Here is a 72,089-nt window from a genome sequence, read left to right as displayed (position 1 = left end):
AAAGACCGCCAAGGTCAGAATGAGGGCCTATGTGTCTTAAGGTGGCACTCACAAATGTTTTAATCACTAACAAGTGGCGAACATGCTTCACTATAAACAAGGAAGGCAGTTGTGATCTGTCATCAAACTCTGTGAGCACTGTTTGTCCAAGTGCCTCCATTTCCCCTGTGGCTGTCTATTACGGCACACCTATAGTATGTATGTTATTTCTCTTTACCTCAATATCTACATTTTTAGTCTTAAAGAGTTTCAGAATTTTCTGTATTTGAAGGCACTTCTAATTTCTTGTGGCTCAATCATCTTTATCATCTGAGATATGGCAAGTCTCTTCTTCATATGGTCTAAGTGGACAGTCAATTTGTCTATTATGTGGCCAATAGTGGTCGGGCGTTTCTAGCAATGACTTGACATTTATTTTTCAAACAGCACATTCCCTGCTGTTCCCCCCTCTGTTTATGTCCCCTTTATCCTCCATTTGTTTGGGAAAAAAGGCAAACTTGGTCTGCTTTTTGTCTCATTTACTCATGGCTTTCTGGGGCCAAATAGCAGGTTCTAGGCAAGCCCTCAAATGTGTTCTGGAGCTTTGTGGGCTTAAACACTTCCTTATGGGGTAGTAGGCCCAAAGTTGCCTGATGCCAGCTCCATGCAATGCTCTGCTAAGGTTAATAGGAACCTATTGGCTGAACTGAAGTATCCACATTAGAGTTTTTCATTGTGTCCCTGTTGTGGCCTCAGAGTGCACAGGAGCTGTTTAGAGAAATGCCAATAGGATTGCCTTTAGAGTGTCCATTTGCCCTCTCTACCATAGTATTTGACTGGCACAGTGAAGCAGACACCCTGAAGAGAACATGAGCAGATCAGCCTATATCTCAACATGATTATGATAGTTCAGATTTAATGGCAGTTTATAGGGGGGTCTGAATCTCCATACACTACTGTTCTAGAGGTGTAAGACATCTCAGGATGGGTACTGGGCATATTATGTATTGCAATGTGTGAGTCTTCTATATAGATGTGTGTACTCTGGAGTGGCATGGCTTTCCCCAGCAGCTCCACAGCCCTAGGTTCCTGTGTCATAAATGTAAGTTCGAGGACACACAGGCAGTCTCCCCACCGTCTGTGAGGGGGCAGTTGGTAGAGAGATAAATAACTTACCACGAAGTCTGCTGCGATCACATGGTTCTTCTTACGTTCTGTCCATTCTCCATTGTGAATGGCTGTGTCCACTGGCGGTCGGCGTCCTAGGCAGCTGTGGCACCCTCTCTGCCTGACCACCACATGAAAGGAGCACCAATGAGCAAAGCGGCTGATCTCTGTAGCGCCTGTAGTTCTGGGACACCGCGCCCACACAGCACAAGGCCACGTTGCGCCTCTCATAATCTGGCTTGACCTCCTCAGCCCTCTCTCATCTGGGCCACTTACACTGTGGTCCCCACATTGCATATAGGACCGGTCGAATGAGAGTGCCGCCTTCACTGCTCCACCAGGCCACAATAGGTCACATTGTCACTTTAACATCTACAGTTGACAATAATGCGCCACTTCTCTTGTAATCATACGCAGTACAACGGGATGTCACGGAAGGTACGGCAAGGAAGAGTAAAAGGACATGCGAAGGTGAGCAAATCAAGATCGACCACTGGCCAGATACCCAGGTACCTTGGCTTTCATGATACATCCAGTTAGCAAGTGACATTGATTCAAAAACATTTATATTTGATGAAATTCATGAGACTCTGAGGGTCACACAGTCTACTCCACATCAAATTCCTGCCAATAGGTATTTTTCCACAGGCATCCCTTAAGACAGTGTATCGAAACCCAAAGTGGTTGTTTGTAACAGTCAGTAGCGTCCAAGAAACCCGTAACTGACAGCATCTAAACTATGAATTCAGTGTGTGACAAGGTAATAAGATGTGTTGGAGGTGACACCCCACCTGTGTTCATTACCCAACATTGGGAATGAGTTCAGTTACACAATATCGATGCACACAATATAAATATATAAAATACTGGCAATTTAATATCATTAACAGAAAGGTTGCCTTCCTATACTTAACCATTAAAACCACAAATATTAGGAACACAAACATCACTGTTAAAAATATTTCTTTTTTGTACTAATATCAAAAAAAATATCGGGACCAAAAATATTGCTACCTTTACATAAACATGTAAATAGTCAAAAATATTGTCACACACAATATTTACTACAATATTATCGCCAAAATAATCATATTATCATTAACAACCATAACACGTTTTTGCTTTGAACAAAACATTAAAATACATATTAAACAACATTTACATATGTTTTAACAATTAAAAAATCACTTCATCAAAATAAATATAACTCATCACAAATAAAGATATAACTCAATACATAACTACATGACTTAAACAAAGTATTCACATCTCGTGTTCGGAGGACCTCGCTTTGGCTCTCAACAGGTCAGCAAGGGTGAAGTGCAGTCCATTTGGGGTGTTGCAAGTTGAGACTGGAGAGCAAGTGTTGTTATTTCAACATCACCAGCGTGCCTACTGATACTGTCTATTTTCGCTTTGAACAATTTGTCGCTCCCCTTAGCACTTACTAATGGATTTTTCTATTGGAAGGTCATCTACTGGGGTGATGCAATGCTTGAGGGCTTTGAAGACCACTCTGCCTTTGTTTGGCCTGGGGGAGCGCATAGCGATGGTTGTTTCTGTGGTGATAAATTGTCGGTTTGTGGAGAGGAGGATTTTAGATCATCTAGTGATGTAGGAACAATTTTCAAAGGAGGGGTGCTGGTCAGTGGCATTAGCTCATCAACGTTACGGAGACTGGGAAAAAGCCAAGTGCTACCTAAAAAGAGGATGGACTAAATGAGTGACTCCTGTTCAATGGATAATGATTCATTCAATTTGATAATCATTTTAGCAAATACATAGCTAAAACCTTTTTGGTGAACTGCAAGTTATAGAGACCATATTCTCAATCGAAATGGCTGCTTTGTGAAATAAAAACTCAGTTTTGATTGGGGAAGACTAAGCCTGACCTGCAAATCCACCTTATTCCATCCAATGCAATTAAATATACCTCAGAAGGTTCCCAGATTTGTGAAACAAAATTCTAGGATTTAAACTATGGTGTCTTCCAATATTGCAATGCTATCCCAAACACTACAAAATTCAGTCAAACACAGGCAAAGCTGGCACCATGCTGAAATCTTGAAGAGTAAAGCTCAAGCTGAGCAGCATCCTCACCTAATTGCCTCCTCTACAATTGAACAAGATTTGGTACCTTCAGATGACGAAATTAATGTACAGGCTGGCGCAGAACCTTGCAGTAGGACAATAAACTGAGTTGAGCCTGCCATTTACCAACCAAACAAGTTTTCCTGTTTTTTAGTGTCTTTTTGCATTACTTTGTGTATGGTACTCTCTAAACCTGGGATTGTCAATCAGTTTTAACTGTATTTATGTATAATTACATATGCAATGTTGTAGGAGGCTGGCCTGGCTTGTAGTGGGTACCAAGGGGTACTTACACTCTGCACCAGGTCCAGTTATCCCTTATTAGTGTAGAAGAGGTGTTTCTAGCAGCTTCTCTTAGAAGGTAGCTATAGCAGAGCAGCTTAGGCTGAACTAGGAGACATGCAAAGCTCCTACTATACCACTGGTGTCATATGCACAATATCATAAGAAAACACAATACACAGATATACTAAAAATAAAGGTACTTTATTTTTATGACAATATGCCAAAAGTATCTCAGTGAGTACCCTCAGTATGAGGATGCCAAATATACACAAGATATATGTACAGAATACCAACAATATGCAGTAATAGCAAAAGGAAGTAATGCATGCAATGTAAAGTTACAGTAGATTGCAATAGGAGCACATAGGTATAGGGGCAACACAAACCATATACTCCAAAAGTGGAATGCGAACCACGAATGGACCCCAAACCTATGTGAGCTTGTAGAGGGTCGCTGGGACTGTAAGAAAACAGTGAGGGTTAGAAAAATAGCCCACCCCAAGACCCTGAAAAGTAGGTGTAAAGTGCACCTATATTCCCCAGAGAGCACAGAAGTCGTGATAGGGGAATTCTGCAAGGAAGGCCAACACCAGCAATGCAACCAAAGTGGATTTCCGGACAAGAGTACCTGTGGAACAAGGGGACCAAGTCCAAGAGTTGCGACAAAGTCGAGAGTGGGAAGATGCCAGGAAATGCCAGCTGAGGGTGCAAAGAAGCTGCCACCGGATGGTAGAAGCTGTGGATTCTGCAAGAACGAAGAGGACTAGAAACTTCCCCTTTGGAGGATGGATGTCCCACGTCGTGAAGAAGCTTGCAGAGGTTTTCCCACGCAGAAAGACAAGCCTTGCTAGCTGCAAGGGTCGCGGTTAGGCTTTTTGGATGCTGCTGTGGCCCAGGAGGGACCAGGATGTCGCCACTTGGATGAGGAGACAGAGGGGGCACCCAGCAAGTCAGGGAGCCCTCACAGAAGCAGGCAGCACCCGCAGAAGTACTGGAACAGGCACTTAGAAGAGGAGTGAACCGGAGCTCACCCGAAGACACAAAAGGGAGTCCCACGACGCCGGAGGACAACTCAGGAGGTTGTGCACTGCAGGTTAGAGTGTCGGGGACCCAGGCTTGGCTGTGCACAAAGGAAATCCTGGAAGAGTGCACAGGAGCCGGAGCAGCTGCAAATCACGCGGTACCCAGCAATGCAGTCTAGCGTGGGGAGGCAAGGACTTACCTCCACCAAACTTGGACTGAAGAGTCACTGGACTGTGGGAGTCACTTGGACAGAGTTGCTGAGTTCCAGGGACCATGCTCGTCGTGCTGAGAGGGGACCCAGAGGACCGGTGATGCAGTCTTTTGTTGCCTGCGGTTGCAGGGGGAAGATTCCGTCGACCCACGGGAGATTTCTTAAGAGCTCCTGGTGCAAGAAGGAGGCAGGCTACCCCCAGAGCATGCACCACCAGGAAAACAGTCAAGAAGGCGGCAGGATCAGCGATACAAGGTTGCAGTAGTCGTCTTTGCTACTTTGTTGTGGTTTTGCAGGCGTCCTGAGGGCAGAAACCTGTCTGAGGGGTTGGCAGCAGCAGCAGCTGCAGTGAAACCCCGGGAAAGGTAGTTTGGCAGTACCCGGGTCTGTGCTAGAGACTCGGGGGTCAATTCCATGATCTTAGACATGTTACATGGCCATGTTCGGAGTTACCATTGTGATGCTATACATAGGTAGTGACCTATTTATAGTGCACGCTTGAAATGGTGTCCCCGCACTCACAAAGTCCGGGGAATTTGCCCTGAACGATATGGGGGCACCTTGGCTAGTGCCAGGGTGCCCACACACTAAGTAACTTAGCACCCAACCTTCACCAGGTGAAGGTTAGACATATAGGTGACTTATAAGTTACTTAAGTGCAGTGTAAAATGGCTGTGAAATAATGTGGTGCAGTGGCAGGCCTGTGTAAGAATTGTCAGAGCTCCCTATGGGTAGCAAAAGAAATGCTGTAGCCCATAGGGATCTCCTGGAACCCCAATACCCTGGGTACCTCAGTACCATATACTAGGGAATTATAAGGGTGTTCCAGTATGCCAATGTGAATTGGAAAAATTGGTCACTAGCCTGTTAGTGACAATTTGTAAAGAGAGAGCATAACCACTGAGGTTCTGGTTAGCAGAGCCTCAGTGAGACAGTTAGGCATCACACAGGGAACACATACATATAGGCCACAAACTTATGAGCATTGGGGTCCTGGCTAGCAGGGTCCCAGTGACACATAACAAACATACTGAAAACATAGGGTTTTCACTATGAGCACTGGGCCCTGGCTAGCAGGATCCCAGTGAGACAGTGAAAACACCCTGACATATACTCACAAACAGGCCAAAAGTGGGGGTAACAAGGCTAGAAAGAGGCTACTTTCTCACAAATGTGCAGTCACTTATTTTTTGTTACATAACCGTGCAATTTGTTAAAAGCATACTTTTAAAGGGTATTTGCTTAATGTGCCCTAACTACATATCAAAGTATAGGCACCATTTTATAGTAGCTGGTGAAACTCCGAATACGTAGATGTAATTTAGGGAGTTTTGTGTTAAGCTTCTTATCCAAATTTTCTTAAATTTTGCCATTAAGCCACATTGCATAACTATACCAGGTTTGTGGCAAAATAATAGCATGGTAGCTTTTTTGTAGTACCCAAGTATGTGCAGTGTTAGCCAAACACAATAGATCTGATGTACATAGGAAGACTCCGCAGTTGTAGTGGAAGGCTTTGCATGGTAAAGTATAGGGAAAAGCAAAAAAATGTATTTAAGTCAAAAATAAAAATAACAAATATTGTATATTGTATGTTGAATATTAATGTATATTCATTTTATATATTTATTTAAAGTCTGTACAACATAACAAAAATGCTGCAGCGTGATTACATTTATTACATGGAAATATATTGATTTAAATTACAATTATTTTTCTGAAATGTAAATTAAAAAATAAATATTAACTATAGAAACATATTATTTTTCATATGCATTGATAATTATTAAAAGATATGTATAAAAATTAATTAAAATTAATTTAATAATACGTTAATGCAAATTATTGTTACTTTTTTTACATTCAAAATAGGACATTGAAATATTTTATTATTAAATAGTAAAAATGTGCTATTTTTATTTATTAACATTAATTTATATTTTTAACTATTTTAGATCATCACATTTATTTCAACATTATTACCTGAAAATCCTTGCATCCATGATTTTCCATGGGAGGGTGTTGCAGTACCAGTGGATGACCATGTGTGGTGCTGGGCTTACTACTATTTTTGTTTTTAACAGTAACTTACACTGTTATTTTGTGAACAAATAAAAGTAGTAAACTTACCCAAAGTGTAAATTACCTTTGTGAATCACGACATACATTTCTGAGACCCTACTAATAACAAAAAAACATATACCTTCTAAATCTAGGGTACAAGTACCTAGCGGGAAATCTGAACCAGCAGTAGAGTGTCAATTTAATGGTTCAACACCTAAGTGGGTTATGTTGCTGCTGCCCATATCACACAATATCTCACAGCCACAAGAAAAATACATTGCAATTATGTGGAACTACCAATATCTGAAAGTTAAAAGAAATATTATGGTGCTCATTTTGACCCTGCATAACATTGGGAGGTAAAGGTCAAGGGGCTGATTCACAAAACCATTTATGAGTATGAAAAGTAGTACTACAGTGTCATGGGGTTTTCCCAGCGAGGTCATCGGGTTTCTATTTATCCTTATGAAATCGGCCAAAACCAGGGTGTGATTATTACAAAGGAGTTTATTTTATTTCCTATACAGAATCCTAAGCCGTGGATATAGTCATATGCATAGCTCTGTATATATGATCCTTCTCCTCCACTTCTTGTTCCTTCCCGTGGTTACTGTTTCTCTTGTTCTTTACCCTTTAGGCTATCAGGATTTCACCGGGATCGCCCTCGGGTAGACAGCGAGAGGAAGGGAAAAGGCAACAAAAAGCTTTGGTCAGGTACGTGTTTCTATCTTTTTATTTTCATGCAATAGGGGAGGGGTTGTGTGGAAGTCCCTTTTGTGAAGCACAATTTCTTTATAAGTGCTACCTGCTGCCCATGTGTCCAAAAAGGGAGTGGGGGTTGTGGATCTTCTTTATTTTTATTTTTTCTTTATTTTGTGTTTCACCATGCTAGCGCTGTTTATACACATGTGCCCAGGAAAAGTGAGCCAGTTTGTTACATGATGATCACTAGGACAATATTCAGCTTATATCATGGCATTCTTGCAATAACTTGATGCACAAGAGTCCGCTCTGATGTACTTGTGTGTATGCTTCCGAAGTACTTAATTCAAAAAGTGTTATATCTAAAGGGAAGCATAGCTCCATACCATGTACTTCACACCTGTTAATATTGTGTAGAGTCGGGAGAGTGTGGTTATGAAGGAATGAGCCAATTTGATAAATAAAGATTATTGAAGAGCAGAAAATGGCTTATGTCATAACCAGCAGTAGAAGTGCATCAAACACATAAGAAGACCATGATCCTGAGTACAATGGAGTGTTGGATCAGTGAGTGTGGGGGCAGGATCAAAGGTGTGGCTAAAAAGAACAAAATATTCTGTATCTATTTTGTTGGTCTTTCAACTTTAAGTAACTGTATATACAAAAACACACATCTTTAATGAAAAATAAATTCAAGTTGAACTAATCATTGAAAAGGGCACCATTGTTTGTTGGGACACCTCTATTTGTTAAAACAATCACTAAAGATATCTGCGTGTGTAACCAGAAAGCCGCAGAAATGAATTCTAGTTGGAGTGGTGGGGAATAGTGACGTGTGTGCTTAGTGTTACAAGGTCCCAGCCTGTGACAGAAAGCACCGTGAATATATACATTATCATTTTAAACTTGCATTACACACACTATAAGATAGGCTGCCACAAAGTGCATAAAAGTTTAAGATAACAAGTGCTTCCAAAATATTGATCTGAGTAACATGCAGACTGTTCCTAATGTGAACGTTATTTATAACATTAAAAGCACACACTCCACAGCTCATCAGGTCACATTACAATACTTCTATAAAAGAATACTCTTCAAGTGGCTCTGTCAAGTAAAACCAATAGCAGGTTTCAAACAGCCTTTACATTTTCAGACTAACCAAATGTGCACATTTACATTTCTTTTAGGCTGCAGGCACCGTGGGAAGAAGGCTTAGTTCTTGTTCAGCTGTCTTCCCTTCACAGAACAGGAGACTCTCTCCCCTTCCACTTCAGCTGAGGCATATCAAATGTCGACGTCTCAGTAGGGTTTTCTTTTAACATAAAACAGGGCAATTGTTTTTGCCAAATGAAAAAAGTACGGGCATATTGTGCCCCTCAGATCTCGCCCACTACCACCTCTGGTAGTAACTATAATCCAAGCACATTTAAATCTGCACAGATGCATAACCCTATTGTAAGGGCTCCATACGCACCTGCCACCAGTCTCCACTTGTCTTACTGGAGCTGGGAGGCACAATTATCAAGTGGGCAAGCAGACGTTCTGGCACCATAAGCCAGCATCAATCCCTAATGACACTGTTGGTCTGAAACATGTCGACTTTATGACAATAGAGAGGAATTTATCTTAATAATACCTACTTTCTCCCTCTCTTACATTAGGTTTTTAGTCTTGCACAAGTTGAGATTTTCCCAAAACACCAACAAAATAGTCTCTATGCACTTCTATCTAGATACAATTTAACATTTACTATTTCAGACCCCTCAATCTGTTTTTTGTGTCTTCAAAAAATAATACTTTTCATAAGACTCTAAGAGCTCAGGATGAGCCCGCTTAGCACTCAAAGGGATTGAGAAAAGAACAACCCCAACGATGAAGCATGCCACATGATGTAGCTGATGGGTTGCATCCTTTATTGATCCATATAGAGCTTACTTGTCCTATTTCTGTTTAGATATACTAATAGAGAAGCAGCACACTGTTAGGCTATTTGAATATCCTCTCATTCTCTGATTTGTCTCTACATACCAATATAAAAAGGCTTGTAAGGGTAAGTAATAGAGTACTACAGAAATACTAGTTTATGTACTCCTCAATGATTTTTGTATGAACTTTTTTGTTGTGCTTTTCACGTTTTACCTCGACATTTAAACACAGCATCTTTATAGTAGCGAAGGAGCGTGATCTTAGAAAGGTCTGCTACAGTTTTACTTTGCTTCTGATGTGGTAAACTCTATCACTCAAGTTGTTTTACCACTAACCCCATAGTGCATTCAAATGCAAATATGTGCCAAATTGGCTTACTGCACACAGTTGCGGTTTGTTTGACACTCTAAATGAGTGTATGAATGTATGAGGGAAGATCAATGGAAATTTATACCAATTATAATTTGAACTTACTGGCAAACATAGGGCCTGATTACAAGTCCGGCGGTCTCAAGACCACCAGACTCGCGGTGGTGGTCGGACCACCCTGGTTCCGTGGTCCGACCACCACATTACGAACCTGGTGGTCTGACCACCAGGGTACCGCAGTCTCCGCCAAGATCTCTGATCTCGACGTGATGACGGCGGTCTGGGTTGTGATCAGCCAGGGCAGCACTGAAGTCAGCGCCACTCTGCTAATTACAACTTTGTTTGACTGTCATGAAAAGGCTGGCGGAGAACAAGTGCAGAGGGCCACAGGGGTTCCCCTGCACAGCCCATGCCAACTTAGGGACGGGTTTACTATGTCTGCCATCCATCTCTGTAAAGACCCCTTGTGACAAGTAGATCAATGGAAATGACAGCCAGGATGTTGCAGTTGTGTAGTTTGTGTAAAACTGTTTCCCTGTGGCAGGTTTCAAATACCTTCCATGACTTGTCCTGGTCACCACTTCTATGGTGTACTTTAGCAACAACAGTGTAACAGATGTCCTGAAATGTGTTTTGTCCTAAGCCTAGATACCGTCCAATGGGGAGATTGAGAAATGCACTTGTCTACCAGCTCCTAGTTGACCTTGCTACCATGGAAGAAACACATAATACAGACTTATCATCTGAACCGTCAGACCATCAAGGAACTGTGTACCCAGTTGGAGCCGGATCGCCTGCCAGCCATACGTAATCCACATGCCATCCCACCAACAGTACAGGTGTTGTCTGTCCTGCATTGCTCACCTCAAGATCATTTCAGGTGACAGTTGGACTGGCTGTAGGAATGTCAGAGCCAATGTTCAGTTCTGTGTTACAGGAGGTACTGGATGCCTTACTCAAGCATGTGAACAGCTACATCAGGTTCCCACAACGTGCTGATCTGCACACTGTGAAGTCTGCCTTTTATGACATAGCACACGTTCCACATGTCATAGGGGCCATTGCTGACACCCACATCACTTTAGTTCCTTCCAGGGCCAATGAGCAAGTCTACAGGAACAGAAATAATCACTATTTGATCAATGTGCAGGTGTCTTGCCGACCAATACAAATCCCATGTGACAGCAAAGTTTCCTGGATCTGTACAAGATTCTTATGTCTTGAGGAACAGCACTATCCCACAAATGATGTTGTGACTACAGAGAGAGAGGGCCTGGCTCATTGGTAAGTGTACTACTGTCCATGTCTAACTCCTATGCTAATTCATTTCAGTCAGCTCTGTGCCTCTCATGGTTTCCTAATGATCCATACCTATGTGCACATAGGTAACTCCGGCTACCCCAACCTGCCCTGGATCCTGACACCAATGAGGCATCCTACCACTGATGGGGAGGACAATTAAAATGAGGCTCATGGCTGACTGGAGCGAGTAATTCGAGAGGACATTTGTCTGGCGGTTCCCTGCAGTACAGACCACAGAAAGTGTGCCAAATCATTGTAGCATGTCCCATGCTACACAATCTTGCCCTGAGAAGACACATTGCACTGTTGGATGAAGAGGAGGTGGCAGCTGGCGCAGTGGCTCAGGCTGATGACTCTAGAAGTGACGAGGAGACAGATAAGGAGGAAGCAGCTGGCTCTACGACTCAGTTGATTTGGCAATTCTTCCAATGAATGGCAAGTATGTGTGGTCTGAAGTATATGGGACCGCTGTCCTCCTTGAGTTTTGCATCAGGGGATGTGAGTGTACTAGATCCATCCATCTGTGTAATGCATTTTGATGGGATGCTGGGTTACTATCAGGGGAGGTGTAACTGCTATAATACCAAAGGAATGTGGTACTTGCTGTTGGCTTGGCATGACTTCAGCATAAGGTTCCCCATGTTGCAAGGTTTCAAGACTGCAGATTGGATGGGTTTGGTCTGCCCTAAACCTATCACATGACAGTCCAGCTACCCATCCACACTATTCCCAAACCTGATGTCAGGCACCTACCTGTTTTAGACATTGCAATATAGGTTTTCTGTTGGTGATGTTAGCCATGACGAATGGTTCTTTTAGTCTGCATGTGTGTGATCTACAGACCTACCTTGCTGATATGTGGTGGCCTCCCCACTCCAACATGATTCCTGAGGATTACATTGTGTCCTGTATGTGTATTGGCTGTGCAACATGGGCGACATCATTGAAGCTTTATCCTATCTTGTTCTATCTTCAGGTCAGATGCGTGGTCCCACTCTGCTTTCTGACATGACTGTTGGCACCCTTCGCATAGGATTACAGTACAGGAAGGATGTAATGACAAAGCTGCTGGACATTCCTGCTACATACATCCATCTGACAGACTTATTGACACATACATGTACGTTTCTAATTATCTCTTTCATATTAAATGGTGCTGGTGACAATGATGACACATAAGCCAATACTGTGCAGAAATGTGTTTATTGTGATACAAAGTGCATTTGCTGAGGAGTGGGATCAGTGGGATTGGATGCATCAGAGTAGATGGCCCAACTGTTGTTTTCACAGGTCCAGTCTCCAAGGGCCAAGAGGGAATGGAGTTTTGGCAGTGGGCAGTCAACTGGGTGTCTCAGTGGCACACAAGGGAGAATGTTCAGGAGAAATATCACTTCCTGGCGATGTTTTTGGTCTTGACCTCAGGTCCTGCAGGATGGCTGGATTGAAGTCCTCTTTTGCGTGGGGGCTCCTTAGCTGCAGGGGCAGGAGTGCTCATAGCCTGTGGGTCCTCCGTCTGTGCCTCCATTGCAGTGGCTGTGGCAGATGAGGATGGCACAAGTGTTGCTTGGCTGCTGGTGGGTGGAGGCCGCACACAGGATGCTGGTGAGTTCAGTGAGCACACCATAAATGGAGGCCACAGTGACATTGTGTATCTGCAACTGCTGCATGGCCTCCTGGTGATACGCCCCCTGCAGCCTCTGGTTCTCCTGCAAGGTAGTCAGTATTTGACCCATCCTGTCCTGGGATTGCTGGTATGTTCCCAGGACTCTGGAGATGGCCTCCTGGCCAGTCGTGTCCTGTTGGTACTTCATCCCTTGACCCACAGTTGCCCTCCGTCTGCCCCATGCCCCCTGTGCCTGTGACCCTGGCAAAGTGTGCCCACTCCCACTGACACCAGGACCTTCATCATCTTGGATGTTAGGGGTCGACTCAGGTCCCTGTACTCTGGGGCACACTATATATTGATCTGTCCTTGGGACGCAGGTTTGGGGAGGAGGGGTTTCCTATGCGTTGGTAGCCACAGAGGTGGGGGACTCAGATATGGGCTGGGTGAGGCTGGTGGTGGTGGACTGACCAGTCATCCCGGATGGGCCAGGTGAGGCGTCCCCTTCCAGACATCCAGAGCTGTAGTCCTCAATTGGGCCTACTTCCAGGCGCTGACTGTCTGTCTCTGGCATCCTCTGCTGGGTGGTAGTAGTAGGGATACCTGTGGATGGATAGGAGGTGTGTTACATTGATGAAATGTATTTGTTTTTGACATGGTTGTTTGCAACCATAGCCTTGACTTGCTTTCCAGTGATGGCAATGACAGCTGCTTGACCACTGGAAATGTTTAAGGGCTGATGGATAGTGCTGTTGTGTGCTTGTAGTATAGAAGGTTGTGGTCATCAATGCTGTCATAGCCATGTACTAGTGAGCACTCCAGGTATCCTGTAGGTTAAGGGGGTGACATGGCTATACATGAAGGTGTCTTAATGTGGAGTGGAAATAGCAGTTATACAAGGGTGGGGAGTGTTGCTTTGTGGTAGTTGTAGTACTTGCTAAGGTGGGGGATATCCGTGCACTTAGTGGGCCTGTGTGGGATTAGTGGTAGTGGGGAGGTGCGGCATTCAAGGGAGGGTATTGGGTTCAGGTTGGATTGGTGCAGGTAAGGGTGCTGTGAGGGTGTGTAAGGTTAGTGGGGGTACATGCAGTGCAGGAGTACATGATGCCCTAGAAGTGTTGTTGAATTACCAGAGTCCAGTCCTCCTGGTATTCCAGTCAGGCCCTCTGGGTGCAGGATGGCCAAGGCCTTCTCCTCCCATGATGTTAACTCTGGGAGAGGAGGTGCGGGTCCACCGCCAGTCTTGTTGATGGCTATCTGGTGTCTTGCTGCCGTGGACCGGACCTTCCCCGGTAGGTCATTCCACCTCTTCCTGAGATCCTCCCTTGTGTGTGGATGGTTTCCCACTGAGTTCACCCTGTCGACGATCCTCTGCTATTACTCCGATTTCCTGGCTATGGATGTTTACTGGACCTGTGCTCCAAACTGTTGTGGCTCCACTCTGATGATTTCATCTACCATGACCCTCAAATCCTCATTGTGAATCATGGGTGTTTCTGTCGTGACATGGGGGGGGGTTGTGGGTGGTGGGGTGTGTAATGTGCATGGGTGGGGGGTATGCTGTTTGGTGCGGTGGGGTTGTGTGGTTCGGTGTGCTTGTGGTATGTGGTGGTTGTGTGCAGTGGTGACGCTGTGTTGTGTACAGGGGTCCGTTGTGTAGTGTTTGCTGCGTGTTAGGTGTGATGGTGCCTGTGATTTCTGGGTGCAGTGTATCCTATTTGTGCGTACTTTCTTTTCTAGGTAAACAAATCAAGATGCAAGGGGTTGTGGGTATGTGTGGGGGGGGTGTTTTATAGTACAGGGATCAGGTGTGTGTGGTGTGTGTATATGTGCCAGGTGTGGGGTATTCGTACTGTCCAATGTGGTGTTGTGTTCTAGTGGAGTTGATTTTTTTGACCGCAGCGGTTCGGACTGCCAATGGATTATCACTGTGCAATGACCACTGTGCTTATTTGTGGGTTGTAATTTAGAGGGCGGGATGTTGTCAGTGTTACAGTGCAGGCAGTGGTACCACCTCTCTCCTGCCCTCTGTCAGGCTGTGTTGGATTTTTGGCTGATTTTGGCCGGTCTGCAGTTTGTGACGCGTAATACAGCGGTTGTGAAACCGCTGACACTGGTGGTCTTTTTTGGCCCACACACAGACGGCGGTTTTCTGCTTAGACCGCCAAAGTCGTAATGAGCAACTTAGTGTGTGAAGAAAGTTGATTTTTTTAAATGTGTGTTACAAAATGTTTCACACAGTCCTCTCTTTGCAGTCGGACAAGGGAAATTTCAATTCAGATTTCCATCATAAAATTTTTTGCAACACTGGGCCTGATGTAGTGTTCGGAGGATGGGTTACTCCATCACAAATAGATAGCCAGTCTACCTTAGTAGAAGTGCTATTGGATATAATGCACTTGTAATACATCAGACAGTATAGTCGTCATATTTGTGACAGCGTAAACCATCCACAGAACTCTAAATCATGCCCAATGTGTCTGAAGTCCCCAGACTTTTACCAGCCTGTGCGGTTTGTTTATTGCCAAGGTTTTCTGGGGGTGCTGCTGCACCTCCCACACCTCTAGTTTCACTTCCAATGAGGTAATTCAGTTCTTTCTAGAGCCTGTTTTACCCCACCTCTTCTCTTGTTTTCAAATGTGGAGTTTGATTGTGAATTACTGTGGGCATAAGGGGATTGAAGGTTTGTTTTTTCAGGAGCATGTTTTCATTAGTTTATGGTTTGGTTTGGAGCAAGGGATTCAGTTGGGTGTAGATGTCTCTTAGTTGGTCCAAAGTTCCAGATATTGAGGTCAGGTCTGTTTGGATTAATTTGGCGGGGTGCAATAGATGGTATGGTGTAGAAGAGGTTGACTGGCATGGCAGTATGTCTATTCAGTCAAGAGGTAGAAGTGGATGGCAATTGAGGTTACGCATGGAGGCAAAGACAAGGCTTAAAGTGTTGTCTTTGATAAGTATCAGGACTGAGATGAGTTATTTGATTTAAGCAGTGTTCAGAAGGTGAAGTAGGTCAACCTTCATGAACTTGGTATTGGTGTCTTCTAGAAAATAGAAGTCCCAGGGAAAGGTGCTGCTTGAATGACTGATAGAGGACGTTGTGATGAGGTTGTTGATCTCAGATTTGAAGTTTGAGATGAACCCATTAAATAAGATGGATTGTCATTTTTTGAGAGGTGTAGTGAGGAAATTACTGAAGAGGAGCCCCACTAGAAGGAGAGAAACCTTTCCCTTTGTCAGTGACTTCAACGATTACTGTTGTTTTGTATGGGTTGGTTGAGGTATGAGATGCTATATCTTACTAGTATTAAGATGTCAAAGGTGATTGTGTACGCACATCTCCAGAAGAGTTATTGTGAAGGTTCTGTTTCTGGTGGTCTGGATTTCCACATATAGTTCCCAACACCTTCTCACACGAAAGTAAACAAAATCTGTGTATATTTGATTGAGGACTTCAATTTTTTTAGGTCCTGCCTACTACAGTGCATGCGCTAGCGCTTGCATTCTCGCTTGCAAGAGATATTGCGTACAACAAGGGGCTTGGAGGCTGCCCGGTGCTTACTATTCATTAGCCTCATGGTTACTCTTATATGCTGCTTCCTGACTGGCCAGAGCTTGTTGGCTTCACTTCTTCTTTCATATGGAGCATAAACAGAGGACTGATTGAGTCATGTTGGATGGTGTACTTCGCTGCTCACCGAGTGACTGAGGTACTATTTTCTTTCTTCGACTCATATTCTTCTCCTGTGTTGTTATCTTTTTTGTATGTTTCTTTTTTGTTTACTCTAGGAGGTTGGCTCTCTAAACAGTGTACAAAAATGATGTGCACTGCGCAGAGAGTCCTAGCAACCCCACCTTGGTTTACAGAGGTACAAAACTAGACCACCTAATGCTCTAATTTTTATGGTAGCTTGGTTGAGCAGTTAGGCCAATCTTGGAGAAGTGCTAAGCATTTGTTGTACTCGCAGTATCAATAAATGTAGACACACACTCAACTGGCGGAAGGAAAATGCACACAAGGTGGGCAGAAAACGTACTTCAAGGACACGTTGAAAGTCTCTGAAGAGCTTTGACATGACTGGATTCCTGGGAAAACCTAGCGCAAGACTGCCCCGTCTGGTGAAGCTCCATCAGCAAAGGCGCTACCTCCTACGAGCAGAGCAGGACTGCAGAGGCATAGAAGAAGCGTGAGCTGCGCAAATCCAACCCAATTCTTTGCCAACCAACCCCACAGCTTGACATGTGGTAGAGCTTTCCAAGCCTGCATTGAACTGAGCAGCCACAGCCGGACACACCATACCAAAGTTATGATTTTTCATACTTTAGCAAAAATACACTTTTGGTATGTAATTAAGCAGCATAGGAATCCATGAGAGAAAACTGTAAAAAATGCATATAAAATCAGGTGATGTGTTTACCAATTTCTCCTTTCATTTATAGGTCTAGGTTGTCGAGATGTCCTGTGGACCAGCCGAGTAAGTTCGGGCGGCTCCCAGTTGCAGTGGGAGCAGCAGCTGAAAAGTCCTTGGAGCTGGTGCAGGACCACTGTGGGGGACCACTTGGAAAAGTAATGCAGAGGCAGACTTCAAGGGGACTCCGGTAGGTCCCCTTGGAGTCTACAGGTTGAAAGGGGTGGAGGACCCTTAGAGCACAGCTAGTTTTCCATTGCAGGGTCCAGAAAGGCCAAGTGCAGAGCAGAAAGATGAGCCAGGAACTGTGCGCAAAGGTGCCCTTAGAAGCAGGAGGCAGCTCCATTTAAAGGTGGATTGCAGGTCAGCAGGGCCACTCTGGGGGTGGTTCTTATGTTTCCTGAAGTCCCTTGACTGGGGCTTGCTCCTGGTCCTATGAGAGTCTGGAGTGGACTTTTCTTTTTGGTGTCCGAAGTTGGGTGTCTAGTACCCCAAGCTATGACATGATTCAGCCACTGGAGGTTGCAGTGCCACCAAACTTGGCAGACTTACAGGATTTGTCCTCCAGGTCCATTGAGTGGAATTTGGTCTGGCTCCAGTATCCAGTTCCTTGTTCAGCAGCCGGTCAGTGAACTGGGCTTCACTGATCTTTTGCTTCTTTGTTGCAGGGAGTGATGCCTTAACTCTGGAGGGAGATCTTTGGTGATTTTCATAAGGGTGGATGTCCTCTGGCGTTTTGTAGAGTCTGTCCGATGTCTATGCAGCCCTTCAGTGGAGACTCGCAAGGCCTGGGAGCAGCAGGCAAGGTTTGACACCTTTTACTTTGTGCAGCAGGAATGCACTTCTCGAGCCTTGGGAGCAGGCCTTCTTGTGTCCTTGGAATCTGATCTTCAGGTCTAAGGGTGCTCACTAAATAATGCATTTAGTGGGCATTTAGGGGAGTCCCTAGTAGTGACCAATGGGTCATCTACCTTAGGGTGGCTATACCCACTATGAGACCACTTCCTGGGGGCAGTGGCCACTTCCCTATCCCTGATCAACTATTTTCCTACCATGCAAGATGGAAGAAAATGAAATGGAGAGGACACCTAGCATGCAACACCGTAAGGGTGGTGCAAGCTGTTGGTGGCCACTCCTTCTGCCTTTTGTGCATTTTCCCGCCATTGCACCCACCAAAAGTGGGTGTTTGCAATGGGGGCAGCCATCTGCTGCTAACAGCAGGGCTGGGGGCCAACTTTCAAAGGCGGTAAGCCCTTTCAAGCTCACTGGCAGGACAGTGCACATTCCTGGGGCAGGAGGTGTAACATCTCTTCCCACGAAGGGCTTTGTTTTCTGAACCTAGAGAGCAAGGGCTCTCAACCCAGGGTACCAGAATCTTGTCTGGTGATGGAAGGTTGGTTGTGACCAGCCAGCAACCAGCAGGGCTAATTAGTTTTTGCAAGGAGCACCTCTAGGGTGGCCCCTGGGTACATTTTGCAGTAAATCCAATACTGGTACCTACTGAGTTGTTTGATATCAAACAACCCAGGGTTTAGAGTGGCCATCATGTAAATATGAAACTTGTACTGACCAGTGTCCAACACATGCATTTAAAATGGCTGCTCTTTTCACTTACTATGTTCCAGGTTTGGCAAGGACATACTAGGGGCATATTGCTCACGTATCTATGTCCACACATGCATTATAGTGCACCCTGCCTTAGGGCTGGAAGGCCTGCCAGAGGTGTGGCTTACCTATATTGTATGCAGTGTGTAGTGGACAGGTCACACAAGCTGTGTGCCATGTCAGTTTTGCATTTTGGCATTGCACCAGGACACTCAGCCTGCAATAGCAGTACTGGGTGCATCTGGATGCATAGTTCCTGAGAGTGGCACAATATGTGCTGCTGCCCTCAGGGGCCTACCCTTAGTACCCCATGCCCTGGGCACCTATGTACCATTTACTAGGGACTTATAGTGGCAGCTAACGGTGTTGCTAATTGTGCCAATGCATCACAACTATTTTGTGAAAAAGATCTGGTCCAGGTAACCTGGTTAGCAGGAGCCCTGGGCACTAACAACTTTGAAACCACATCAAATACCAGGTGAAAATGGGGGGCTAACTATGTCAAAAGAGGCAATTTCTCACCTGTTGTCTCACCCTATATTTCCCTTTTTGTTTGTCATTTTGTCTTACCCTTTCTTCCCTGAGTGTGCTTTTCCCACTTCTGTTTCTTTTGGCCGTCATTAGCTATCCTTTTCTCATATTTGTCTTAGTGTGAGTCCTAAGTTTCCTGTTGCATTTCCTAATACCGGGTGCACATGCTCATGTAAGCTATTTGAGACTTTTTTGTGTTTCAGCGGATGCACCAGCACCCATGTAAGTGTTGCAGGGCATTTTGCTGTGTCTAAGCACAGGCACTAACAGCAGTTTCCTCCTTGTCTTTCTCTCTTTTGTTTGACCTTTTCTCTTGGTTTAGTTGATCACTTTTACACCCCCCTCCTGTATGTTCTCTTTCACTCGTCTTTGTTTCAAACTTGCTTGTCTATCTTTCTTGTGGTGGTTGGGGGATGGTGAGGGGGGGAGAGCGAGAGAGAGTGTGTGTGTGCGCACGCTCGTCTGTCTCTTTTGTCAAACTGTACACTCTTGCCATCTAGTGCTTTTGTCTGTAATAGTTTTTAAGGAAGGCTGCGCCATGGAAGCATGTCTGTAATCAGAACCTGATCATCATGATCTAATGATATCTGAAGGACCCCAAACAATTCTCTTTGGTTTTATGGACCAGTGGATGCCGGAATATGCAGGCATTTTACAGTTTTTTGCAATTGCATCAAAGAATCTGCAACTTGTGACCAGAATTTAACACTGTTGTTCATGTGGCTTGTTCCCATTTGTCTCCCATCCTCCCATTGTTGGTGTTACATGTTTCCTCCACCATCCTGTTGTCCATGTTGCCTGCCACTTGCCATTAGAAAAAAAGCACTTTGACACATTCCACTTTTTTAGGTCACAGCCTACTATACAGCACAGCTGTGTGGTATGCTAAAGGCATCTTGGGCAGTTTCAGAAAGTTGACCAGGGGGTTTGTAACTTAAGTTTTCTTGATTTCCATTTTCTAGCTTAATTTGCTTTAGACTGTCCAGGGTCAGTTTGTCCAGTCTGATGAGAAAGCAGTGTTTACTGAATGCTTCCATGAACTTGTTTTATGTCAATTGGCCTTTATATCTTATTCTTATCTAGTCCGTTTGCTGGGTATTCAAAAACCGAGGTCAAATGTCAAGCTGTCAATTTTTTTTTTTGTAGGAGCCTGGTTATTTTGCTATCTGCTGACTTCAAAGTGACAACATTTATAGCAAAGAGGAATGCAGGGTACTTTCCCCATGGAGCCTCCCTGTGCTTTTTTTTTATTTTAGTTTAGAAATAGCCATATCAGAAGGTATCTCATTCTTCATTTGTACGAAATATTTGCAAGTTTTTTGCAAAATTCTTCTTCTTTGGTGAGTCCATCTAATATTTGAAACTGCCTTTTTAAGAAAAAAGTACAAAACTGCATTTCAGTCTTAGTGTCAGCCTAACATATGGTGGACTTGGGCAATTTGTGTTGTTTATGGCCCATTCGCTGTCAAGCATAGGATGGGATCTTTACACAGGAAAGAGCCAGACACATTGCAGCACAATTAAACAATGTTTGGTTTTCACCTTGATGTGTAAAGCGTATGCTTTATTTATAATATCTGTGGCAACTTGTTTTGGATAGTTGGATACATTTAAAGGCACTTTTTATGAGCGTTTTTGTGTTTATGTTTACCTACAAAATAATTATGTATTCTGTCTGCAACTGATCCTTTCTCCGAACACATACACTACTGGTACATGCTGCCACTGAGCAAGCGGTCACAAGCGCAGTTACCTTGCAGGCACTAGGGACATGATTCGAATGGTGCAGCAGGTGCAGTGGCACATGGGCCAAAAGCTCAAGGAAACCCCACTGAGCATTGATTATTGGTACATACTGCCACTGAGCAAACGGTCACAAAGGCAGCTACCTTGCAGGCACTAAGGCCATGATTCGGATGGTGCAAAAGGTGCAGTGACACAGGGGCCAGAAGCTATAGGTAACCACACTGAGCACCGATTACAGGCATAGGTTGACACAGAGCAAGCAGTCACAAGTTCAGTTACCTTGCAGCCACTAAGGCCATGATTCGGTTGGTGCAGCAGCTGTAGTGGCACAGGGGCAGAAGCTCTAGGAAACCCCACTGAGCACCAATTATTACTACATGCTGCCACTAAGCAAAAGGTCACAAGGTCAGTTACCATGCAGACACTAAGACCATGATTTAGATGGTGCAGCAGGTGCAGTGGCACAGGGCCAAACACTCTAGGAACCCCACTGAGCACCAATTATAGGTACATGATGCCACGGAGCAAGCGGTGACAAGCGCGGTTACCGTGCGGGCATTAGGGCGATGATTCAAATGGTACAACAGGTGCAGTGGCAGAGGGACCAAAAGCTGTAGGAAACCCCACTGAGCACCAATTATAGGTACATGATGCCACTGACCAAGCAATCACAAGTGCAGTTACCTTGCAGGCTATGGGGCGATGATTAGAATGGTGCAGCAGGTGCACTGGCACAGGGGCCAAAAGCTCTAGGAAACCCCACTGAGCACTGATTATTGCTACGTGTTGCCACTGGTCAAGCGGTCACAAGCACCATAACCTTGCAAGCACTAGGGCCATAATTCAGATGGTGCAGCAAGTGCAGTGGCACAGGGGCCAAAAGCTCTAAGAAACCCCACAGAGCACCGATTATAGGTACATATTGCCTCTGAGCACGTGGTCACAAGTGCAGTTACCATGCAGGCACTAGGGCTGTGATTTGGATAATGCAGCAGGTGCAGTGGCAGAGTAGCCAAAAGCTATAGGAAACCCCACTGAGCACCGATTATAGGTACATGTTGCCACTGAGCAAGAGGTCACAAGTGCAGTTACCATGCAGGCACTAGAGCTATGGTTTGGATGGTGGAGGAGGTGCAGTGGCACAGGGACCAAAAGCTCTAGGAAACCCACTGAGCACTGATTATTGCTACATGTTGCCACTCAGAAAGAGACCACAAGTACCATTTCCTTGCAGGCAGTAGGGCCATGATTTGGAAGGTGCAGCAGATGTAGTGGCAGAGGGGCCAAAAGCTCTAGGAAACCCCACTGAGCATTGGTTATTGTACATGTTGTGACTGAGCAGCGGTCACAAGTGTAGTTGCCAAGCAGGCACTAGGGCCATGATTTGGATGGTGCAGCAGGTGCAGTGGCACAGGGGCCAAATGCTCTAGGAAGCCCCACTGTGAGAAAACGAGCCCTTACTAACCCCCTTACTTACCTTGCATGAATCCCTGAGTCCACACCACCACCTCCCAATACCTCAAGAACTCCTGCAGTAGAAAGAGAGAAAGGATTAAAGCAGGAAGAACACAGAGACAAACAACACTATCAACAGACTAACATATTTTTGGACAGCAGGGCTGAGCTTGCGACGACCAGGACCAATCCCATGAGAGTGAAGGACAGAAAATAACGCCACAGCTGCACCAAAGGGTAGTGAGGAGGCAATCAGGATAGGAGAGGATCAAGGGAGTGAAACACAAGTTGGAGGAAGCCTGCCTGAAGCTGAAGTGCAGGAGAAACCCGCTAGTCAGGATGAAGCACCTGATGCATGGAGTGAAGAGTGGTACACACCTTCGGAGGACACTGGACAGCCACCACAACTCAGGGCAGTGGAGAGCAGAATAAAAGGAACCTTGCCCAGAGGGCTTTTATGAAGCTCATTATTTGCGTGTTGGTTTCCTCTTCTTTTCTATTCTAATGACCAGCACCACCCTATTCTATAAAATAACCCTACTCTGCACATTTATCAGTAATACGCATAACATGTGTGGTGACTGGTAAAGCAGACAGAGACATTTCTCATGTTCTCATACTTACAGCTATTTCTCTTTCTTTGAAAATCCAGGGTGGTGCCATCCGTATGGAAGACCCTACAAACCCAAAAGGAAGACTATTACTAGTGGATCCATCATCACCATCCTTACAACTGTTGCTCCCTCATCTCAATAACACTTAGAAAAACAACCATCCGGCCTCCATGTTTACATATTTGCCCAGCCCTCCCAGACCCCCTGAGCACCGATCATTGATACATGTTGCCACTGAGCAAGGGGTAACAAGCACAATTACCTTGCTGACAGTAGGGCCATGATTAGGATGGTGCAGCAGGTGCAGTAGCACAGGGGCCAAAAGCTCTAAGAAACCCACTGAGCACTGATCATTGCTACATGTTGAGCAAGCGGTCACAAGTGCAGTTACCTTGCGGGCCCTAGGGCCATGATTTGGATGGTTCAGCAGCACAGGGGCCAAGAGCTCTGGGAAAACCCACTGAGCACTGATTATTACTACATGTTATCACTGAGCAAGCGGTCACAAGCACAGTTACCTTGCAGGCACTAGGACCTTGAGTTGGATGGTGCAGCAGGTGCAGTGGCAAAAGCTCTAGGGAAACCCACTGAGCACCAATTAGTGCTACATTTTGCCACTGAGCAAACAATCACAAGCGCAGTTACCCTGCAGGCACTCAGGCCATACTTTGGGTGGTGCAGCAGGTGCAGTGGTCTAGGAAACCCACTGAACACAGAGTATTGCTATATTTTACTGTTAAGCAAGCAGCCAGGAGTGCTTTTTTTCGTTCTTTTGTAACCATTGCACCCAAAGTAACCCACAGCCTAAAACATCACTGTAATAAAAGCTGTAACCTATTGTACTTTCATGTCTACCTACAACGTATGTTACATTCAGCACATTTATATGGCACATTTTCACAATTTTTGTATGATCCTAAAATGCTTTTGTATCAGGACGCAGTAACACCTTGGCAAGGGCATTCTCCATTTTATAACATTAGCCCTTCAGCCATTGCAAACTATATGAATACTTATAAATTACCGTATGGCATTCCATATCAAGCATTGGCAAAGCCAATGGGCCTCGCCTATGTTTTTTGGCCGTATCATAAAGCAGTGCTACCTTCAGTGCAGCATAACTGATTATGAAAAAAGTGCTATAACGTGGACAATGATGGCTGTGTCATACAGCTTTTTTACATTACTTTCAGCCACGTGTAATATAGCTACAAAAATTAGCAGAGCTAATAAATCTCACATAACAAGACCTATTGGCTTAGCCACTGCTTGTTTTAAAGTTTTAGCCATGCTGCACAGCTACGCCTCTGTACAGTATGGCAGAAATACATTGTTTTGGCCAATAGCTCTCGTATAGGCGAGACCTTTTAGCTTTGCCAACGTTTGTTCATTTCACTTAACACACATGCTACAGCTTTGTCTTAAGATTGTTTGTTGTCTGTTCTTTTTGAGGGCGCATCCTTATTTTTTTAAAACATGTTGACATCACATGCACTCCATCTTTAACATTTTCACATCAGCTCCAGGCACCTAAAGGGATATAGAAACATAGTATCCATACAGCTCCCTGCCCTGGCCTAGCCTAACCTAGCCTATTGATGGAAGTCGCCGAAACATACTTGCAATTTCCGCAGTACTCGACGTGACAGGCAGATGGTGGTATAGAACCGCAGATCAGCGTGTACAGGGCTCCTCTTGTTCCCCGTAAGACCTCGTTCCTCCTTGTAGGCGCCTTGCCGAGTTTCCGGTTATGCTTTCGCTTTAGTGGTTGTGAGGCGCGCGTATGCAGCATGCGGAACAAGATGCACCTCTGCAGGCTCAAGAAGGCAGTCGTCTGTAGTGGAGTTGATACCGCCAAAAATACTTGATATGTGGAAGAGCTCTCACTAAAAAGGTATTAATTGCTGCGGCAAAATGATTTAGTATGCTTTATGACATTGTTCAGAAATTATTTAAAATAATGTAATGACCTTCAAACTATTATGAGTGTTCTACATAAAAGTGAACCAAAATGCTGTCAATTTTCTAGAAACAATTGGGTCATTTTACACATTCGCCACGTAAAACATATTTACATTCGGGATGGGCAATGCGTATACTGCTAATAAAGTTTGCTTTGCACAGGGCGGTGGTATCCTGTCAGAGCCGTGCCAGGATAGCGTTGGGTCTGCAGGTCAGCCAGGCATGGCCGAAGCTGCAGACCCCCGGCGCTGGCAGACCCTGGAAGACCGGAAGCACTGCGGGCAGAACCTGTATTACCAGCTGTACCGGCAGACCATGGACCATCTCCCTCGTGACGCCCACCGGTTCTGCGACCCCGAGCTGCCAGCGGCCAGGAGGAAGGAGCTGCTGCGCCTCCTCAGGGGCCTGGATAATGACTTAAGCTGCCAGCGCCTACAGATCCTCTTCGCCTTCTCCGTGCCCTGCCCCGAGGCGCTACAGCTCATATCAGACGTGGGCCTTCCAGTGGTGTCTGCAGGAGCTGTGAGTTTTTTTTTATCTACTGTTTCTTAAAGTGACACATGCTGTTTTACGACTCTCCCAAATAGTACTCAATGAATGAATTTTACATAACTGATATCATATGAAGCAAAATATAGTCAAAGACAGTTTTAACAACATTCAGCCGGTATCTGATATTGGACGTTGTAAAAGCCACATGATGGGATCTTGACTGTCTGCTTTAGGGGCCCCTTTAGATTCACAGTCAATGCAACCTTGCCTCTGGCATAGTTGACCCCGGAAGAAGTTGGCAATAAAGCACACTGAGTAGTTGGAGAGTGGATTAATGGAATTTGCTTGTTTCGGTTTGCCATGAACGAAAGTTCCATTCCCATCATGTAGATGATATTCAGATCATTCTTAAACTAGATAATAGCAAGGTGCACACTTCCACATTCCTTGTGCATGGAGGCTACCCACAGATGGATTCTGGCAAGTTAGTGTGAACTGAAAGGGCACAAAACTGCAGTCCTGATCCTCAACCACTGTGCTCCCCTGGACTCTCTCTTTGCCCTTTACCTTGCCACTTGCTTATCCGCGACCTATTTGTGAATCGCAAACTGTGTCTGAGACACTGTTGTACACCAGGTTTTGTGACTTGCAAATTGAGAATCGCTAAATATCGCAATTCGCGAGTCATAAAACCTGACTTTTATACACAGGGCCTTAAATGTGTTATATAATTCATAAACAAATGTAAGGCATGACAATTGTCGTCTTAATTTTAAGGTTGGAGATTTCCTAAATTCAGTTCAGGCCATTCATTGCACTTGCACTGCTCCCACAAATCTATCTGAGGACACTAGCTTAATTTTTAGCCTCCCATTTCAAATCCCTTCAAATTTACATAACGCTTTAAAAATGTTAATCTTATATTTTGCTTCTTTATTCATATACCCCTTATAGATATTTTAATATTATTTAACTTTCTAATGAATTGTGGAACCCCTTAGTAAGCTTTGCGGGCCAACAAGGGTCCCCAAAACACAGGTTAAGAACCACTGGTCTAGTGTACTGATCCCCATTTCTTGCTGAGATTCCAGATCAAGTCCACAAAACTGCATTCATAGTTTCTCTTCACTGGTTCTCTGCTAAAAGATGCAGCCTAAATCATTCTGCATTATACCCTAGACCTACCTCACGTCCCCATGCAGGACCTGAGACACTGCTCCCCACTCAGCCTCTTTGTCCCACGTGCTGTGCCGTTTGAAGGGCTGGGATTGTGGAACAAATGTACTTCAAGGCCTTTTGCATGGCCGTCCCTACTGGTAACCCCAGTGGAGTTCTCCAATTGTAGTGCAAGAAACGTATGTGGTACCTTAGGGCCACCAAAAATGGCTGGTAATCCTGCATTTCAAGAAGGCACAAGCAGGGCTTTTCATTCCCAGCCTCTGTGGAGTGGAACACTTTGTTACCTTTCCAGAGACTACTGAGGACTATTCAGCCTTCAGGCAGAATCTTTAAACACATCAGTTCCTGGCCAGGCTCAATGCTGTGTATCAATTCACCTCACCGCATTTCACATATTTCTGGGTCTGTTCAGTGCCATGAGACCTTTATCTAACAAATTGAAGGCTATATGAAAATGCTAAAACTACATGGCAATTTGCTATCAGACTGGGGTTTTAACCTCACTATTTTGGAATAATTTTAAAGGCAGCTCTAATGTCTTCAGAGACTGTCCAAACTGAATTGAGAAGACCATCTCTCAGTCAGTCTTTGTGAATCATTATTCAAATAAGAGTGAGAGGAGAATGTCCCTAAAGGGCAGTCGTCTCGTTTCCTCAAAATAACAATCAAATTGCAGAAGAAGGAGAACGACCACATAACCTGATCTACTTCCCAACCCCAAAACAATCATAAGGCAATTGTTTAATGTTTTAATGTTTAAAAAAGGACCCTCGCCCACATCAAACTGGTATTGCACACACCATCATTCGGTCCCAACCGTAAGCCAACAGGATGGGGGGAGGGTGGGCTTTTATTCATTTTAATTTGTTAGGGATCCTGTAAAGGAACTTTGAAATACCATTTTAATCCCCTCCATATTCCTTTATTTCTAAGGGTATCAGTGCTTGATTAAAAACAGTAAATGACGTGTTTGGCGTTTCTTATTACCCCCACGTCACTTTAGGTGGACTTGTTTCAGCTGGTTCACTTTCTGCCCTTTGGGTCTCCCAGCTTTCCTCATGGACCATGTGGGGCCCTTCACTCCGTCAGACCATATCTCAGTGAGTCTTTACCTGATGCACACTCACTCCTCACGCGGCTCGCTCACGCTTACAAACCAACTCTTTCGGTTGTTGCTTGCCCTTCCGCTGATGTCTCTGGAATTACCTGGTGTGTCCACATAGGGTTTGCAAAGTAAGAGCCTCATAGGAGAGAGCAGGCGGGCAGAATCTTCATCACACTTACTCGAATGGTATCCCATTCAGGAGAAGGCAGGACTGGACTAGATGCAGATGCCTGGGGAATCAGTGGAAGGGCAAGCAACAACTGAAAGGGCAGATGGCATGAGATGTTACATATGCCCTAGAAATTTCCTGAAAATTGGTGTGGTTTCTTCTACAGCCAGTATAGTTTTCTCTGGGCAAGGGGTGTACACAAATTAATCAATGACTCTGTGTCTAGAGCAAAAAAAAACTGGATATAGTGTGCAATATTGCCTAGACATCTCGTCATGTTGAAGAAATTAGCTCATGTTTCACTTGAGTCTGTGTAATGTCTATTATTGAGAGCGGCAGATTAGCGCATTCTTCCTGTATGTGAGGAATCCCATGTAACTAGTTTCACTAAACGATTTTAGAATCACCATGTTCTTCTCCACTTAGTAAAGGTATTGAACCAAAGAAAAACAATTTTGTTCTGTAATTATTCTAGAGGAAGCTACAATTAATGATTGATCCAATGAACATGGCGGTAGGCTACCACTTCTATACTCACTTATAACTTCCGATATCATTAATGTCAGTTCCTTTCAATACACTTACGAATTCCCCCTACCTATCACCTCTTCCATTTTGTAGAAGACTTTCAGTTACCTGAACAGCATTGTTTTACTTGGGGCTTGTAGTGTTAATGTCTAATTTCTATTAATGTCACAATTTTTATTTTAAGTATGCAATGCAGAGTGTCCAATGTAGATCCAAAAAGGCCAGAATCATTTTCAGAATAACCACTGACCACATAGATGAGCTCCATTTAAATTCACTCTGTGAAAATGTAATCTGCATGGATATACCTCAAAATCACCTGTGGATGTACCTCTCCTGAACCTGGTTGGGCACCCCTTCTCTGGTATAAAGGCAGGTCACATCGAGCACCCTCATCAGGGCCAGCTTTAGCACTGGTGGCGCCCGGTGCAGCAATCTTTTTTGACGCTCCCATCCCATGACCACCTCCTCAGATTCCCTCACTACCACCCACCCTCATCTCTCCATTGTCCCTCTCACATACATGTGATTTGTTTTAAAGCACTTGTAAAGGCTGGCTTTATTAATCCACTTGGGTATCCACATAAAATGTAGTTCTCTTCTTTGCAGCAGGCATGTTAACCCTCTGCCCTACTTTATGGGGAGTCAAATCTGCCCTGGACAAAAGGCCGAGCTCGCCCTCTAGCAAGAACATTAATCACAAAAGTTATCTGGACATTTTAATTGCTTCCTGAAGGCTGGACGCACAAGGAACTTTTCAGCAGGTGCTTTTAAAGCTCAAGTTTTGTAAGTTATTGCTAAACACAGCGCCCCCCTGAGGTCAGCCCCCCCCCCCCCCCCCTTGCCCCCACCCAGGTCAGCACCTAGTGCGGCTGCACTGGTCGCACCGCCCTAAAGCTGACCCTGTCTTTCATCCTAATTCTACATTGAATGCCACAGCCGAGGTGTCAGATGGCACCACCTTAGCAACAAGCAGCAGATGAAAGTTGGGACATTGGTCCTGCAACAAATCTCAACTCTTAGTGACAAATGTGTTGCTGTGGTGCAGTTATGTGTTTATGGATGCTTTAGCTGTGTTGTGACTTTGAAGCTGGAGCATTCATACAGCTGATTAAATAGAAATTAAGTTATGAGAAACTAGTCAGGCAAGTATTGTCTACATAAAATCAGGAATGTTGTAAAGTGCTCCTTTTTGGATGGTCACCCTCTCACTTTTTGCCGTCAGATGCTGTGGTTTTTGACCTGTTAGTGTACTGAGGCCTGCCAACCAGGCCCCAGTACCAATGATCTTTCCGTTAAAGTATATGTTGAATTGCATAGGCCAATTGGCAAGCACTTTACCACCCCTGTAAGTCCCCAGTAAATGGTACCCAGGGAAAACGTGGTAAAGGGGGTACCAGGGCTGCAGCACTGATTGCGCCACCTTGGGTACCACAAGTATAAGAGAGACTTCAGAGCTGCCATGTCAGCCTGCTGCTCGAATGAGACTGTGCCCACACCAGGTGCAGGCAGACTCCCTGTTACTGCCCATGGACAGGTCAGTCACCCATAAGGCAGTCCTCATCTAGCTCAGAGGGCAGCGTGCACGGTTCTATGTGTGAGGGCATATGTGCAGGAGCACATACGCCCCCATGTTGACATTTAAACTGCAATGGTGGCCCGAGTAACCAGCAGTCCATTGGATAACATGGGCTGGCATCTGACCACTGCTCAGATGTTCAGCCCTGCAATGGCCCATCCGAATCCCGTCCTGCTTAGTATCAAACGCTGTATTTTTAACCCTGAACATGATGCCTATGTTTAGGATTGAAAGCAGAGGACCAGGTGGCACCCTTAAAGGGTGCCCACTGAGTTACCCAGTCCTGTACTGTTTTGGTGGGCTCTCCCGAGCCGCTGTCGCCACAGACAGAAGTCTGACCTCCTGCTGGTGGTGCTAGCACCTTGGCAGGACGTAAGAGGAAGGGCCTGGGCAGGAAGGAAGACACACCTCCTCTCTCCTAGGCTGGCTAGTGAGAAAAGCATCAGGGCGGTGAGCCTCAAAGGCTTTCCCTGCCTTTGATGTGCAAGCAGTTGTCCCCCCAGTGGAGGACAAAGCCTTCCTGCCCTGCCTGGCCAGGCAGGCAGGAAATTAGATATGCAGAAGGCGTCCACCTCCTTCAAACTAGCCACACCTTTGAGGGTGGGCTAGGAGGTCTGCACGGCCAAGAAAGGGTTCTGTCATCTTGGCAGACCCCTAGAATAGTGGGTTCTGGGTAGAAAGTGATGTACTCCTCACAGGAAGTTGTTACTGCAGGGGCGGACTAGCCGCAGGGAGAGTAGCCAATTGGCCACTGTCTCTCACACTCTGAAACACCCCCTAAACCAGGATTTAAAGGGCTCCCCTAGCACCAGAACTTAGATCGTACCTGGATAAGCAGAAAGAAGCACAAAGGGACGCCTGCACCAACAACAGAACCTGTACTCCAGCCCCAGCACGAAGAATAGGACACAGAGTGACCTGCGGAGACCAGTACTGGAACCGTGTACCTGGGGTGTGCTAATGGTGAAAACTCATTGTTCCCGACCAGAGGGACCCCCCTGGACACCAAAACCTCAAGGAAGACTCCTCTGACTGGTGGCACCAATCCCCTGCGAATTGCAGGAGTAAAGAATTGCTAAGGATGAAGGACTGTGACCTGACAGGCTCTAAGTTCCTGAGCCCAAAGAAACTTGGTGTCCAGCATCTGAGAAGCGGAAGTGAGGCCCGTGCCAAGTTTCAAGCCTCTACTCCCCACTAAACGCCCTCCAGCCACCAGAAAGCTTGAGGACCACCCTGGCACTACCAAGGCTTGTTTGTCGCTTGCACGGAAACAGATGGTCACACAACGTTCACCGACTCCAGAGCAACCCCCCAACATAGGGACCGACGTTGCAAATGACCCCCCTCCTGTGGGTTTGCAGCCTGATGGAAGTGACTTCGACTGGAGCAGCAAAGCAGATTTTGCACAACGAGCCCGGTGATTGACAACTAGGAGCTACCTCTGCATCTGGAGCCACCGGACCTCTACATCCAAAGGGTAGAGTGTGAGCCCACCCCCAAGACAAGTTTTGAATGGATTGCAAAATGCACCAGCCACTGCGGACTGTTCAGCACCAAGGACAGCCAAGTCACCTCTGCAACCGGACTCCCTGGGCAATGTAAAGGTAACAAAAGTTTGACTGTTGACTCTTGGTCTAGGTCCCTGCAGCACCTTAAGTTCCCGTGGGTTCACCGGAACCCACCCTACAAGTGCCCGAGTGCACACTGCTATTTTCCCCATTGACTTCAATGGAAGCTCTTTAAACCTGCAAAGTACTGTCTTTTTTAAAGACTTAAAAATTCACAACTCTGATTGTACAAAAGCTACAGAGTTGTTTTGGTGTCTAAATTAAGATTAAAATCTAATCTATTTTTCTAAATTGGTGTCAGATTTCTGTTGAGTCGTGTAATTTATTTATCGGCCATGTTGGTAATGTGAAATGTTTTACACATGGTCCTCTAAGTAGCCTGACTGCTCTTTGCCACTCTACCAGGACTGAGCTAGGGTTTACTGAGAGTTACTCAGAGGTCCGCTACTGGGCATTGTGTTGTTATTCCGTGGTAAGACTACCTAGTTATACCATATAATACCTTCACCTTGCTGCAAGGAACTACTAAAAAAATACATACAAATTACAACTTTGAACATGGCAATTCTACATTGAAATGTTTGGAGATATATGATTCCTTCTCAATACACGAAAAACAATAACATAATGAAGAGTTCAGCACCGATGGAAACTAGGTGCCAAAGGTTTGAGGCTTGCAGAATTTCTAGAAGTTGCTGTTGATGACAATCTGATATTTTTCTAGTTTAATATCTATCAGTAAGTGACTGAGCTTTTGTCCCAATAAAAAATACTTTTGGATCATTGTCTATTTGATTACCCAGTACCACCTTTGCTGTGCTTAGAGTCTGCAGAAATGTATCTTATTGGATCAATTGCATCATACATGCTTTGTATCTCCTTTTCACAATTCAGCTGTAAACCCAGGCGAAATGTTAGACAGTTTGATTGGTGTATAATATCAATTGATGATTATTATTATATTTTTTAATTTGGCCTCCATCTGCGATATTAAAAGTGTGTACTTGGGGATGTCTTACCGTAGGTTTCCACTATTTATTTGGTTATAGGTTTGTATAGCAATCAGTGAAGTTTTGTAGTGCTTATCATGGATGATCCCTTAGATTATTCCATATGCTTCTGTGCAATGTATCTTACCATTATAATTTTAATATATGTATCCCCTAATCCCATATCTTATTGCCATAGCTATAAACACCCAGCTCATCTGTTCAAAAATGTTTTCACTGTCAAGGGAAATTAGGAGCATTGGTATCCTTTTACCTACTATAATTTTCTACTAGATGAGTAGCACAACCAATATTGTTGACGGTTTGATGACCTCTTATAATTCATAGTTGAACTTGATCAAAGCGGTTAGGGAACAGGTCCTCTTAATATTTTTACTTACCCATTGCAGACTTGGTCTAGTAGTTCATGCAGGACATTTCCTTTAGGAGCAGAACCAAGTTTGATTCGGATATGGTTGGTCCCTCTCTGTGGGAGCACAGTGAGCAAAAAAAAACGATGGACTGGAATGTGGTCTACAATTGGCTGAGATCATTTGATTTGTTTTCCTCTAATATTTTAGCCAGATTTTTTTGCAGATTTTTAGTTCACGAGTGCACTAGATCTATATGACACGCACTCATCAGGGTCTTTTGGTTTCAGGAATTATGGATATCTTAGCCTCAGTCACGATGCCAACAGGTATGTTGTATTTACTTCATAAGTGTCCCCAGTAAGGACATCTTGGCCCCCAGCATTAAGTTTGAGGGTGGATACATCTTGTTTAGCTACCTCTGTTGATGTGTTTACTTCAGATGTGTTTCTATGGATGCCTGTACTTTGCAGGAACCCTGCATTGTTTAGTTAACAATCTTGTGCATTGAGCTGTGTACCATCGGCTGTATACTTTGGGTAATAGAAGTCTTTAAAAATGTTGTCTCTCTTTTTATGTCCGTATCATTTTAAACAGCATTGTATAGTTTTAAAAGTGTTTAACTGGAAGTCTTGTCACCAAGTTCTGCCTACTTTGTTCCCATTTTTGTGGTCTGACTTCACAGTGCAGCTGTCGCCAGACAATTATGTGAGACTCACAAGAAAAGTCGCTTTAGTTCTGCCGACGTATTGGAAGTCAGCTGTGCATGTCTTGGCAGAAGTTGTGTGCTTCCACCAAAATAGTGCCGGCCCTCCACACAGTAGGGATCATTTTGTTGATCTAACTGCCTAAGTTTGAACTTTCAGGGGCACACACATGACATTGTAATGCTTTTAAAGTGTCTTAGCCAACTAGATAATATATGGTGTTTTTCTGTGGCAGCACAGATGGGGGGACAGCAGTCATTAACCGAAATGGATTTTTAGTTCCGACTTAATCTTGTAACTGTCATCTGAACTTTTAACCTACACCAATATTCTTCTACAGTTCTTTGCTTCCACACAAAAGCATATCCATTCTCAAGCTATCTACGCATAATGCTTCAAATTACCTTACACCATTCCTTTAAATGCCAGTGCTTGCCTTATACTTTTTGGAGTAGTACTGCTAGAGATTCAGGACTTCACCTTTTTGCATGTAGCTTCTGAAGGAAGCTAGACGTGTTCTGGAGGCACCACGAGTCACGTCTCTGAAAGTCGATAGTATATTTTCTCTATTATAATATTTGCTGGCCTTGTTGCCTTTTTTCAGGGAACTGGTTACTGGGAGTTCCTGCTTCAGAACCGTGGTGTGGACGTGGTGGCGTTTGATGAAAATAGCATTTATCCACAGGAAATGAGATACACAGAGATGATGGTAAGAGGCCTCATGTTGAGTGTTTTGTTTGTCCATACGAGTGTGTATTAATAGTGGTTTAAAGGGTTAGACATTGCCAAGTCTCACCTACCAACACTTCTTGTGTATTCAACTGAGAGTACTGGGCCTTCTTACCTTTATATTGAGTTACTGCCATTTCTTAGCATGAAAGCTGACACTATTAGCACCATGCATTCCATATTTATTATATGTAAGACATTGCCTCACAAAAAATCATTTGAAGGTGAATCACTGGGCTTCACTCAGCATGCACAAGTCCTTACAAATTACCAATTGGCCAAAATTAATTGAGGAAAGGTTGCTTTAACCCTTGTGCTACTACTAATTTTTGGTAGTGTATGATTTATGACAAAGTAAGGGAAGGCAAGGAAAATGTGTGAATCTCTTTCTTGTTTCAGAAATCGGTTGCAAGGTAGAATTCTTAACACTCAGCTTTTAAGGAAAACTTAAACTAGATGTTTGGGTGACAGTAGATTGTACGAGAGCCTTGGGGATTTGTGTGGTGATAACCATTCATAACGAGTTGTACTACAATAACGTTTTCCAATAACATAATGCAGTGGGGGAGAAGTTAGTATCTCAGAAAATTCCAAGAGAAGGCATGGAACAGTAACTTTGGAAACCTGACTATGAATTAAACATTAACTGGGCTGCATAGGCCTACTCAAGAAGCCATTTGTACGTATTAATGTAATTTACACTTGCAGATGTCTTTATTGATGAGTGGAAATTAAATTTTGCAATTCACAAAACATGGATTTGTATGTTTTATTTACAAGTAATATGAGCTCCTAGGTGGGGAGCAGTTGTGCCAAACCAGAGATGTTTTTAAAAGTCCTCCTACCTTGTGACTGGCAGGTAGGGTGTGGAGGGAGGAGTGTCTCCATAGAGAAGAGTATTTTCCCTCTGAGGTATCTGGACACACAATTGCTTTAATATGAGGTCATGATCACATTGCCCGTTTCACACCGTGCACAGTTACCTATGCAGAATGGCTTCACATAGCTGCAGATGGAAATTCCTAAACGTTTTCAAGCAGTGCGTGCCATCTATCCATGAATACTCTTGGAAACGTTTGTGAATCAGTTATATGAGAAAATCAACACTGAAACATTTGGTGTAACCTACGGGTGTAGATTTTCAGATTACTCTGAGAACCAGGCATCTGCTTTAAGGCAGACTGGTTGCTGGTTAAACAGTCAAGGATCAAACTCCTAGCAGTTTTTCTCAAGAAATCAACATGCTTTAGGGGGCTGGAGGATGTTAATGGGGTAGTCCTTTCAACTTAAATTTACTGTTTATTGTGGCTGATCATATAGACTGGCATAGCAAGGGTCCTCCCTCCAGGCTGGCTCCAGAAGCCAAGACCACACACCTTATTCTTTACTTCAGCCTACGCTCTCATGCAAGAAATAGGAGACTGCATGTATTTGTGATCGCTGCAGACAATGTTTTGTGGCAATATTAGGGAAATCAACAGTAAAAACTGGCCCACTAGACCATAAAATAGGCCAACAAACAGTCCACAAATGGCACACACCCTGACCTGTCAGACCAGCCCTTCTTGCACGGCCAGATTGCCCTATTGGCTAATCTAGTCCTGCCTACTACACAGTTTTATAAGAGACTCAATTATCTTTTAATCCAGAAATGTATGTCCGTGTAGTGGCTGTCCAGAGAATTGCTTCTCTAACCTGTTGAAACCAATGCATTGCGTGGCAAGTAACACATTTCTGGATGCGTAGAGTACCATACATACCAACAGAATTGATTCAGGCGGAAGACAATGTTCTCAGCGCCTGGATACCCTCACTGATGAAAAGCAGCGCTCTACAAATCCTCCTTACACTAAATTACATATAAGCCCAAAATGGCTTTATTTTAGGTGACTCCCACCTAAAAGCTCCTCCTCTTCAGTGTAACTCAATGGAAGAAATCTATTTTACCGTTTCTTTTTCAGTTTTTTTTTATTTACCTCCCAAATCTCCCTCTTAGGTTCAAAATGTTGGCATATATGCAGCGTACATGCAAGTGGTTCACCAGCGACAATTATTTTCATGATTCACGTCTTTCCAGGAGCATCAGACAAAAAATTCTAATTTGGACCTCATTTTCACATCCTAGGCAACGTTTTTGTGGGTCTTCTTTGGTTGGCATCTTTCCTTCTACTTATTTAATGTCTATATTAGGTGATTTCTGGTCATTATATTATTTTATGAAATGCTATGTTAAGTGTATTTGTGTAGCATACAATTCACCTGGCAGGGAGGAAGCTGGTGCTTAATCAGAAGGTGTGTTATTAGCTCTTTTCCAACAATCACAAATAGCAATAAAAATCATTGGTAGTCCAGGCCAAAATGAAGAGCTTCTATTATGCTTGTGCCACAATTCATGGTTGCTAGAACAGACTGTAATTCAAAAAAGAAGGGGGACAGGGAGATTAATGGTCCAGTGTACAACCTCCCAAATGTAGCCTATGTAACTCATATAAGGTACACTGTTCCAACAATGAAAGAAGAAAACACAGGGAGACTCTCTTATCAGGGGCAATAGCACTCACACATCCGATAGGATGTCAAGCTTCATCACTGGGCATGCTCCTCGTCAGACCGGCGCTGCAATGTCTGACGGGCACCTCTAAAAAGGGGGCTCTTAACCGGGGATCTTTTTCCCAATGTAGTTATGCTGAGGACAAATACAACCTATAAGCACAGACAGGAGAGCAGAAAAACAGAGGATAGAATTGGCTCTAAACCAAAAACATCAAATTTATTTGGTCAGAAGTAGGCTTAGGCCAAGATTAAAAAAACGGTAGAGAGTGCTGGAAGAGGTAATGCTCATATGGACTCTCACATCAGTTGAATCAAGAGGAACAGGGCATTATCCTGTCTCCTCTAATACTGGGTTGACATGTTTCGCACCTCAGGGGTCACCACAGATCCAATGACGCTTCATCAGGACCAAAAACATAACCTCAACTTCTCCTAAGAACAATACATAGACCTTAATGTAACTCGAATTGATAAGTATACTAAACTCTGGTCACTTACTTCAACCAACTGCACATCTGGTTAGCCTAGTCAAAAGGTCACCCTGTGGAGTAAGGACAAAAGCAATAACACACATGCCATGAAATGTGATGCATACACAACAGTTTAGTAGCACTTGGAAAACACTATAGTAATATTGTGCTCAAAAGTAGTGTGGAAGAAAAAGATAAATAAATATGCACAGGCTTACCGTCCCAAATTATGATAACGGCTCTCTAGGAACACACGTGCCCACAAACAGGTGCACATTACTGAACAAAATATATTGAGAAAATAAAGAGAATATTTTCAGTATTTAGAGTTAGACATTCCGTTCTACAAATGCACTCACTATAATTAAATCCTTCTGGGGAAAATGTAATTATCAGCACACGTCTCTTCGTAATTTCAGGAAAAATTACCAGTCTGTCAGATGTATCATCACTTGTTAGAACTCAGGTGGCATTGAGGCGGCTCAATGTAGCTGTGTGGGGAATACCGACTGTCAACGAGATCAAGATATAATCCCTACAACATCAGGCAAAAACTAGGAGGGTCGATTATGTATCATGTTTTTGGTTTAGAGCCAATTTTATCCCCTGTTTTTCTGCTCTCCTGTCTGTGCCTATAGGTTGTATTCGTCCTCGGCATAACTACATTTGCATTTACATGATCACTTGCCCATGTGGCCTTCGTTACATTGGAATGACCTCCAGACCGGTCAAAAATAGGATCAATGAGCACCGAAGTAACATTAGGTGTGCCCGTGCTACTGCAAAACTTAGTGTACATTTTTCAGAAGCACAACACGGCCTTGATGACTTATGGTGGGTGGTTCTGGAGTCTCAGAGACTGACAGGTAATGACTCCAGGTCCCTTTTCAAGATCGAACAGCGCTGGGTCTTCAAATTAGAAACTCACGTCTTGGGGTTGAATGATGATATTCCATGGACACAGCTAGCACATTGATTGTCTTTGAGTTCACCAAACGATACTAATACGATTGTCCACCGGCTATCAGTGGTGTTGTTCTCATTACATTTAATCTTTGCTGTCCCTTATTTATCTTTTGGAACCATCCCTGTTAGTATATTGACTATTTTTGTATTTACATTTTTCTGTTTTGCCTATTAAATTATGTATGCTGGCACCAGAATATTTTTTTTCGATACATTTAGGTCACTGAGATGCCTGTATCTTGCAGTGGTTCATTGTGCGAGTCCTTTTTTAGTGTCCGTGTGTGCCTCGCAACTCGCAACGTCATTTCTACTGATGTCAGTGTACCCCCTCCACGTGACTAGGAGCAACCAATCGGAGCTCCAGGAATACTTCCTGGTTCCGCGTCGCTCAGCCTTTTCTTCCCTTTTTAAAAACGTTCCGAATGCGTTCCATCGCTTCTTGCAGGAACGCTGCCCCCGGTAGGTCCCCGGCTACTGACAGGCGACATGCGAGTAAATACCTCCTCGCGGTTAGCTAGCCATGACGTTTCCTGTGTAGTTTCTTTACAATTCCGTGATCGCTTTACTGAAGCGGTTTGAGATAAGGCTCTGTGTTACATAATCAACCCTCCTAGTTTTTGCCTGACGTTATAGGGATTATATCTTGATCTCATTGCCAGTCGGTATTCCCCACATAGCTAGATTAATCCTCCACAGTGCCACCTGAGTTCTAACAAGAGATGATACATCTGACAGACTGTTATTTTTACCTGAAATTACAAAGAGATGTGTGCTGATAATTACATTTTCCCCAGAAGGATTTAATTATAGTGAGTCCATTTCTAGAACGGAATGTCTAACCCTAAATACTGAAAATATTCCCTCTTTATTTTCTCAATATATTTTGTTCAGTGATGTGCACCTGTTTGTAGGCACCAGGGGTTCCTAGGGAGCCGTTATCATAATTTGGGACGGTAAACCTGTGCATATTTATTTATCTTTTTCTTCAAACTACTTTTGAGCACAATATTACTATATTGTTTTCCAAGTGCTACCAAACTGTTGTGTATGCATCACATTTCATGGCATGTGTGTTATTGCTTTTGTCCTTACTCCACAGGGTGACCTTTTGACTAGACTAACCAGATGTGCAGTTGGTTGAAGTAAGTGACCAGGTTTTAGTATACTTATCAATTCGAGTTACATTAAGGTCTATGTATTCCTTCTAAGGAGAAGTTGAGGTTATGTTTTTGGTCCTGATGAAGCGTCATTGGATCTGTGGTGACCCCTGAGGTGCGAAACATGTCAACCCAGTATTAGAGGAGACAGGATAATGTCCTGTTCCTCTTGATTCAACTGATGTGAGAGTGCATATGAGCATCACCTCTTCCAGCACTCTATTTACCGTTTTTTAAATCTGGGCCTAAGCCTACTTCTGACCAAATAAATTTGATGTAATATATTATGAGAACTGGAATATTCTTATTATTAAGAGTCTACAATATCATAAGAAATGATCACACTAAGCAAATGTACACAATTGACCTAGCTGTTTAAATAAGATCATAGATTTATTATGAATGACATTTTCACAAGGCAGTATTCCTATGTGGCAGTTACATCCTCTGATTTGTCAGCCGGCATGTCTCTTCGGCATTTGCAGTCTTCCAGGCGATCTTCTTCAGTGGCGAATTTCCAGCATTGATAGTGGCAGCATCTGCTTGAGAAAGCTCTGTGACTGCCAGCACACATGCTAGTACTTGCGCTTGTAAAGTTTTAGTCCTGTTCACAAAAGGAACCACGTAGGGTAACTGGGTGACCCCAGGTGACCACCTCATGACACAGATTGCTCCTGGCATTGCACTCGCCAAGAACATGTTGGGTGTTGCCTCTTGGACAGTCTGTCCTCCTGCAAGGTCAAGCACTCTCCTTACTTCTCGCTGTAGGCAGGCTTCGCGGCACTAAGCAGACCCTCAGGTTCTCTGACAGAAAGTGCAGACTTTAGGTGATGTCCCCTTATCTCTGGGAGGCTGGCTGTCCGACAGAGATCAGGGCTGGTCAGGCAGTAGCCTTTAATGTAGTCTGCAATTGAAAAATTAGGAACAGGAACAAAGTGAGATGATTTGGATTCCAGTTTTATACACATTTTCCAGACAAGGGATGTGGATCCGCTGTCTAAAGTTTCATAACTGGTTTGGGTTTATTCTCTGCCAAATGTAATTTTTGGAGTGATAGTGAAACTTCCCCTCAGTGATTGATAGGAGCTCTTGCTTGGTGGGAAGTGAGAAGGCCAACCCCTGAAGGAAATCCAGGATGTCTGAGCACCAGAATTGGCGTGGCCAAGATGGGGGGCAAATACGATGACTGAGCTCCTGTAGCTATGCTTAATGTTTGAGGGCATCTTAGGCCAAAGAGAGTTGGTAAAGTCATACAGAAACTTCCACCCAGTCCTTCATGAGACCTGTTTTCCGTTATTATGGACCCCTGCCCAACCAGGAGGCAAAGGTATTGCTTCATATTTAGGCATGTCTCGACTGTATCTGTATTCAGTTGACTGATTTCCATGAACATGGAAAGAAAGGCCTTGTTGAGGTCCCACACTCAGGATACATAAAGGCACCTATCTCGACTACCGTTCACAACCCCTTAGATTCACCAGAGCTGTGAGAAAGCTAGTCAAAGGAAATGCACCCATTGAGGGAGCAATGCACCTAGTTGTGCTGTGTAGAAAAGGAAAGACTAGTTTGACCCCAGACTGCAATTACTGACTGGGCCACAGCATTTTGAAGGGAGCTGAGACTCTACACACCAGTTCAACAGTTACTCTGTTGCAACAAAAAAGGCCCTGTGTCTAAAACACCATTTTGCTAGTCCTGCTAAATTGCATCCCACCAAAACGTGAAGATGCCATTTACCCCAGCGTTGTCATGTGAATGTTAAGTTATTAGGACTAGTTGCATCAGGTCTGTGAGGGTAGCCCATAGCCAATGGAATTAGGGGCTTGGGGGGAGCGCTGCTGCACCCCTAAAATAACCTTGCTGGAGTTCAGAAGGTGAATGAGCAATAAAAATGCATTTTAAATGCTGTTTTTATCTTGTCACGTTTCATGTGAATCGAAAAGCAGAGGTCAAATGTCAGGCTATGCCTTCTGACAAATTGTTTGCTTATTCTTTTAACATGGAAACTAGTGTTTACTTTTCTTTCTGTGACTCCAAAGTTAGAGGATTTTGTAATGTGAACTATTTGCAAGTCAACACAAAAATAAATTGTAAATACCTGCAAATGAACTGTACAAAGATTTCAAACTGGTATCAGCTGTTAAGAAAGCATAAACGACGTAATTCTGACTTATCATAGCAACAAAAATGTTAATAGGATCAAAACAAATCATGACGTTTTACTTAGTGATGTGCAAATGCTAAATATTTGCTGAAACACGATTTCCACATATTATCGTGCGTTATGTAGGTTTACCATTTAAAAATACGTCTGTGCACACTTTTTGGACATTTGAATTGGAAAGTGCACAGTCTGTAAATGACAGTGGCGCAACCACACCAAGTTTTAGTAATATATTTGCAACAGGGAACTCCAAAAGGCACCACTGGCTACACTCCACACCTCGACCACTTTCCGTCCCACTGATTCCAGGGATGTAACATTGATCGTAGCACCCCACTCTGAAAGTTATCCCAGCACCACTGGGGTCGCGTCCATGATTCAGGGGCTGGGTCCTTGGGTGGGATGCTCTCCGTACCCGCTGGCCTCTGAGGAACTTGGTTCCATGCTCGCTATCCAGTATGGGGACACCGCTGCTCCGCAGACGTGAGAGGCGGGTCTTCATAGACTGTCACCCTGGGGGTGCAGAGCATGGGCTGCACTCACTGGCTGGTTTCGTGGCAGGACACAGTGTGAATGAGGATCGGCTGCTGCACGCTGACTGTGCATGGAGTGAGTCCAGTTTTGTGGTGGAGAAGCAGGAGTGTGAGAGAAACAGCTAAAATGGCAACATGGAAGTGTTACACAAGCCCTACAGCAGAGTATAAAAGATGCATACTTCAACCCAGACCCGAAAGTGGGCAAAGAGGGAACTGGTGGAGGTGTGCCCCCCTGCGAGCGAAATGGCGGTGCCCGAAGCGCTCTCAGCGCTGTTAATACAGAACTTCGCGCACCAGGGACTCTTCAGCCGTGTGTTTCGCACGCATAGCCTCCCAATCGACCTTCCTGCCATACATATGCATCGGCATCTTCGCCATGAGCATCTTTAAGAAGCGGGAGTATCGATAGAGATCAGTTCATCCAGCTTCCACTTGTTCATTATCTCTTATTCCCAATCTGTCGATGTCTCCGTGAACCGAAGAAAGGAGAAGAGACGCTGCATCAGCCATCCAAAAAATTAAAACAAATTTACGTCTTAAGACCTTGCCTGATCGGTCCATAGTCCTGGGATAAAGTATTTGGAGGGTAGTGTTTCCAGAATGCATGTGAACCCAAGTCACTAAAGAGCATCTCTCTCTGGCATGAACATGAGTGGAAAACGCCACCAATGGCACCTTGGCTCCGGTGAAGGGAGCAAGATCATTTAATGTACGGGATGTGCTGGGTAAGAAAGAGCAATGTATTCCTACAGCCACTAGATGGCAGGGCACCCACAGCTTGAGAATAGTAGAGTACGAACTCGAATTGTATTACTGTATCCTTCGCCAATGAGACAGAAGGCGATTGTTAGACAACTGCCCATTGTTAACAACTGCCCATCACCGGTGATCTTCATTACTCTTAATTCAAAGCTTCGCTAGTGAAGACCTTGCACGAATGAGGTGAGTCTTCGCCCTGGAGACAGGCAACCAGTGATTATCAAACGTTGTGCAAGTAAAACAGGCATATATTTTCAAACAATCTGAGCCAATTGTACTCGTCTTTCAGCAAGGGTCAAATTTAGAACGTACAAAGTAGAATTGTTTAAATGAATCGGGCAGTCTTTTTAATGGCATTACAAAGGACTGCGAATGTGCACCAGCTATGACTTTAGTCAATCATTGGGCTTTATAATTGATTGTGCTACAGAATGAGACTAATCGACCAAACCTATAGAGATGGATAAATCTATGTGGAGTAGCCCAAGTGGCTGCATTGCAGACGCCAATCAGTTCACCTCCTCGCGGACTGGTCCAGGATGTCGTCACGCCATAGGTGGTCACTAAAACCTACTTATTAAGCTCGGTTTATAAGGGATCAGCAATATCCAAGGCAATCTTTCTACCCTTTCCTGCCAGACCAAAAGTGGCAAGTATGTTGTTTATGTAGTGGAGAGTTACTACTTGCTCCAAATATATAGTGAGCTCTGTACCGATCAATTAAATAGAGCAACTACTCTCCAGGCAATAATGGCCTAGTAAAAGAAACTGGAAGGGTGATGCAGTATGAAAAGAAGAGGCTACCTTTTCTCAAACCATTGCACATTGGTGAAAGGCCTAACTCCCTATGGCATTTCCGACTGGAATGACTCCTTGCTGGAGAAAGGCTAGAGCAACCTATCTGAGGCTCCCTCTTCTGTCCAAACATCACTTTTCAAAGTTACCAGATGAAGGCGCTATAGAGCAGGTGCTGAGAGCTGGTGTTGCCAAAGTAGACAATAGTTCATTGAGAGAAACGAACAGTGTTGCAGAGCTAACTCCACCAGGATCTGAGACAAATAGGCCACGCCACGGCCACCAGATTTACCACCAATGTTTCCTGCAACACTCTTGCCTGATCTTTGGAAATTAATGGATTTGGAAGACATTTGTTGCAGACCTAGTGGCAAACCTGCACATGAAGCGATTCATGATGTGCTCCTGGATAGCTCTCTGCTGCCTTTCAGCAATGTTCAAGTTATACAGATAGCGCATATATACATACATACCTGCATATGAATATATGGCTGAGATGGTCAGAATGTATATTCTTCATCCCAGGAAGGTAGGCCTCTGCCAAAGAGAGTATACTGAAATCCCAACCTGCAAATCCTCTGGGTTAGTTGTGTTAATGTTGAACATCTTGTCCGCGCTGCTTGCGATATTAGCTTTGGACATCTGGTTCATTTTGCATTGGAAGAGCATTTGACTCTTGTATGGGGCAGTTGTCAGGAGAACCTGATGAATGGCATCCACTTCTGTTCAAATGGATGACTGGCAGGCTTCATCTATGTCACTTGATCCCCCACATGTTTCCCCTTGTAGACATGCTGCCATCGGTGATGAGGACAAGGAGGGTAGGTAGACAGAGGGCATTCAGTGAAAAGATAGTCTGGTACTTGCCACTGGAGGACGGCCTCCAGAATTCCCTGTGGTCCATGATATCATGTCATTGGACCACAGTATGGCACAAGAGAAGGCAGACTTGGAAGAGATGACACACAGGCAATGCAAATTACATCATTCGACACGTAAAACGACATTTCCCAGAACTACAGGGAGTGCAGAATTATTAGGCAAGTTGTATTTTTGAGGATTATTTTTTTATTGAACAACAACCATGTTGTCAATGAACCCAAAAAACTCATTAATATCAAAGCTGAATATTTTTGTAAGTAGTTTTTAGTTTGTTTTTAGTTTTAGCTATGTTAGGGGGATATCTGTGTGTGCAGGTGACTATCACTGTGCATAATTATTAGGCAACTTAACAAAAAAAAATATATACCCATTTCAATTATTTATTATTACCAGTGAAACCAATATAACATCTCAACATTCACAAATATACATTTCTGACATTCAAAAACAAAACAAAAACAAATCAGTGACCAATATAGCCACCTTTCTTTGCAAGGACACTCAAAAGCCTGCCATCCATGGATTCTGTCAGTGTTTTGATCTGTTCACCATCAACATTGCGTGCAGCAGCAACCACAGCCTCCCAGACACTGTTCAGAGAGGTGTACTGTTTTCCCTCCTTGTAAATCTCACATTTGATGATGGACCACAGGTTCTCAATGGGGTTCAGATCAGGTGAACAAGGAGGCCATGTCATTAGATTTCCTTCTTTTATACCCTTTCTTGCCAGCCACGCTGTGGAGTACTTGGACGCGTGTGATGGAGCATTGTCCTGCATGAAAATCATGTTTTTCTTGAAGGATGCAGACTTCTTCCTGTACCACTGCTTGAAGAAGGTGTCTTCCAGGAACTGGCAGTAGGACTGGGAGTTGAGCTTGACTCCATCCTCAACCCGAAAAGGCCCCACAAGCTCATCTTTGATGATACCAGCCCAAACCAGTACTCCACCTCCACCTTGCTGGCGTCTGAGTCGGACTGGAGCTCTCTGCCCTTTACCAATCCAGCCACGGGCCCATCCATCTGGCCCATCAAGACTCACTCTCATTTCATCAGTCCATAAAACCTTAGAAAAATCAGTCTTGAGATATTTCTTGGCCCAGTCTTGACGTTTCAGCTTGTGTGTCTTGTTCAGTGGTGGTCGTCTTTCAGCCTTTCTTACCTTGGCCATGTCTCTGAGTATTGCACACCTTGTGCTTTTGGGCACTCCAGTGATGTTGCAGCTCTGAAATATGGCCAAACTGGTGGCAAGTGGCATCGTGGCAGCTGCACGCTTGACTTTTCTCAGTTCATGGGCATTTATTTTGCGCCTTGGTTTTTCCACACGCTTCTTGCGACCCTGTTGACTATTTTGAATGAAACGCTTGATTGTTCGATGATCACGCTTCAGAAGCTTTGCAATTTTAAGAGTGCTGCATCCCTCTGCAAGATATCTCACTATTTTTGACTTTTCTGAGCCTGTCAAGTCCTTCTTTTGACCCATTTTGCCAAAGGAAAGGAAGTTGCCTAATAATTATGCACACCTGATATAGGGTGTTGATGTCATTAGACCACACCCCTTCTCATTACAGAGATGCACATCACCTAATATGCTTAATTGGTAGTAGGCTTTCGAGCCTATACAGCTTGGAGTAAGACAACATGCATAAAGAGGATGATGTGGTCAAAATACTCATTTGCCTAATAATTCTGCACTCCCTGTAAAGTTGCAACCCCAGCCACTAGAAGACTGGCACACAGACTGGCTTCCACATCGCTAGTGGCAGTCCGAGCATATGGGCCTGACTCACACTAAGCTCACGTGTCTGGCAGCAGCATTTCTGTGACTACTCATATTAGTTCACACTCAGCTTGTCTTGTTCCTCCACCTTTGTTCTTTCTCTCCTGTTCAGTTCCATCAGTTTCCTTCTCCCCCCTTCTGTTGTGCCTTATTATGTTCTCTGCGTACCCTTTGGTTGAGTTTGTGTTTCCCACACAATTGGTTTTGTGGTGCACCCAGGGCTAGTTGCAGAATGCCATCTGATCGCTCCCTGGAAGTCCCAGTCTGTGGTATGAGTGGCTCGTGCTTACCTTCTGGGTGCAGGCCTCCTAGTAATATGTGTTCTCTCACATGTATGTGGGGACCTAACCTTGATAAATCTGACTCGAGGCACTGTGCTGTGGGATCCAGTCGGGGATTTCTAACTTACCTTCGAGAGTGTTTCTCTCGTTCTCTCCATTCCCCCATGCTCCTTTCCCCTTAGCCTGAGTCTTCATTCCCAACCTTGACCTCATACAAGAGGTGAGTTGACCTCTTGGGGGAGAAAACTGGATTGGCTTTGACACCATCACACTGGCAGTACCAAGTCCGTGAAAGTTTGCCGGACTACACAAGATGGAGTCTAATGTCAATCCCCTACAAGTCATAGCACAAGAGATCAGTAAGATCCAAGGCAATCTCAAACTTGCACGACAGAAGCATGCTTGCCTGTTAGGGAAATTAAATCAGGCAATTCATTTGCCTGGTTCATCTGGTGAGGCCGACTATTTCCCCTAATCTGCTAATATTGATTCTGGCAGGAGTAGTGTAATGACCGGCAATGCAGTTGTGCATCAGTTCACCTCCTCCGGTCTGCCACCCCCTGAGATGGGTATGAAAGACCAGTATCGCTTTCAGTGCCAATTAGATTTTCTACCATCACCACAGCAATTTGCAAACGACCAAGCAAAAGTTTATTTTATGTTGTCCTGTCTTAATGAAGACACATTGGCTTGGGCGACTCCTTCAATTTTAAATCAAAGCCTTTGGCTATTGAATTTTTGGACATTTGATCAAAAATGTCCGTTGCGTGATTTTCAAACATTGTGCAGGTAAAACGGCACACATATATTCAAAAGACTTGAGCCTCCACACTTGCAGCACCCATCGACAAGGAAAGGAAGACCGACTGTCCTACATCAGCTGGAACCAGTAGGGCATGGCAGAAGCTGTTTGGACAGGTGACGCAGATGGCAGCAGCCTTCTATCAAAGCCTACGTGAAGGACAGAAGGAGATCCTTTCTTTAGTTGTTAATCAACCTACAACCAGTAGAACACTTATTGATCTCACGCTAGAGATTGATGTGCAGCAAACCCAAAGCCAACAAGAAAAATGATGGCTCCCCTGGTAAGGTGCTCAATCTCTCTTCTTTAGAAACACTCACAAAGAATTCTGGTTCAATGGAGGAAACTATGCAACTCAGAAATAATTATTAACTACAGCAGAATGGCAAAGCAGAAGGAAAGAAGGACTATGGGCCTGATGTAGATCTTGCCGCAGGGAATACTCTGTCACAAACGTGGCTAAAATCCCATCCGCCCCATTATGATCTCCATAGCATATAATGAGAATGTAATGCAGCTGATGGGCTATCCCTCACCTTTGTAACAGAATATCCCCCTCCTCCAAAGTCTAAATGAGGCCCAATGTCTTTCATGTGGAAATGGGCATTTTTGTAAAGGAATTCTCCAACGTCTCGGGAAACCTACAAGACTCGACTGTGAAGGGCGAACCACAGCCAAGTCCTTTCTCCCTTTCCCAGATAAGCCTCTAAAACATAAGAATGTAGCAGACATGTTCAACTCCTGGTACAATTTATTTCTAAGGGTGGATTATTTACTACCGTAACTCTCACTGACTGTGGCAGTTCGGGGTGCATCATGGATATAAGATTTCAAGAAAGAAATGGTTTACCTAAACAACACATGGAAGATTCTGAAAAAGTCAGAAGTCAGGGCACTCGTGAATCAAAAACCAATTAAGTAGAGAAATTTAAAAGTCCTTGTTGTGCCGATAGGGAATCATGTGAAGAAACTGGCGATCATGAAGAAATTTATTCTTGGAAGACAGATTACATCACAGTAATAGAGAACAAACCTTAAAATCATGTAGCAACCAACGCCAACACGTGTTTCGTCTTGAGAGAGAGTAAAATCTCTAAAGACTTCATCAGGGCTGTGCTAATATCTATACATCAGTCAGTATTATGAATCCGGGAAAATTCCAGGATAACCAACTATTTGTACGTAAATGAATATGTTGGAGCGGGAAACCGCGTGTGTATCTAAGCGCGGTATCTCGTAGTACCTGTTCCAAATTGCGATTTTAAGGATTGTTCTCTATTACTGTGATGTAATCTGTCTTCCAAGAATAAATTTCTTCATGATCGCCAGTTTCTTCACATGATTCCCTATCGGCACAACAAGGACTTTTTTATGTATAGGCTTCCTTGGAAGCCTTAGAGGATAAGGGAAGTTCCTCTTGCCAGGAGCACCGTGTCTTACTTATTATTGTCTCCCTATTACTATGTGGATTCACTGTGAGCGCCCATTTACTATGTTCTTTCTTCCCGTGTGCTAGTGTTCTATACATGGAAGATTCTGAACCCATCATAGGGATTGAGGGAAACCTTCTGATTTCTTAGGAAGTGTGTTATGAAACGTTCTCTTGGGGATTGCATTAAATAATCAACACCCAAAAAAATAATTCACTTTGGACTCGTTGGAACTCATACCTCCGATGTGGTATTAGTTACGCCCTGCTTAAGAAGGCACAATCGCTCCAATGACTGGGTACAGCAGACCATTACATTTTCATTGCAAAACTGCCAGCAGTACTGCTTTCCTAGGAAGGACTTGAAAAAGGGGCATCCTTGAATGTGCTGTGTGATACACAAACTATGTGTGCTGTGTGATCCTCAAACATCGATACCAGAAACATAAAAACATTTCCAGGACTTCTTCAATAAAATGGAAGCTGATCAGTTACCAACTCTTTGCACATGTACCTGTCCCATCGATTTGATACACGACAATAAGATTCTACATGAGGGAATATATCCACTAACAATGAAAGAAGATAACATTTTCCAAGAGTATATCACTGAAAACCTGTGGAAGGGGTTAATTTGCTATTCCAGTTCACCAGGCAGTACCCTAGTTTTCAGCATCACCTTGCCAGTGGATAAATGTCTATTGTTTATAGACTGCAGGGAACTCAATGCTGTAAGAATTGAAAACAGATACTCTTTACCCTTAATTTCAGTCTTTTTAAATCAAATGAAGTCAGTGAAGATATTTTCAAAGATACATTTTAGAGGAGCTTACAATTTGCTACATGTACTAGAAAAGGGGTTGAGTGGAAGATTGTGTTCACTACCACATATGGACACTTTGAATATTCAGTAATGCATTTTGGATTATGCAGTGCATCTGCAACCTTTCAATGCTTTGTGAATTATATCTTCGAAGATTTATTGGACACATACATCATTATCTATCTTGATGATATTTTGGTATTTTCAGAGTAGTTGGAAGAACATCACAGGCAACTCAAAAAGTTCCTAAGACACTTAGGGGAATATTCACTCTTTACTAAGTTAGAAATCGGTTATTCGAAGTACCAGAGGTTGTGCTCCTTGTGTTTTAGAGTTCACAATAAGGAATACATATGTATAGGGATGAAATCAAAGTTGTATCGGATAGGCCGGTGCCGAAAACTGCCAGGGCGATTCCAAGATAGTTAGGCTTGTCCACTGTTTATATGCAGTTTATTCGATAATTTTCAGAGATTGTATTCTCAGCTAATAAAAAAAAATCATCTTAGCTGTTTAAAAAAATTGTTTCCTTTCTTTGCGGAAAAGATCAAGAAGAAGCATTTGAAACACTTAGATGCATTTGTAAATGTTTTCCTATCTGTAGGCTTCTAGATTCTACGCTGCCCTTCATTGTTGAGACAGATGCATCATCTTTCACTATTGGAGATATCCTGTCCTAAAAAGACCCAACCACATAATAAATTCATCCTGTAGTTTACTATTTCCGAACTCTTCAATCATCTCACAACATGGAGCTATTGGTAACTAAGAGAAGCATTGTCTCACAGGTGGCATTATCCTGAATGAGCTCAGCCTATACTAACAATTTAGACATATCTAGAAATATAGGGTACCTTAAATCTATGAAATGTATAAACCTGTGACATGCCAGGTGGCCCTGGTTCTTTTGGTAAATGGGTAAATGGACCTGGAAAAGCTGACACTTTATATAGACAATGAGAACAACGTCAACCCTTTAGCAGTCCTCCCTCAATTCTGGCCACTTAAAATAAGCCATTCAAATCAGAGATAGGATTCTTACAGTGACTCTTAAAGAACTTATCAGAGAATTGATACAAAGCATTAGAGGGACAGACCTTGTCTCATACATGCGAAGCCTCAGACAAGGAAGGTAGATGACTGGCTTTCCAAAGGCAGGCTTGTTCTTTTAGAATAGGCTGGTTTCCCATTACCAAACAGGCAAAAGATGTGTGACTGTAAATGTCCTTCTGCCTCACAATCTGGCACTGTGGGCAGAAAGATGGAGGTGGCTGTGGAATGAGTCTTCATTTCTCAGTGTGGCCTGAAATATATACTCCTTTGTAGACAAAAGAATAAAGCCTTGTAGCTTAAAGGATTAAAGATGTTCAGCAGCAGGTTGACACACAAATTGTACACCCCTCAACTCCCGAGCCAATCTGTTGCTTATTCCAGTGTTCAAAATTAACCTTTTCGGACATCTTGGGATATTAAGGCATTTTACAGAGATTTTCTATGATATTCTTTCCTTTGCACCATTTAACAGCTTATAGTAAACTGTAAACTCTGATAGTTTTTTACATAATTTAACACAGAAACTATTATTTTCCTAATTCTAGAATGGGGTTTTCCGTACAAAGGGTGCGAGGCATAGCTTTTATTATCAACACTCTGAGCTAAGCAATTGTCAGCCATCGGCTTTTGAATGGTGGCAGAACTGTCATAAACATTCATCCTCCAGTTACGGGCATCTTCCTCCGTTGGCATTTCCTCTTTGCAGAGTCAAATTAATAATTTATTTTACCAGTATCGCCCTCTTCTTCTTCACGTATTGATATTGGTCTATGATTTACTTTTTATTTGAACTTGGCTTATATAAAAATCACGAGATCAGTAGGAAAAGGGGAGAATAAAGAATCAATATTGTTCTTCTCCACCCCAAAATTAGTGTTCCAAATATGGTTTGGTACAAGACATCACAGACAGTGCGAGTAAAGCTTGAGTAATTGAAACCTCTAGAAGGATGACCTTAAGCAAGAGCCTTACAGTTCAGAAAGATGTTCCTCCAGAGAAGATAGAAAGGAGAGGAAAAGCATTATTCAGGTGAAGAGCAGGAGTAGATGGTGCCAGAAGTAAGAAGACATGCCTATGAGTAGAGTCAAGCACTGGAAAGTATGAAGTGAGTGAAAGATAGCTTTGAATTCTAGATTCCATCAGTAATAAGAGCTTGTGATTGTAGCTTCCACCAGTAACGAGCCCAATCACATAGGATTGCAAGGGATATATCACCAAAGTATGATACCCCCTCCATTGGGCAAACCATCAGTAATTGGGGCATTTATCCATGCAACCTGTTGCAGAATTACAAATAAGGCATAGTTCATAGATGCTCTGTCAGGAAACCTGATTCCAGCTGAATGAATGTAATAAGGTATAGGATGGCTACCACTGACAATGAAAGTGAAGCATATGTCATAGGGATCCTTGCCCGTCATGAGCTGGGTTGTAAGTAAAACCAGGCAGGAGGCAAGTGCTGAAACGTTGACTTGTGGTGTCAAATCAGGTTTATGTGCACCTTTTTAAGGCTACTGAAAATGGTGTCAAACCATAAGTGTATATTTGAACAGAAGAAGCATTGAGAACACGTTCATATGCTTGCGACATTCTGGGTATTCCAAACATGAAAGATAAAGACATAAATTAAAGAAGTGTTGAGACCTGAGATGAATTGTTCAGGATATTTCCTCTGCGTGTATTGTTTCATGGTACACTTCTACTCGATGCCGGTTGAGTGAAGGTAACGTGCACCACAGCAGTGTTTCCTTTAACTGTAGCGCGAGAGCAGCAGCACGGTCAAAGCCGCACACTGTGTATTTTTTTAGTTATAAATAACCCACAGTAGGAGAGCTGAAGGAAATCCAGATGTAGCAAACATCAGGCCTTAGACACGAAGGGCCGGGCGATGGGTAAAGTTCCCATCAGTATCTTGTTTTGTAAAGTCAGCAAGGGAGCTAAGGGGAGTCCCACGAGCTATACACAATGAGCTGCACAATTACTCCTCAGCAGAGACACTGTTTTTCAGATGCAATGGACGAGGTTGGAGCAGGAGAACCAACCAGATGTAGGCAGGCGCAGACCTCCATGAGAGTCAATAAAATGCCCCAATATCTTTCTCTCTACAGGCTGGCGGACCTGGTATCCTGGAGCAGTTCTCGGACCGAGCTTTGTTGCTCGCATGGCCAGATGCTGAAGGTACGCCTGCACGCCTCCTTTAGTGGTTTGTACTTGTGCAGGTGCTTGTACTTGTGTAATTATTGTATTACTGCCTGCACACGAAACGAATGGACCTGGATTATCTTGGTTTAATGAAAATTGCACTTTGCCTGAAGCATGCCAAAGCATACATCACCTCAAGCAGGCAAAGTAAGTGCGCGAAGGCCAAGGGTGTCCATGATATCGTGAATCCATATTGAGGAGTGCACGGTTTACTTAATGGTTAATGTGGTGCCCAGAGCGGAGAACGCGTATTCTTTTAAATGGATTAAAATACGCGTTTCAGTTGGGACCTACGAGAACTGTGTGCCACTATGTAGAGGAAGTATTACTTAGGCACCACTGACATACTTGAATAACACATGATTCGAGTCATTTGACTCAACAAGGACGAGGTAGCCTCATAGTAGACCTATGGCCAATGGGGCGACATTTGGGCTTCGCAGCGAGGAGCTAAAGTGCTGGTTCAGGGCCTTCAACTTCACACACTGTGTGTTCTTTGCGCAGCATTGTACCTTTATCTTGATTCACATAGCACTGTCATGGAGGGCTTAGATTCAGGCATTCACATTGATGCAAATGTGAGATATAAATTATAGATTTAGCAAGGCAAAGGAAATAATGACAAAAGAATGCTTTGACTGATAGCTGGAGATGCAAGCATCTCAGGGTCTTATTTCTGTTATTTGGCTTCTCATCCCAGCATTCTCTCTACTTCCCCTACCCTTCATGTTTCCCAGCTTTGATCCCCTTCCGTTGTATACTTTCCAGAGTCCTCCACCTTCTCTCTCGACTGCCTGGGTCAATACAGAGGTGACACCATCTTACACGTGGGTGAGCTGTTGGGTGAGACCTTCTCTTCCAATCCCTGGGGACAGTCTACCTCCCGAGACTTCCAGCTGGCCCTGGCTGATGACTTCTGCTGCGTAAGGCGATTGGGACTTCCTCAGTGGCCCGGGCACCGTGACTCCCTCAGCGTCTGGAAGAGGAAGAATCCCCAGCCGGTGCTGTGTGATGGCGCCCACTTCCACTATGTGGACATGAGCCGACCAGGAGCCCCTGAATAATGAGTCACGATGAGGGCATTATTCACCGTTAATGTCCGAGGTGTATATATATTATGCATTCCGAAATAACATTAATTATCCATACTGGATGTACAGCTTGCAGAGAAAGATATATTGTCTATATTTGTTCTTTGAAAAATGAATCAAATTGTCATTTTAAGTAATCAGACTGTGTTCAAGATGGAAGAATCTGACAGTATCCATTAGGAATTAAATAAACCCGTCCCTCCGAGGGAGTGAACGACGATGGTTATTTGGGGTTAAATTCAGTTTTAAACTTTCCAGGCGCGATCAGTAATCACGTCTCTTCACGGAGTCGTCAGTTCACCTCAAGCACAATGTCACCTGATCACATGAACTAATATCAAACCAAGTTGCTGAACTATGCAGGACACCCCAGGCTGCTATAAGCGCTACAAGGGCATGCAGGTGGCAGAGGTGCAGTGCACAAAACGGACGGCATGACGTAGAATAAGGCAAATAGCATGCAACTAAATAAACGAGAAACCGGGTCATTGAGTAATTTGGTCGAAGTCACACTGCCTTCAGCCACTGAGACAGAATTCAAACGTAATAGCTTAAAAATCCCGAAGCCAAGTTGAGTTGTGTTATCTGAAAATAAAACAGCCAAGCTGCATTATCATATTAAGTTGTAGGTGTGACGCATTCAGTAGACATCACCAACATAACTGGCTGATAAGGCTGGAAGTTCTTGGCGTGTGTGGAGCTTGCTGAACACTTTCCCGGAGCAGACCTATTTATCACAGACTGTGTCCCAAAATGTGCAATCACTTCAGCTACCATATATAGGATGAAAACACGTCATTCAAAGGATGCTGCCGTTCTGACCCTCACCTTTAGGATTAATGGGATTGCTTGTGGTTGTCAACCACTGTTGTAATGTTAGTAAGATGTTACAGCTCTCAAACACGGTGGCAGCTCAAGCGCTCGCCTTTAGGAATTTGCCCCTTCAATTAGAAGTATTAATCACTTTTGCACTTCACTTTCAGCCGATTCTACACTTTTCAGAGCAGACATTCTCTCCAATTTTCACTCTTAAGTTCATTGAAGGTCACAACAACTCGACTCCATACCTTCAGCTTTGGAGTAGTACTATATCAATAGTAAAAGCAAATCATTCCAAACATTGCTAGGTTAAAATGGCTACACCAGCCCTCACTTCTAGGATATCACAATCTACAATCAATCAGGATTTATAAAGCACAGCTAATCACCCGAGAGCGTAGCCAGACGCTTGCAGGTCCGGGAGGCTTATTCGAACTCTAGGTCTTGTGGGCCATTCGGAATTCCAAAAGTGAGGTGATGGTCCGGAGGTGCGTGGGGAGGCCGTTCCAGGTTTTTGTTGCGATATGAGAGAAGGAGCGTCCTCTACTTCTACTTCAGTAGATGCGGGGAGTATGGGCAAATGAAAGGGAGGCAGGGCGTTGGCTTCTCAGCGGTTGGTGGAGTTCAGGTGGTGGTAAATGTACGCAGGTCCTTGTTTGTGTAGAGCCTTGTGTGCATGGGTCAGCAGATTGAATTGACATCTTTTCTGTATGGGGAGCCAGTGGAGTTGCATGAGGTGGGGTGTGATGTGGGTTAATCAGGGAAGGCTGAGGATGAGTGAAGACATCTACTCCAGTAACCTTTTGTACTTTGTTTACAGATGGATATTGATGTATGGCTATTGACCTGCTCTTCTACCTTTATACTGAGTTGATAGAATAGTCCCTTTTTAATTTTACATTGACAGAACTCAGTGGTTCCATAATCTTCTTATACATTCCATTGTTCTAGAGGCTGGATTCTATTTGTGTTAGATTACGTTGTTTAATATGTCGACCAAGGAAGGGCTCTAAAGATGTGGCAAACAATTTATTCTGGTTCTTCTGAAAATCACCATGCTTCTGGAATGGCATTGTTTCTGTAAAATGAAATGCTAAGAACACATGTTCCTAGCCCCAGAACAGAGTTTAATCCAATGTGGATCTCTTAAATACGATACTGAGCTACTGTGTACAATGTAGAAGGTCTTGGCACTTTGGAGAGTGCTCTTTACAACATCATTCTTGAGTTTAAGACTGCCTATAAACAATTGCGAATCTAGGGAAATGTGAAGTGCATCACCAGCAACCCCCAGTTCTCTGGTCTTTATTTTGTGCTGAGATTGGACGTTCTGTGGTGTAAAATAGGAAATTGCATTATTTGTGTGCTAATGCAAGTAGTCTAGCCACAGTGTGCCAATGGATGTGGGTGAGGAGGGGTTGACATGCCACATAACCTCACCGATATGAAGAACTGAGTGCATAGCTGTCTATATTCTGAGATAAGGAGGTGGATGTCTATGGTGCTGGAGCAATGACCTTGTAATAGTGGTGAGATGTTGTTGAAATCACCAACCACCATATTCTGCTCAAAAGCCTGAAAGAAACAGATTAGGGTGACACATCTGGTCCAATAATGACATGTATGATGGATCCTCAGTGGGACACCTCCACTTCCTCTCATTGGTGCTCTTTTTCTAACACTACATGCAGTGTACCACATGGCTCTGCTCTAGCCCCTTTCTTTTCAACACATGTATTCTTCCATTATTTTAAACTATTCATCCATTCAGTATTCAATTATAAAATTGCACTGATACTCTTTAAAATTGTAGCCCTATTTTGGATCCTCTTGTGATCATTTCTCGAACTATCTTCTTATTATCGATGACCAAAGGACCAGGAACAAACTTAAAATGAAGGCCTTCAAGGCTAACGTCATATTAGAAAATGATCCACCAACAGCTTGTCCTGGAAAATATCAGGCTTCTTTATAAATATCATAACAGACCTAAGGCACCTCACCCTTAGAGAAGATCTTCTAGAAGTCAACTTTCACCAGCAGTAAGGCACTACCACCTACAATCATTTCATCTAACAGTGTGTGTGGGGTATGAAACGCACAAGTTGTGACAGCGTTATGTTGTGTTTGTTTTAAAGAGCATATAACGTGGTGCCTCGGTACTAAAACATTGCTGGCCAAGTGGTAACAGAACACAGCTGTTGGTTAGGAAAGAAGTTCGCTTGAAGACCATTGCGGATGGCAGTGTGATCTACAGCTCCACGGGTAAATGGAGGAAGGGTGTTCCAGTGTAAGGAGGCTACTACAGAGAAGGCTGCATGAGAATCAATGCAGAAGATATAAATGCTAAATTACAATGTTGGCATTTGTATACTAAGTAGGCTGACACTATTGTGCCCTTCTAGAACAGTCCCTTATCCAGGTGTCTTTCCAAAGGAGTTTGGGGGTTTCACCTCAAGGTGGACTCCGACTCATTCTTTGATGATGTTTCAGCTCTTATTTTCAGGTTGGTTTCTAGGATTGTGTAGTGTAACCTTCTTGGGGTGATGCTGCACATTTATATCATGCGCAAAACGTTCATCTGTGGTAATATTGAATGGTCAGGAACCAGGTTTCATGGGTAGGATTGTTTTGTATTAGGGTCTTTATTAGAAGGCTTTACTTATATGTTAGGTTGACAATATATTTGTGTCTAGGCGATTCGAGATAGTCTGTGCATGCTGTTTCTGGCTATGTGGCAAGTTAGCGCTGTGCAGGACATATGAGGGGTGTGTTTTTTACACCTATGTTGTGTAAGTCTCGTTAGTGGTTGCTGCTGTTGGTGTGCTGAGTTTTATATGAATGGATGTACATAGAATATTCTCTCTACTGTGTTTTAATATTGTCTATTTTGTAGCATCTCACAATTGATAGTGTGTAGTAAGTGTTGAATGATAGCCATATATATATATAGCACATCTGTTCCTAATTGGATGTATGTGAACTGTCGTGTCCACTTGTTCATTAAATTAGATAGAGATTTCATATGTTCCATTGTGTTTCTGTGTTGCATATTTTGGTGATAGTGGCTAACAACGTAGAAGCCACCAATGTAATGTATCTGCTGTGATGGCTGTATCTGAAATTGTGTAAGTAGTCCTGTTGAATGTGTGTGGAATATGCTGAGGGTTGGTGCTTCTGAGAGCGATGCGACAGAAAACCATAAAGAATATCTGTGCTTTGTTGTATATATATGAAATGTAAGGTGTAACTTGCTCTGTTAGATGTTGGACTGCTCTGTGGGGATGATGCAACCATTTATATTTTACACTACTTAGAGGGGATAGTTACCACTTAATGACAACGAGCATTGCATTGGATAAAACCAATGAATAAACCATGAGTCTTTTGAAATGAGGAAAGGGCAGAAGAGAGGTGATGAGGGTTATGGAACATGCAGTGATACCTCATGGAGGATGCTTATTTGGCCAAAGTAGTTGTGATCTTCAGTGGGACAAGTGGTACTCCACTGCATCCCCAAAAATAATCACAGGGCACCATGGGACATGTGCCACCACCTGTCTAGGGTTTAGTGGGTGCCATCCTGGAGGGTGAATGAGGGCAGCTCAAGGGGAAAGAGAGGTCCAGGACTCAGAGCAAGCGAGAAGCCTATGAGGTAATTTTACAAGGACCGTTGAGTCCCTCTCTGAGAGGGACTAGGAGGATGCGAAGGGATGCTGAGGTATTAGTAGTGTTGCGAGACACAAATACTTGTCTTCTGACCCAACTTACCAGCACAGCTAACTAAAAGAGATGTTTGATCCTTCTACTAAGATCCCCAACATGTGAAAGACTGCAAATGGGAGGAATGGACCACATGGGTCATGGAGGGCTTACAAGGGGGGAGCGGCAGTTCAGAGGTCTCCTGGTGAGGAAATTACTATTAGGCACATGGGGGAGAAGAATGGGGCGATAGTTGGGAAGTAAAGGCACTGTGTGTAGCACACGCTCCTTTTCTACTGGTTATTTTCTACTACTTTTATTCTTATAAAAAAACAAACTGTTGCATTATTGATAACCCCAAGTGCTACCAAACACCAGACTCCACCACAGTGTACCCAGAGGCACCAGCTTTCAATTGATTATAGTCCACGTTAGCCCACCGTGACAGGAGCCGGGGTTATACAGACCACTTCCAGTGCCAGCGGTGAGGACACAAGACCTGACGCCACGTGGGTGAATCAATGGCATCGGTTGTGGCATGTGGGTCTTGGCTTGTGCCTTTATCCATTTCTGGTTAGTGGGTGGCAGAACTCCTTATTGAAGTGCAATCTAGTCTTGCATCGGCCTAGGTTTATGGAGACCTTAGAAGTGGCGGAACAGGCTGCCTCGCAGAATTGTCTCTAATGCTTCTTGGATGTGTTGCACATGCAGTGCTACTCCTTTGTTTCCTGCAGTAGAGTATAACTCACAGTCCTTGTCTATTGGGGTTATAGTGGCTCTGTGACTGTGTTCAATGCTTACCTCTCCCTGCACCTATGAGAACTGTCGTCCAACGCTTTGGCCCCAAACATGAATCTGCCGTCAGATACAACAGTGATCGCTGCAGTGGCTCTGGCATTTTCGGGAACCATTACCACCAGGGTTACAGGATGTCTGTTGATCGTGGATACTAACGGAAAGCTACAGTTACCCCCGATCTTTGACAATGTCACTGGGGTGTGTATTGTGTTACCCTTACACCAGGTAAACTGTGAAATGGATGCTTTGCCGGGGGTGTAACTGACTTCCTTTGCTTTATGAGAAGTACCGGGAGGTGAGATGGTAATAATGCACACCTCCCGATAATGTCCACAGCGGTTTCTGTCCACTAAAGGTTGATGGTATAAAGATGCAGAAATTAAGTCGTTAACAATTTTTACCTCTGTTTATTCTCCAAATGTAACGGGCATCGTCTGAATAACGCAGTAATGGCTGAAGGTAATGCTATTACCGCTTCTCGCATTACTGCACTATTTGCAGATGAGTTTATGGTCCTGTCCTTAGCCGTGGGTCACCCGGTTTCATACGAAAGGAAGGTCCGGGCATGGAAACGTGGCGTGTCGGTGACATTAAGCCATATGTCTGTAGATGGTGTAATTCTACGTGCCTCGACATTGACCATGGGGTGGACGGGTTGATAGATTCATATACGGCTATTAGGGCACATTTGCATATATGTATTTTTATTTTGTAATAAATGGTGGGGGTCGGGTACAACTGGCCAGTTCAAGAACAGCCACTGATATTCTAAGCACAATGGCCGCCACGGGCCACCTTCCCCGTAAAGTGACTACTGATGCAGTATACAAAGGTGTGCTTGTTACATAGCGTGTCCGCTTCTCGCATCCTATTAAAATAAATCATTTTTCCAGCCCATTTTACAGCACGCCGGTAACCTTTGGCCTTCATGTGTTATCTGTGAACATTTTCCATTCCGAGTGACTAGCCCGCCCAGTTCTTTCACTCCAGTCACCAAGATCAGGCAAGTCCCGGACCTAGATGCACGTCAAAGGCGTCTAACAGACAAGGGCCTGACACGAAACATACCATCAAAGGCTGTCTCGTGCCTACAACTTGCAGGCCACTTAGTCATCTGTGTCTGCCCCCAGGGCAGAAGGCCATAAAATAAGATTGTTGTGTAGGGTTCTAGTTAAAAAAGCGATAAAAAAAAGAGAAAACCCAAAAAGTAGAATACTTAAGAAGGTGTTTGAAGGAGCGTGAGAGTACATTTTGGTGATTTAGGGTACAGCGAGATGGGGAAGAAATATGTAGAAAAGCCGGAGTATTATTTTGGGGAAGCAATATCTTATAAAGATATTTCAAATTGAAAGTGGGACAGGCCTGAGGTAGCAGGGCTTCACCGAAGCTGGGGACAGGGTTTGAAGGGAGTAACCAGCTCATCGTGGTGAAAGTGTGTGCTTAGGGTCCGCCAGCTTTTCTCCTCTGCTCTGACAGCAGTAAGCAAGTGCACCACTGTCCATACACACAGGGCATCTCGGGCAAGCGGACCAATGGGCCTGTCGCTAATTTACAAAACTTGGAGCCATATGTACAAACACTTTTTCCCATAGACACAGAATGGGTAAAAACCTTTGCTACATCTGGCCCCTGATTTCACACTGAACATAGGGAGCACCGCTGTACGAGGTGCTGTCTCAAAGGCACCAGAAACGAGAACTAATACATCCCCCAAAACAAGATATTTTAAGAATGGGAGAGCCGTGCATCATAAGAAGAGGAAAGAGAAGCAAGACTTCGGGGCACAGATGTCCCGGTGGAAGAGCTGCATTTTACGATTTTATTGGGAACTGTGAGTTCCTATGGTAAGGTACACCATCCATACGTGTCCACCTGCAGCTATATTAAATGTATGAGTAGATTTGCAAACTGAATCATACAAAGGTGTTTCTCGACTGAATATGATGGTACAGTGAGTGTTCAGAAAAGATGCATTGTTTTTTAATTCCACTGGCAGTTTTCATATTTTCAGTAAAGATGACCCATTTTTTGGCTTCAATGAATCACTTCATGGACTCAGATTAATGTTATCACCTAAGGTCAGCTTCACGTTAGGCATGACTTTGTCAGCCACACAGATATTTCTCAGATACTCTTTAACAATTACAGATCTACAGACACATTCTGTTCCTTGACCACACCACCCACACCAAGCGATCTGCATCCCATGAAACATCCCTTTTCCAATCCTGCAGGATTCAGGGTCGTGGAGACTGCAGCATTTAACAATCGCAAGCTCCGTCTATGCTAATTATATACACACGGGACATAATATCTTGCCTACAAAGTATTCAGTTTGCAAGTAACTCTTTTGCAGTGTGGCAGCTAGTGCTTTGCTTGTAGGGCCGAAAACCAAGATGGCACATCTTACATATTACAACATCAATGCATGGTTTAAGAACACAAGAATGACTAAACATAAGCACGGATCAAGAAGGGGAAGAAAAAAGTTTTGGACTTCATTTCATGCAGATGTGCATGTGATCAGGAAAATACTTTCATCTGCAGTGTGAGAGCCAATGTCGAAGATGACTTACTCATTACCCCATGCTGTATGGTGTGGTAGGCAGAAGCAAAGTATGAATGGCAGCTGAATAGTCCAATGGATAAGGACAGATGACCCATGTACATATGATTTTTTTAATTTATGAATTTCTTTGATTACCCAAGGCTGGTAAACGGATAATGCTGTCTTTAGGGCAGACCGAATTAGGATGCTATATTGCCACATGATTGTGGATCGACTGCAGGTTCATAGGTTTCTAGTTTTGTTTTGAGAAGGCTTGTCCAGAGGTTTATTTTAATTTTATTATTACAGCAATCTTGCATAGTGATGAAACAGTGTCACCTAAGCTGATTGAGAGCTGGATCCCTCAATGCAGCTGCCTTTGCAAATCTCTTGAAAGGACTGGCTCTAAAAAGAAACTGACCTTGACTGACTGGGAACCAAATCAGGCACAGGCCTATTGGATGTTTCATAAAATATTTTGATAGTGTCTAAAAGCCAATAGATAGTATCTTGCTTTGGGAGTGTCAGATCTGCTATAAACCATAAATAGTTGATTGGACTGCTTAAATTCCTCACTTCTAGAGATAAATCATCAGAGGAATTTGTTGGTGTCTGTCAAGCCTCATACACTGCTAATGTAGGGTTCAGAAAAACATGAGACACACAACTGCTTGGTTTATGTCAAAGTCAGAAATCCTCTTGGATGTGATGACGATACATTTTCAAACCCCCAAAATATTTTGAAATAAAAACATTACTCTTCTGAATCTCCAGGAAGGGACCATGACTGAAAAGAGTTTGGTTTACACTGACTCTCCTACAGGTGTTTTGTTGGAAAGAAAGATAATTTTCACAACGGGAACTTCATGTTGCAAGGTACATAGGCTCAGATGGATTTCCTATAACTTCCACAAGCTCCCACGCAGGTGGTAGAGCTTTTGGGCATTTTTTAATAGACTCATCAGGAACTCCCTTACCTTAGGGACTGTAATCGCATGTTTTTTGTCATAGTCATTTTTATACCCAGAAATGCTAGCTGCATTGTGCCTAGAATGTTAGTGTCCCAGTCTCGCTAATTCTAAAAGAGGAAGCAAGATTTTTTTTGCGTGGTAAGTAACTGGTGTAAATCTTCTCTGATTCTTTGATAAACTGAAAGCACTTTTGATGGTGCTCTAGATTGCCACATTCTAGTACTTCAGTAGCCGTTCTCCCAGGCTCGATGGCAGTGTATGGTGGGACTGCACCTTGTCCATTGTCGAATTGTTCAAAGCTGGAAACACGCTAAGCTTTGCACGACCCTGCATGTGGCAGAGATTATTGCCTAAACAAAATAACATTGTTGTTTCAAATATATCCTCTTTGACACCATACAGTGCACTGCAAAAATAAAAAATAATATAAAATAGTGGAGCATGAGTATTAATTCAAAAGTGTTATATTTTTGGATTTCTGTTCAGGACAGTGAGCGCAAACAACCATTTGAATCACTCCCAAGTGGTTCTGTCATTCATATTGTAAAATAGTGGCAATAAACTGAACAGATTACAATGAAGAGATACTTTAGTTTTACAGTGAAAATGTATCTCTAGCCTTGGATGCAAGGTATGGCTGGGAAAGCATTATAACTTCATGGAAGACTTATACTATATTCATAGGTTGCCCCATCAACTCCATCCACCATGACCATCTGTGCTTATAAACTGTTCTCAGCTTATATCCGCAACCCCACCCAACTGAAACTGATTAATGAACTGTTCTTTATACAAAAATACAATGAAGCCCTACAAAAAGACATGTTGTGGCTATACAAGAAAGTAAATCAATAAAGTTATGGCTACTTGTCCCTCCTAAATAATTCACTGAGGATTTAGAAGCAAAGGAGGGAATGAAAGTATTTTACATTAAAGAAGCCTGGCTGGGAAATACATTAAATGGGGCAGACCTTAGGGGAGGAGCACTCACTCCCACATTTCGGGAAAAAGCTGAAACCAGCTTTAAGGAAAGAGTTTCTATAGAGCTTCTCAGTATCACAGAAAGAGCTGTGTATGACACTACGAACAATCATGCGATTACAACATAAGGTAAGTGTGATATATAGGATAAGGTAGATATATATAGGATAAGTGAAAATTCATATATATATATATATATATATATAGCTCCCAGTGGCGGTGAGGTCAGCTGTTCCATAGGAAAAACGTTTTTTGTGTTGCTAATAACTTTGGTACTGTTTGACGAATCTCCATGAAACTTTCCAAAAAAGTGCTCTTTTTTTACTCGTTTGGGCAAGTTTTGGGTGATCCGTGAAGCTGGGGCCAAGAAAGAAGGGGGTCCCAAAACACAAAATCTAAATGCATTTTTCATAGACTTTTTTAAGGAAGCACCACTGCAAAAACAGCCGAACGGAATTACACAAAATTTGGCAGCAACTTAGATCTTGGTCCAGAAAGTGTGCTTTTTGTGATCTGGTGTAAATTAATTCAGTAGTTTTTGAGAAATTACCATTCAGAATTTATAGATATCTGGACAGCTGGTGTTCAGATATGCTCAGATTGGCCAATTTAAAGAAGACTAGTGAATCCTGATTGGTTGATGACAACCTGAACAAAATGTTTTTGCATGCATTTCAAGACTGAGGGACTTTGTCCCAGTGTCTTGTAAATGAATTAAAAAATATATGTAAGAGGGCAGGGTGAGCACACCCAGACCCCAAAGGGTACGTTGGATGTCTCCAATAGGGTCCCCCCTTTATGGTCTGGCCACAACATGGACGACATGCTGTGGCAGTCGTTACAGGACTCTAGGACATGTACTCCTTTGAAATGTATTGTAATGAATGGCAGGTTTTGAGGGTCACAAAAGGAGCACATATAAATAATTTGTTGGTACCATACTACTTTTAGGAATTGTGGTGTTTTCTAAGGTGATTTACCCGATTCTTAGGTGATTTTACCCTGTGAAAAGTGCTGACCTTATGCTGGAATTTTATGAATCATGTTTGACAGAAAACTATTTTCTTTTATAGGTTATGGAAGGTGCTCCAGAAGCTAAAATGAGAGCATATTTTCTGTATATTCACACTATCTTTCTCAGCTATGTTAGAATAAAGTCTTACCTACTGAGTAACTAACTACATGACCACAGCCTGTCAGTTGATTCCAGTTTGTTCTACTGCAGCCTCCCTCCCCCAAAGTGTTCTAAAGAACAACTAGAGCGCTAACAGTCTTACGTAGGGCAAAAGTGTAGCAGTCCCAAAAGCCATCCTTACTGACGCAAACCAGTAAAGCTTGAAATATTTCATCTAGAAAGAAACAAAATAAGGAGGTTAAATTTGTCATAGAAATTATGGTTAGTGCTGTAGAAAGGAAAATTAAGACACATTTTAAATAAGTTCTCAAATATCTTCCTCTTCTATTTCATTAAAACATTCTGACATGCCGATTGAAACATGCACTTTAAACACCATCAGCAGACTGCCAGTTAACTCCTTGGTGATCAGCAGCTTTACCACACTGTTCTAAAGACACTAGAGTGCTAACATTCTGAATTTATGCCAAACATATGGCACATCTCAAGGCGATCTTGATGGACTCAAAGTGGAAAAAAGAAAGCATTTTCTACTGAGGATACTGTTGTAAATTAGGAAATTAGAGAGCTTTATAACAAAAAAGTCTCCCAAGATGGCCACCAGAGAAACTAAGAGCCAAAATGTAGCCCAAATATCACCTACGTGTAACCCAATGACAGACGGGTGCAAAATGCTTGTTTTTTTTGCAGTTTTATATAGCACGACTTAACCTGAAGGCAAAGACGCCAGCTCTGGCAACACCACATCCTCTCCCCAAGTGCAACAAATATTCAAGTAATCAACTGGATAAAAAACATATAGATAGCAAATAATTTAAAGTGCTTTGTCATTGTTTGAAAACTGAGAAAATGTGTCCTCATTTTAGATTTTTGGAACACTAGCCAAATTTTCTATGGGGAAAAGACCCGCTCATTTTTATAATTTCTGAAGAAAATGCTTTGAGTTTTACAGTTCTGATTACATCAAGATGACTTCAGGTGTGCCACACTTTTGCAATAAATATAGAATTTAAGTGATCTTTTGTTCATTAGTATACTGTGTGGAGGCAGAGGTTGGCGGCACAGACTCAGAAAATTAAGTGGAGGAAGGAGGGGGCAAAGCCAGCAAGTTGACCATGCTAGACAAGTGGGAGGAGCAGTGGCAGTACAATGGGCCATGGAGGGCAGAGGAAAGGTGGACAGGGACAACAACCCATCCGTGCAGGTTAGGCAAAATAGGCTCTGGCAATACAACAGACCACTGAGGACAAAAGGGAGAGGCAGTGGCAGTACAGCCATACATGCCAACAGCATACATGCCAACATTTTAGAAGGGAAAAGTGGGAGACTTCAAAAAATAATTCAGAAAAATGTATTCCTCCTATTGACTTCAATTGAAGCATTGATAATTTCAGGCAGGAGAAAGACAACATAAAGCATTTTTGGCTTTAAAAATCAGGAGCCTCCCATCTGAATGGGGTCTATTGGCATGTACGCAACAGACCCAATTCCGGCAGGAGACTCCCAATGTTTGTAAGCCCAAAAGGCCTTTATTTAACCGCCTTCCGCCTAAAATCTCGTCTTTTCCAACATAAATCAATGGGGAAAATCAATTCTCCAGATTTTATTTTTCAAAATCTCCCTTTTAGCAAGTTCAAGATGTTAGCATGTATGGTACATTGGACCATGGAGGGCAGGAGGAATGAGGTAGGAACATGGACTTGGACAATAGAGGGCATGAGGAAGGTGAAAAGGGGTGCCAAACCAACCTTACAGGGCAGGCGCCAGGGGTTACAGCAGCACAATACAACACACAAGGCAAGCAGGAGGGCAGTGCAACACAACAGACTATGAAAAGCAACAAGGAGGGGACAGAGACATGCACATAGACAACAGAAATCAGAGGGGAAAGATGCAGGGGCAGCAAGCTGACCATACTGGACAGACAGGAGGGGCAGTTGCAGCACGGCGGAGCATGAAGGGCAGGGGGGGGGGGGCAGGGGCATGCCAGCAGACTGTGGAAGGCAGGAGGGAGGAGATAGGGGCTTGCATTTGGAAAACAGAGTGCAATGGGCACAGGAGTAGGGCAGGAGCGGCAAGCCAACCATGCAGGGCAGGCGGGATGGACACTCGAAGCACAACACACCATGGAGGGCAACAGCAAAACTATTATGGCACACACCCGGACAAGGGAGGGAAGGTGGAAGGGGGTAAGAGGCAGCAAGCTGGCCACACAGAGAAGGTGGGGGGGCAGGGTAGTGCAAAAGACCATGCATGGCAAGTGGGAGGTTTAGTGGCAGCACAAGTGTCATGGTGGTGTCAATGATGTCTTCAATGATGTCATTTGAGATGCCATTAGAGATGTCATAGAACATGTCAAGAGTGCTGTAATATGTGAGGTCATATGCAGTGCATGGCGTGGGCACAAGTTATAATTAGCACTGTTAAAATTAACTAGTGAATTTCTGTGTGTTTTTTTTTTTTTGTTCAAAATGTTACTGTTGTCACTAACATGTTCACCTAAGTATAATGTTACTTTAACCTTTGTTTTTATGTGTATATATATATATATGTGTGTGTTTTTTTTTAACAAACAGGCTTTCCAAACACACCCCACATTCCGTAAATATCAGAAAAAAAGGGCTGTGGTCTAGCTCTTAATGCCAGTGTACGTAAGTAGATGTACATTTTTATAATTCTCTTCTTTGAAATGCCTGGCAGCGGGATTTGTTTGTCCTCATTGACTACAGCCCTCATGACTCATTTTTAAGCTTTGTGTATAGTACTAACTATATTAAATATATTACAAGGGCAGTACAACACATAAAGGCAAACATCAGAATTACATGTAAGATATTTTGTAATATAAAAGGGTTTAGAGACTGTGGGAAACTTTATCATTTTGCTCGTAACACTGTGCTTACTCGTCTTACATTTACCACATGGGTAGAACCCCTGAATATTGTTCTTGTTGAATGCCAGTAGCAATTACCCACATAATGTTATTCACAGCAGTTACTGCGAGCCAAATGAAATTGTAGCTCTAAAACAGCGTTCAAAAATGAAGTTAAAACGATGACCAACAGGTTTCTGGAGGGTGGATTTTCCAAATCATCCATCAAGAAGGCTGTAGTGAGAATAGGACAGGTCAGGAGAGAAGACCTTCTTATACCTAAAGTGAAGGATGAAACAGATACCAAGTGCTAGAAATGGGGTCTCTAGTTGGCAGTTGTTTTGAACCCTGTCCAAGTAGGGACCCTCACTCTAGTCAGGATAAGGGAGATACCTGCTCAAATAACCCCTGCTCACCCCCTTGGCAGCTTGGCATGAGCAGTCAGGCTTATCTTAGAAGCAATGTGTAAAGCATTTTCACATAACACACAGTAATAAATGAAAACACTACAAAAGGACACTATACCAGTTTTAGAAAAATAGCCAATATTTATCTATATAAGATGAGACCAAATACGATAAAAATCCACCACACATTAATAGATATACGAATTCTGCAAGATTTACTCAAAAATACAGTCCCTTGAAGTCGATAGCTCCACCTGTAGCTATCATAGCGTTGTGAACAACAAAAGCAACAGTTCAGGCTGGTCGCGGGCAAGCTACGATGTCGGGAAGACCCGCAAACAGTACCTTGGATTTGGAGGGCGTCGTGATCCTCGCAGTGAGCTCCGGAGAGCGGCATCGCGGTGTCTGTTCCGGAGTCGGAGCCGGGTCGTTGGCCCTTGAAGTCACACACGTTGCGGATTGACCTCAGGGCTAATGAAGTCAGGAGCTCTGGCGTGGATGGCGTCGGGGCTGTGGTGCGAAGCGGTACGATGCGACATGCAGTGCCCACAGGTCACGGTGCAGGCAGCGGCCGGTGATGGCATCCAGCAGCGTCGGTGAGACCAGGGCTGCGGGGCGGTACGACGTGGGCTGTCACCAGGTCACAGTGCAGGCAGTGGCGTTGTCATTGCTGAAGCGCTATTGTGGGTATGCCCAAGCCAGCGGTGCGGAACGGGATGGTGCTTCATGCCCCTCACGAGCGGTGTCCACAGGCCATGGTGCGAGCCGGATATGTGGTGATGACACTGGAGTCAATGATACTGGCGTCAGTTGACCGGGCTGCAGTGCGGAATGGGACGGTGCTTCGTGTACCTCACGAGCAGTGTCCACAGGCCACGGTGCAGGCAGGGACACCGGTGTCAGCAGGAGTGGCGGCGGCTGGGTGCCCAAGCTGCGGTGTGAGCAGGCGATGCCGAAGTGCTTGGCCCGCAGGTCGTGGTGCAAGCAGCGGCTCAGTGAAGTTGTCCGATGACGGCGTAGGTGAGACCAGGGTTGCAGTGGTTTCTCCTCTTGAACAACACAAAACACACAGTTCCCAATGCTGCAAGCCGAGGAAACTGAAGTCTTTGGTGTCCCTGAGACTTCCAGCAGGAAGGTAAGCTCTACTCCAAGCCCTTGGAGAACTTTCTCAAGCAGGACACACAGCAAAGTTCACCCTTTGCACTCTTTTCAGGCAGAAGCAGCAACTGCAGGCCACTCCAGCAAAGCAACACAGCAAAGGGACAGTACTTGTCCTTCAGCTCTTCTCCTGGGCAGAGGTTCCTCTTGATTCCAGAAAGATTCTAAAAGTCTGGGGGTTTGGGTCTTCTTCTTATACCCCTTTCTGCCTTTGAGGTTGGCACACTTCAAAGCAAAGTATCAAGTGTTTGCAAGATCCTTCCTTGTCCAGGCAAGGCCCCAGACACACACCAGGGGGTTGGAGACTGCATTTTGTGAAGGCAAGCACAGTCCTTTCAGGTGTGAATGACCACTCCTCCCTCCCCTCTAGCTCAGATGGCTCATCAGGATATGCAGGCTACACCCTGACCCCATTGTGTCACTGTCTAGAGAGAGGTGCAAAACAGCCCAACAGTCAAATTGACCCAGACAGACAATCCACAAACAGGCAGAGTCACCGAATGGTTTAAGCAAGAATATGCCTACTTTCTAAAAGTGGCATTTTTAAACAGACAATTTGAAAACCAACTTCACTAAAAGATGTATTTTTAAATTGTGAGTTCAGAGACCCTAAACTCACATTTGTATCTGCTCTCAAAGGGAATCTGCGCTTTAAGGATATTTAAAGGCAGCTCCCATGTTAACCTATGAGAGAGATAGGCCTTGCACAGTGAAAACCGAATTTGGCAGTATTTCACTGTTAGGACATATAAAACGCTCTATTATATGTCCTGCCTTACACATACACTGCACCCTGCCCATGGGGCTACCTAGGGCCTACCTTAGGGGTGCCTTACATGTAGTAAAAGGGGAGGTTGAGGCCTGGCAAGTGGGTACACTTGCCAAATCTAATTGGCAGCTTAAATCTGCACACACAGACACTGCAGTGGCAAGTCTGAGCCATGTTTACAGGGCTACTAATGTGGGTGGCACAACCAGTGCTGCAGGTCCACTAGTAGCATTTGATTTACAGGCCCTGGGCACCTCTAGTGCACTTTACTAGGGACTTACCAGTAAATCAAATTTGCCAATCATGAATAAACCAATCAACAGTACAATTTACACAGAGAGCGTATGCACTTTAGCACTGTTTAGCAGTGGTAAAGTGCCCAGAGTCCTGAGCCAACAAATACTGGTCAGAAAAATTAGCAGGAAGGAGGCAAAAAGATTGAGGATGACCCTGCAAAAAAGGGCCAGGTGCACCACCAGGTCTCTCAGATTCATTGCCCCATTCCATAACTGAACAAAGGAAGTTCAACAGATTCCTTTCAAACATTGGCATATACTCCAAACTGATGAGATTTTAGCTTGACAGCTTGAGGATTATCCCAAGTTCATATTCAGAAGAAGTGTCTCCCTGCAAGACTCTCTTAGTCAAAGCCTGCTTACCAAGCCCAAGGGTGTTTCCAATATTCAAGGTTTCTACACATGTGGTAAACAAGAGCATGATAAAAAATGTACATCTTCTTAAATTTGCTGTACCGGATAGGATATCATATAGTGGGCAATAGAATACTAGAACTTAGGAGACCTGAATTCAAACTCATCATCGGCTACAGTACCTTAAAGATGTCTGTAGTCTGTATTTATTGTTTATTGTTTGTAGCACTGGGGTTGGTATAAAATACACCTGATTTGCATTTGTCGGCTGAACTGTGTTCAAGGGGACCCTGTCTCGAAACGTGTCAGGTTTTTCTGATACGTTATTAATTTTGAATACATTTTGCTGCCATTAAGAGCTGGACCACAGCTAGTTTTTTCAAATATTCCTCGACTGCGGGGTGTGTTTGGAAAGCCTGTTGGTTCGAGTATTGGGGGGGGGTCACTGCCCTGCTGTGGGCTGCCGCAGAAGAGGCCAAGATGAAAAGCAAACACACACATATACATATATATATATGTATATATATATATATATATATATATATACACACACACTTACCTTTCATGGTAAAGGCATTTCATTGTAAAAACTGCATGCTAAAGGTTGTTTCCCCCTGCAAGCATCAAGCACTCAGAAACTTGCTCCCCCCAGCATTCATTATACTTACTATACAATACACTACTGTGCTCTTCTCTATTAAACTGTACTCTTCTCTTATGTACTATATGATAATCTATATACACAAAGGTTTGCAGATTTCCACACAATAATGACTTTGCTCTCTGTCACACTGGCATCTGAATCTGCATGTCTGTCACTGCATCCTGCCATGCAGAGAAACATCTGATAACATATCAGACTATTAAGTTACTTTATGCTATGTTACCCAGTTATTCGTTGGATACTGGGAATCTTAGCACTGTTTTGACCCAATTTATAGTGCTCTTGTTGTGGGTATGTTCATGACAACCTTCAACTAAACCAAAGGTGTGAGTCCTTGCCCTTCTTGCTAGGAATTCTTCCAAGGTCATGTTTTGCATGTTCTGAGCCTAGTGTTGTTCCGTTCCGAGAAGTTTTTTAG

General features: G+C 43.7%; 1 protein-coding gene across 1 annotated transcript; it reads left to right on the top strand.

Moving 5' to 3' along the window:
* The first annotated feature begins 24,764 nt into the window (after positions 1 to 24,764).
* On the top strand, positions 24,765 to 58,038 carry LOC138285842 (uncharacterized). Its single transcript, XM_069226274.1, has 5 exons — positions 24,765 to 24,973; positions 25,204 to 25,563; positions 34,333 to 34,437; positions 53,013 to 53,082; positions 53,875 to 58,038. Exons 2-5 carry the CDS (start codon positions 25,264 to 25,266, stop codon positions 54,168 to 54,170), a joined length of 771 nt encoding a protein of 256 aa, XP_069082375.1. The 5' UTR covers positions 24,765 to 24,973; positions 25,204 to 25,263; the 3' UTR covers positions 54,171 to 58,038.
* The last annotated feature ends 14,051 nt before the right edge of the window (positions 58,039 to 72,089 follow it).

The sequence above is a fragment of the Pleurodeles waltl genome, chromosome 3_1 (genome assembly GCF_031143425.1).
Source record: "Pleurodeles waltl isolate 20211129_DDA chromosome 3_1, aPleWal1.hap1.20221129, whole genome shotgun sequence".
Classification (NCBI taxonomy): domain Eukaryota; kingdom Metazoa; phylum Chordata; class Amphibia; order Caudata; family Salamandridae; genus Pleurodeles; species Pleurodeles waltl.
Note: the sequence above shows the minus strand (reverse complement) of the source record. Positions and strands in the feature narration are given on the sequence as shown.

Coding starts and splice junctions, on each gene's coding strand:
- LOC138285842 (XM_069226274.1), top strand. CDS start 25,264: ATGGCCGAAGCTGCAGACCCCCGGCGCTGGCAGACCCTGGAAGACCGG. Junction 25,564..34,332: donor CAGTGGTGTCTGCAGGAGCT/GTGAGTTTTTTT, acceptor GCCTTTTTTCAG/GGAACTGGTTACTGGGAGTT. Junction 53,083..53,874: donor CGCATGGCCAGATGCTGAAG/GTACGCCTGCAC, acceptor TATACTTTCCAG/AGTCCTCCACCTTCTCTCTC.